Raw genomic sequence first — 72,089 nt, forward strand, 5'->3', positions numbered from 1 at the left:
GTAGAAAAAAATTCTAAGTAAAATGTTTTATCCGGGACTTCTATATGACTTGTAGACATTGCAGAATGTGAAAACATGGGACATGAAGGAAGAAATATTATAGAATACATTTTATATATCTTTTATGTAGATTAATATGGTCTTAATATTTTTTCTTTTTTTATTTGTTCATACAATTAAGTGGAAAGTAAATATTATAATAAATATATAATAAATATTAAAATAAATATAATTTCTCAAGTAGAAATGGCTGAGCTCCTATATGCAAAATAACAAGTGTAAGTTTTGAATTACAGAACACCAATATAGAATTTAGGATCCTAAATATTCCAAAAAAATCATTAAAGTCAGGTCACATTTTGAAAATCAAAATAGCGTCAATTTCTCAAGAACAACACAGCAAATTTGAAAATAATAAACTTTTATCTCAAAATTCTAAAATACTTTCTAATCTTTAATTCTATACCCAGTTATAACTTGAACTAACTGTTAGGATAGAAGAAAAGTGTGTCTCAACATTCAGTCTCTCAAGAATGTTATGTGGGAGCAGGGCAGTAGCTCAGTGGGTTAAGTACACATATGGAAGTGCAAGGAATGGCCTAAGGATCCTGGTTCTAGCCCCTTACCCCCCTCCTGCAGGGAGGTTGCCTCACAAGTGGTGAAGCAGGTCTGCAGGTGTCTCTCCCCCCCATCTTCCTCTCCTTTATTGATTTCTCTCTATACTATGCAATAACAACAACAACAATGATGATAATGATAACAACAATGGCAAAAAAATTGAAAAAATGGCCCCCAGGAGCAGTGGATTCATAGTGTAGGCACCAAGTTCCAACAATAACTCTAGAAGTTAAAAAAAAAAAGGTTATGTAGATTTTCCTTATTAATGTTTTAAATGTTAAAAATTTAACCTAGTGAATAGAGAGTAAGCCAAATGGGGCCAGGTGGTAGCACACGGGGTTAAGTGCTTATAGTACAAAGTATAAGGACCAGTGCAAGGATCCTGGTTCTAGCTCTTGGCTCCCCACCTGCAGGCAAAAAATAATAACCCAAAGAAAAAGAAAGATTTTTCTGTTTAAGAAATAGTCACCTCACACTTTCAGAAGAACAAAGAAAATTCATAGGAAAATGTGGGACTATGTGAAAGCTTGATAGAGCTTAGGGAAAACTCCCCCCATCCTTGGATGGAGGTCTGGAAAAGACACCCCCTTGTCAGCCTCTCTCATAGAGATGACCCAAGGGGAAAGTCTCCCAGATTCAGTTTCCCCTTGTAAGACTCTCAAGCAGACAGAAATCTCACAGTTTCTCCCTGCTAGCTTTAAGATTCATTCAAAGTTCACATAGTCACCTGGAGTTCACACATTTACCTCACTTTTGATCATAAAGGAGAACACCTCAACACCAGACAGTGAAGCCTCAAAACACTATTTCCTTATGTGTTTTGATATCTATGATTTACATCAATCTCTGTTTATCTTCTCTCCATCTCACCTCACCCTACTGGTTTAACCCCTATGCTTCTCTCAAATGCCTTTAGATAATTAACCTGTTTGTATCATGGAGAATAACTGTCTTGACCTTTATATATCTGCATCAATTTTTGTCATACCAGCCCCCTACCATAGGGGCAAGCTGACCTTTAAGAAACCTATATTTTTCTGATGTATTTGAAAATGTTCTTTGTTTAAATCTCTATATATACCCAAGCACACCCTGAATAAATTGAAAGTGTTCATATCAGAATCCTCCCCAAGTCTCTTTCTATATCATGTAGTCTCTTGAGCTAGTGATGGAGCCTCGGTAAGCCTACCTTCCCGGCTAGAGTCACCCAACGTGAGCCCCAGAAGGAAAATGAGAAACATAGGTCCCAGAAAGAGGATCAGCTGACTTCCAGACCTTGTGTACCATGAGGACAGATGAGAGTTGAGAGGCAGTGGAGGAAGGGAAAGCATTATTATGTGGCAATGACAATTATAATGAATCAAATTAAAAGAAAACAGACTCACTGGTGATTTGAATATCTTGAAAGAAAATGTAGATTACTATAAATCTTTTTTATGTGGCTTCACCACAATATAGAAAAATAAGCAAAGGAAAAAAATGTAAATTTCATTAATTCAAACAAGGAACTGTAATAATATTATTATATATAATTCAATTTTATTTTTAATATATATGAAGTATTAATCAAGTGTAAGTCATAAATGTAAACTCTCACAATTCAAACAAAGCAAGAATATAGGTCTGCAAGTGTCTTATCTTTCTCTACCCTTGTCTGTCTTCCCCTCCTCTCTCCATTTCTCTCTGTCCTATCCAACAACAACGACATCAATAAAACAGCAAGGGCAAATAAAGGGAAAAAATAAATATTTAAAAAGGTGTAATAGTAAAAAACAGCTGAGAGTTAAAAGTGACTCCATGTGGAGAGTAGGAATTAGGCAATAAATTGGAACTGACCTTTTGTTAGGAGTCTTTTAGCACTCCCTGAGTTGTTAAACTGTTTATGAAAATGCTTTGATAAAAAGTTAAATTTAATTACCACTAGGTGAAATTATGGTATTATTGGTAAAGAGTCACAGCTATAATCCCAAAAGAACTATCCCAAATGGTTCCAACAGTTAGAATGAAAGAAATAAAAGAAGATTAACAGTGAAGTCATGTGTGATGTATTCTGGAATAGTGATGAACTTTAAAAAAAAAACAAACAGTGAGGCAATGCTGCAGTGATTCACACCCACACATGGCACTAACAAGTCATTATGTATGTCTTATTTTTCAATAAAATATTGGTAACAGACACAGTAATCTATCACTGTTTTTTATAAAGAGATAAACTGGCAAAGAATATGAACTAACAAGTACATAGGATGTAGGTATTAAATCTAGAAAATTTCCACTGGGATTTGAAGAGAATTGTAGCTTCATAGGATAGTTCTTTATTCAATAAAGACATACTGAATATCTAAGTATATAAAACATTGTGCTAGACTTTGGATGAGGAAATGCTCATAAAGATGAATAGCTTGCAGACTCAAGAAACTTACCAATCTCCTGGGGAAAATATGAGCACATAGAAATTATGTAAAAAAAATGACAGGCAGTATATCAGAACATTTACACAGAACTTCATGCACAGTTTGACTGGATACTATCATTTGCTTATATTCATTTTTAGATTCCTAATTGTTTAAGTCTCATGGGAAAATGATTGGGAAAGGACAAAGATACACATTGTGAAATTTTACTGAGGTTTTTCAGTATGTTGTTTGCATACACAGAAGAAAAAAGAAGGTCAACATCTTTAAAATGGAAGTGGAAAAGTCACTGAGAGAGAAAATTAAAGGTAAGAATAAGAACAGTGGGACTTAAGATTGTTAGATCAAAGTAATAACCCACAGAACCTATTCTAGAAAACAGGTGGATAGAGAAGCTTAATCCTCATACAATGGTACGTTGACATTTATTCACACAAATTAGTGTTTGGCATTTTGTTAGAGTAGACACTTTTATTTGATTTCAATACATTTTATTATTATTATTAAATTTGGAAATAAAAATATTTTCATTATTCTGCTTAAGTAATGATACTAACTTAACTGTTACTTTCAGAAAGAAGAAAAAAAACCTTAAAATGCTAAGGTATGGTGGCAAAACATTAATGACCGGTAAGTCAGGAAGACAAGAGTTTTTTTTTTTTTTAAAGGAAGTAAATATAACCATGTAAGGAAGAAGTAATTTCGGAAAACCCGTAGAACTTGGTGAACCATTTGCTTGCCCAAGAAGTACTCCATTTTGTGAGAGAAATAGATGCCTTAAAGATGGGCAAACAAATGTGACCACTGGAATATAGTATTTGCTAAAAATATTGGGACATTTGAAATATAGATAGCTAATTAGAAAAAGGAATCTGATAATTTCTTAATTAAAGACCATGTTATATTTTCTTCTTTTTTTTTATTGACTGTAGAGTTATTGCTGGGGCTCAGTGCTCCTGAAGGCTTTTTTTTCCCCCATTTTATTGGCTAGGACAGAGAGACATTGAAAGAGGAAGGGGGAATAGGGAGAGAGAGAGAGAGAAAGACACCTGCAGATCTGCTTCATGGCTTGTGAAGTGGCCCCCCTACAAGTGAGGAACTGGAGGCAAAGCTTTACAAGTGGTGAAGCAGGGCTATTGGTGTCTCTAGCCCTTTCTTCTGCTCCCTCCCCTCTTAATTTCTGACTGTATCTATCCAATAAATAAATGAAGATAATAAAAATATATATTAAAAATATAAATAAAGGGGGCGGGGCCAGGTGGTGGAACACCTTATTAAACACATACATTACAATGCCCGAAGATATCCTCATTTGAAGAAAGGGAGGGTTAATCAGGTCTGCAGGTGCTTGTCTGTCTCTCTCCCACTCTCTCTTCCCCTTCTCAATTTCTCTTTGTCCTATCAAATTAAAAAAAAAAAAAAAGAGGGGGAAGGGAAAAAAATGGCCACCTAGAGCAGTGGCTTTGTCATGCAGGCACCAAGCCCCAGTGATAACCCTGACAACAATAAAAAATAATTAAAATAATTTGAAAGACCTTATTAAAAAACAATGATGAAAACAAGGTATATGGAAGCTTAAAAGAACTTTAAAAAATAACTTAAAAAAAACAACTTAAAAAAATAACTTAAGGGGAGTCGGGCTGTAGTGCAGCAGGTTAAGCGCAGGTGGCGCAAAGCACAAGGACCCACATAAGGATCCTGGTTCGAACCCCGCCTCCCCACCTGCAGGGGAGTCGCTTCAGAGGCGGTGAAGCAGGTCTGCAGGTGTCTATCTTTTTCTCCTCCTCTCTGTCTTCCCCTCCTCTCTCCATTTCTCTCTGTCCTATCCAACAACAACAACAACAATAACAACTATAACAATAAAACAACAAGGGCAACGAAAGGGAATAAATAAATAAAATAAAATATTAAAAAATAATAATAATAATAACTTTAAAAAAACTTAATGTCATTGAATCTACATCTCTCAAGGATAACTAAGTTAACAAAATTATTAAAAGATGTTAGCACAATGGCCATTAATCCAGAGGGGGAAATTCAGTAATGAAAACAATGTGCTTTTCAGTAAGGATAAATAAATCTGCAATAGTTTTGAGTAAGAAAAGCCATATTGAGGAAGTTTTGCTTTGCATGTATTGTTTTTGCTATAGTGCACTGGTTTTTCTCTGTTGTGTATAGAATTTAGGAATAATATATGATTGTTCAATATATGGTCATTCATTTGAGTCAATAAAAATTTTTTATTGTACTAGTTAGGACTAAGTCCATATTAAGAATTATCTAGGGCTATTAATCTAAACTGAATAAACACTATTACTGTACAAATACAAAAATTGGTGGTCCAGGAATTTGGACTCTCAAGCATAAAGTTCAATCCTGAGTTTGATACCTAGCAGCACGTGCCAGAGTTGTGTCTAGTTCTTTCTCCTCCTATCTTTCTCAGAAATAAATAAAATCTTTAAAAATATACAAAAATTGTTTTGAGTTAACAAGTATCTGTCCAGTTCTTTGAGTTCTCCTGAAGCAACTGAGTGAGTACAGAATGTGATATTAAACCAGGCCAGGAAATTTCCTTGTAGTCTGACAATCCCAGAAACAGACACACACTTAGACTGAGGGATCAGGAAGCTCCCTGAATAGACTGAAGAAATCATCTATAAGGACAGAGACATAGTTCACTTGGATAGTGTGATTACCTTGTGCAGGACCCAGGTTCAAGCCCAGCCCACTGCATTGAAGAAAGCTTTAGTGCTGTGGGTATTTCCCCCTTTATTTAATAATCAATTCATTAATATTATCTGTGGTTGGTTTTCACATCTGGGTTACTATAAATAATGATACCATAAATATAAGTGGTCTCTTTAGACAGGTGTTTTTGTTTCTCTAGATAATCCCTCTTATTAAGAGAGGAATTGCCAGGTCATAAGATAGTTCTAATATTCTTAGGAATCTCTAGATTGTTTTTCCACAGGGATTGAACCAATGTGCATGCACATTAGCAGTATAGAAGGGTTCGTTTGTTGTTTCTGTTCTTTTTAATGTGTGGCCTTCTTCACAGAAATGAAGTGAATAAACTGGTATCTCATTGTTGTCTTTATTTGCAGTTTTCTGATAATCAGTGACTGAGCATTTTTCTTTTTTTTAATTTTTATTTATTTATTTTTTTATCTCTAGACTTATTGCTAGGGTTCAGTGCCTGCACTACAAATCCACCGCTCCTGGAGGTTATTTTTGTTGTCTTGTTGTTTATCATTGTTGTTATTGTTGTTGTTGTTGAATAGGACAGAGAGAAATCGAGAGAGAAGGGGAGAGAATACAGACACCTATAAACCTGCTTCACCGCTTGTGAAGCAAACCCCCTGCAGGTGGGGAGCGGGGGCTAGAACCTGGATCAATATGCAGGTCCTTATGCTTTGCACCATGTGCATTTAACCCGCTGTGCTACCCCCCCACCTCTGAACATTTTTTAAAAGATGATTAGTTCAGAAATTTGTGATACAGTATTGGCGGTATAATGGTGAGCATAGCTGCCTTGCAAGAAATTTGTGAGATATATATGGATAGTTGTAAGAAATAATTTGCAGGGGCTAGACAGGCAGCACAGCATGTTAAGTGCACCTGCTGCACAGTGCAAGGACCCATGTAAGGACAAGGACCAGTGTTAGGATCCTAGTTGCAACCCCCTGCTCCCCACCTGGAGGAGGGTTGTTTCGCAGGTGGTGAAGCAGGTCTGCAGGTGTCTGTCTCTCTCTTCCTTTCTCTACCTCCACCTCCTCCCTGCCCTATCCAACAACAACACCACCAATGACAACAATAACCACAACAAGGGCACCAAGGGCAACAAAAACAGGGAAAAAATGCCCCCTAGGAGCAGTGGGTTCATAGTGTACGTACCCAGCCCCAGCAAATAAACCTGGAGGCAAAAAAGAAAAAAAGGAAAAGAAAGAAAGAAAAGAAAGAAAGAAAGAAAGAAAGAAAGAAAGAAAGAAAGAAAGAAAGAAAGAAAGAATTTGCCACATATTGGATGGAACTTAGAAATCATATTGAGATAAGTCAGAAGGATGAATGCTAAATGATCTCACTTATAGTTGGAACTTAATGTACAAGAAAGGAAAAACAAAACACAAGGTGAAGTTTGAACTAGGAATGGTCTGTTGCTGCAAGGCCAAGGACTGAGGTGGAGGCAATAAAAAGATATTTAGAGAGCATCAGGGACTCTGTGAATGGGAGAGGAAGATTTAAATTGATGGTGAGAATGGTGTGCAGATGCCTGTCACCTAAAGTTGTGACAGCTGTATTATTATTTCTCTAATAAAACAGTAAAGAAGAAAGAAATTATCCATGATGAAAATCACTTGTCAGGTTTCCCAGTATCTTTGTTTTAGGATAATGTCCTTGTTCTGCTTCTAGGTAGGATACTGACTCCCTCCACTCCACCCCAACCTGTTGATTATTCCCATTCCTGTCTGTCTAGGAGATCCCACCCCGTCTGGAACAGTGTTGTACTAACAGAGGGTGTAACTGTTCCACTTGCATCACCATTGCCAAGGGATGCATCTGGTCAGAGTTACTAGACAGTTTTCCTGGAAGAGGATCCTGATGTTGCTTCCACTTCCTCAACTGTGAATTTGACCAGGAAGTAGGGAAATGCCCTGTGGAACATTTAACTGAACAACCAAACTAAAGCAGATCACAGAGGTCAAGTGATGACTCAGAGTTTGGAGATCATTTCATTCCATTGGGACAACACTCTTTTTTTGAATCTTCTAAAACAAATTGCAAAGCTTTAGAACATCTAAAAATAAATACTTCCGCAGTTCAGAATTGTTTCTGGGAGTGAATTCCCACATTGGTTTTAGTCTTCTATATTGTAATTTTTTCTAAGTTTATGCTGCCCTCTGCCATCACTTTGTAAGCTATTAACTTTGGTTTGTGTTTAATAAAGAAATAGAGTTATGAATGGCAGAGCAATGCATCCAAGTGTCACACAATCAGTATGGAAAGAAGCTTAAATTTAGGGGACTTATCCACCTATACCCTTCAAATAACCTTTCTGACTTTCATTACTTTATCCTTTGTTCACTGTATTACTAGAACATTTAAATCTCATTCCACCCAACTCAGCTTTCAACACTTTTTGGTATGTTTTTCCTTCTTGTTTTGCGCCAGTGTCTGTATTTTGGAAGGTGTCCATGTTGATGAAGGGCAATCATAGGAGATTATTTCCTTTCTACCAGGCTTGTTGTTCCCCCCACAAACACACACACATACACTTTACTTTGCAGTAAAGATATCATATCCCTTACTTTGTCCTTCCAGCAGGCTTACTATAATAAAAATTAAGTTGATGCACTTCCTAACACTCTTAAATATGAAGGTGACACTTTGAAACCTGAAAATAGGAAGACAAAGGAAAGAATAAGAGGAAGGAAAGAAGGAAGGAAAGAAGAAAGGAAGGTAGGAAGGAAGGAAGGAAGGAAGGAAGGAAAGAAGGAAGGAAGGCTGGGTGGTGGCACACCTGGTTGAGCGCACATCTTACAATGCTAAAAGACATAGATTCAAGCCTCTGGCCCCCACCTATAGGAGGAAAGCTTTGCAAGAGGTGCTGCAAGTATCCCTCTGTCTCTCTCCCTTTCTACCTCCTTTTCACCTTCTATTTCTGGCTATCTGTTTCCAATATATAAAGATAATTTAAAGAAAAAGAAGGAAGGAAAGAAGGAAGGAAGGAAAGAGAGAGAATATGGGACTGAGTGTTGGTGCACTTGGTTGAATGCACACATTAACATGTGTATGGGTTCAAGTTCAAACCCCAGGTCCCCACTTGCAGGGGGCAAGTTTTCATGAGCTGTGCTGCATGTTTCTCACCTCTCTCTTTCTCCTTCTCTCCCTCTCTCCTTCCCTCCATTTCAATTTCTCTTCTGTCCCACCAAATAAAAAATGAAGAAAAACATGACTCTGGGAATAGTGGATTTATAATACAGTGACTGAGCCTCAGTGATAACCCTGGTGGCAATAAAAATAATTAAAAAGCTGAAACTAGGAAAAGTCAACCTGTAAATGAGACCAGAGAACTCTAGATGACCTATTCTTGGTCTGCTTGTTGGTAGGAAAGAAGATAGGGATGCAAGTAGAAGGAAGGAACAGGTCGCTATGCTAGTTCTTTTTTTTTTTTTTAATTTTTTATTTAAGAAAGGATTAATGAACAAAAACATAAGGTAGGAGGGGTACAACTCCACACAGTTCCCACCACCCAATCTCCATAACCCACCCCCTCCCATGATAGCTTTCCCATTCTCTAGCCCTCTGGGAGCATGGACCCAGGGTCGTTGAGGGTTGCAGAAGGTAGAAGGTCTGGCTTCTGTAATTGCTTCCCCGCTGAACATGGGCGTTGACTGGTCAGTCCATACTCCCAGTCTGCCTCTCTCTTTCCCTAGTAAGGTGTGTCTCTGGGGAAGCTGAGCTCCAGGACACATTGGTGGGGTCTTCAATCCAGGGAAGCCTGGCCAGCATCCTGGTGGCATCTGGAACCTGGTTATTGAAAAGAGAGTTAACATACGAAGCCAGACAAATTGTTGAGCAATCATGGATCCCAAGCTTGGAATAGTGGAGAGGAAGTGTTAGAGAGGTACTCACTGCAAACTCTAGTGTACTTCTGCTTTCAGGTATATATTTTGCAGTAGTTTATGGATACGTGTGCACATAAGCTCTCTCTCACAGAAACTGGTGTATATCTAGGTTATGGGACTTTGTTAGAAAGTGAACTACCTGAGATGAAATTAGAGTGTACTATAAAAGGAAAGGTCTCACCCGAGTAATGAAGCTGAAGGGTTGTCATTCCACACGTGAAATCTCTGGACACAGTCTGAGGTGAAGCATGTCCAGAGACTTCAGGAGTGGAATGACAACCCTTCAGCTTCATCACTCGGTGAGACCTTTCCTTTCATAGTATTCTCTAATTCCATTCCACTCCCCAGTGAAGTCCCCAAACCTAGATATAGACCAGGTCCCCTGAGATAGAGCATATGCTCACACGTGTCCATAAACCAGGGAAAAATATATACCTGAAAGCAGAAGTACACAAGTGTCTGCAGAGAGTACTCCCCAACACTTCATCTGCACTATTCTAGCCTTTAAGTCCATGATTATTCAACAATTTCTTTGGCTTTGTATGTTAACTCTCTTTTCAGCCACCAGGTTCCAGATGCCAGCATGATGCTGACCAGACTTCCCTGGACTGAAGACCACACCAATGTCCTAGAGATCTGCTTCCCTAGAGACCCACCCTATTATGGAAAGATAGAGGCAGGCTGGGAGTATGGATCAGCCAGTCAAAGCCCATGTTCAGTGGGGAAGCAATTACAGAAGCCAGACCTTCCACCTTCTGCAACCCACAATGACCCTGGGTCCATACTCCCAGAGGGATAGAGAATGGGAAAGCTATCAGGGGAGGGGATGGGATATGGAGATAGGGTGGTGGCAATTGTGTGGAGTTGTACCCCTCCTGTCCTACGGTTTTGTTATTGTCTCCTTTCTTAAATAAATTTAAAAAATGTTCTAAGGAAAAAAAAAAAGGGTCATGGACCCCTTGGAATATACCTAAAATAGACCTACTAGCTTATTCCAAAATGGAGATCCCAAATCTCATCTTTTATAATCTTGCCTTTAGTTTCCAGATTATTTAACAACTTGTTCTTCTTTATATCTTAATGCTTTTTCAGTCAACAAGTTGCAGATGTTACCATGATACCAGCAGACCTTCCCTGGGCAGATGACCTCACCAATGTGTCCTGGAGCCCAGCCTTTCCAGAGCCCTGAACCACTAGGGAAAGATAGAGACAGACTGGGAATATGGATCAATTTGCCAATGCCTATGTTCAGTGGGGAAGCAATTACAGAATCCAGACCTTCCACCTTCTGCTCTCCATAATGATACTGGGTCCAGGATCCCAGAGGGATAAAAAACAGGAAAGCTTTCAAGGGAGGGAATGGGATACAGAACTCTGGTGGTGGTGGGAATTATTTGGAATTGTGCCTCTTTTATCCTTTGTTCTTGTCAATATTTCCATTTTATAAAAAATTTAAAAACAAGCAATTAAAGCAGTAAAATAAAAAAGAATGTTAGTCTTGCCTGGTACAAAGAAGAAACAGAGAACAACTAATGTTCTTTGGCACAAATGGGAAAATGTTGTGTATGTTCTTGCTAATTCTTACTCTTTTATCTTTTGGTTTCTATTTGTCAATAAATCATTTATTATAATTAAAGAGAAAAAAACACAAAAGTGGTGGATTCTTCCTGAAGGTTCTGATCTCAGAAATAACTCTAGTGGCAATAAAAAATCCCACCAATCTCCTATATCTACTGGTAACTCACTCCCTTAATATCTTACTTTTCTGTCTGGTATGAAGACTTAGCTTAAATTGCAGCAGTCTGGACACTTGTATAACCTCATGTTCTTAATGATATATTCATCTTACCTATTCTTTCTAGATGAAGCTATTCTGCCTGGCACTATGACTTCCCAGTACATGTCTTTCCCTGAACTCCAACTCCCTCTGTCAGTTATTGGTTGCATGTCTATGCTCTTGATAACTTGCTATGAATGCAACACAATTCTGTACACCAGAGATACAGTGGTAATGTATAAAGTATATAACTGTGGTTCATAATTGCATGGAAATTAATTTAAGTAGTATATAGGTTGGATAGAGATATAAGAGACAGAATATAAGAAAGCAAATATACTTACATGGTAATTACAAATAGTAATTACCAAAATTAAGTAATTGCTCAAAATTAAGAAACAAAGAGTGGATAATGGAATTCAATGAGAGAACATAACTGGGATGAGGGGATGTGATTTCATTAGGAAATGGGACAGTCAGGAAGGTCCCACTTTGGAGGTAGCATTTGCAGTGAAATAACATGGGAAGGAAGACAGCTCTGTGAATTCCTAGAGGCAGAATGAAGAAGTCAGAGTCTTTATGGAGAACTGAACTTGAATAATTCTAGGAAACCATGGAGTGTAGGCAGCAGGAGGGTATGTGATGAAACAGTGTGCTAAGAGGAGGTTAGGAGCAAGCCCTCCAGTGTGGAATTTTAGGATTCAAAAAAAGGAGTCTGAAATTTGGCCTCCATGCTGTGGTAGACTGAGACATGGGAAGAATTCTCTGTATCAACTATGTGATGTCATTTTTTATATTTTTTTCATAAAGGGTGCAGCAGTTTACATTCTTACCAGCTGTGTACCATAGCTCCTTTCTCTCTACATCCTTGCCTATTTTGTTGATGTAGGTCACTCTCACAGGCATGAGGTAGAATCTCAGTGTGTTTCCAATTTGCATTTTTCTGATGATAAATGACATGGAACATTTCTCATCTGTCTGTGGGTCACATCAGATTCCTTCTTTAGAAAACTGTGTATGCAAAGTTTGCTCACATATTTTCTATTTTGTTACTGTTGAGCTATATGATTTATTTATATATGTTTTAGATCAATTTTTGTCAGAAGTGTGATATGTCAACATATTCTTCTAATCATCAGGTTGTCATTTTATCTTTGTAAAAATTCTTTTCATTGTGAAAGCTCTTCTTCATTCTATGTAATTCCATTTATTTTTCCATATAGTAGCTTTCTTTGTCAATGGGATTGAATCTCCAAGTATATCTTGGATATTAAGACTCTGAAGTATTTCAGAAGTATTTTCTTCTATGTATTTTAGTGTTCTAGATCGAATATCCATGTCTCTAATCCATCTTGTGTTAGCCTTGGTGTATGATAATGTTAAATAATAGTCTTGTTCATATCTCTACATGTGGTAGTCCAGTTTTCCCATTGATCTGCATTTTAAAGAGATCATTCTGTCTTTTTTAGAGTATATGTATTATAGGAGGGCATTAGTGCAGAAAGAATAATTAGGAAATTATATAATATAGATAAGAATCCTCATAACTTGCTTTGGAACTTACTTAAACACAAAGATAGAGATTAACATAGTATTAATTAATCCTGGAGATAGTGCTATGAAATTGTGCCAACTGAAAGATATGATGGGGGAGGGAAAAGAAAGATTTACCTAGATTTTTGGTTAAACATCTCCTATGTTTTCCCTTTTACCACCACTATTTGCCTAGGGTTAAAAGTCTAGATGGATGACAGGGACTTTAGCTGAGTTATAGAAATATGAGTCAAGACTATGGGGAGAGAAAGCCTGGTTGGAAATAGAATTTGGCCATTCTTATATAGCCAAATGAGTAATTTGGCAGCCACATCTATTCATAGTTTAGTTGAAAAATCAGAAATGGAAATATAAAAGACTATATATATACTAGTGACTTATATTATATATATTATATTATATTATATTATATTATATTATATTATATTATATTATATTATATTATATTATATTATATTATGCTTGGATAGCCTGAGGGTGCTTCTTCCTGAGCAAGTGCTCTCTGAGTTGGAGAGAACTCAACTGGAGCCAACCTAGGCTGTTGCGTGGGAGAGGGATCAGGAACTCGTGCCAAGCTAGCGTCACAGGATATAGACTCTGGAACTCTCAGAGCCAGAAGGCAATCCCAAGTATGTTCAAACAAAAGAACAGCTGTATATATACTCGCCAAGTAGGGTGGAAACAGGATGTGACAAAGAGAGGGTGGAGTGAAAAGAGACTGGTGGAAATCAAGGTGACTACCAGAGGGGGCGGAGCAAAAAGACAATGTGAACCAGTGGGGATTAAACCAATGCTCTGCAGGCAGGGTGGTTCCTAGGTAACTGGTTATGTAAATAGACCGCAGGGATAAGCAGGGGAAAGCTGGCGTACTGCCCAACAATATTATGTTATATACATATATATTAATGAGACTTGTTCTAGACACTGAAGGATGATTATGAAAGGTGAAGACAGTGTCTGTCTGTATAGAGAGAATGGAGAGAAAGTCCAAAGAAGGACATATATTCATCTGTGATATTAACCTGCCAGTCTGACTGACTCTGATTTCTAGACCCAGTGATGAGGTGAGATTGGCTTCTATCAAAAAGCCAAGCAATAAGAGCTGATGAGGCTGTGGAGAAAAATGGAACCTTTGTACACTGTTGATGGGACTATAAATTAATGCATCCATTTTGGAAAATATCATAGATGTTCCTAAAAAATTAAAAATAGAAATACCTTATGACTCAGCAATCCCACTGTTAGGTATCTTTCCAGAGAACATAAAACACTATTTGTACCTTACATTAATTGCAACACTATTTAATATGGTCAATACATGAAAGCAATGTAACTGTATATTGAGGAAAAATTAAGAGGCAGCACTCAATGGAATACTACTCAGCTATTTTTTAAAAATCCTAAATATTATCATTTGTATTTAAGTGAATACAACATGAGGGGCTTATTCTAGGTGAAATTGGTCAGAAGGAAAATAACAAATACATGATTTCACTTATATATAAAATATATTTTAAAAGTAAGTAAAACATAGTGGTAGTTACCACAAGAGGTGAAGTGGAATTGGAGAAACAGTTCAATTGGATGATAATAAAAGACTGCTAAAACTTTGTTGTTGGGGGAGTTGGTGGTAGCACAGCAGGTTAAGCACAGGTGGCACAAAACGCAAGGACTGGTGTAAGGATCCCTGTTTGAGCCCCCAGCCCCCTGCCTGCAGGAAAGTTGCTTCACAAGTCATGAAGCAGGTCTGCAGTTGTCTTTCTCTCCCCCTGTCTGTCTTCCCCTTCTTTCTCCATTTTTCTCTGTCCAACAGCAATGGCATCAAGGGCAACAAATGGAAATAAACAAGTATTTTTTTTAAAGAGCTTTGTTTGCAGGCATACTATGGTAAACATGTATTTGAAGAGTGGGAAACTCCTTCTAAGACTTACAGTGCTGTAAATCAGTGTTACATCAAAGGGGGGGGGGAGAGAAAGAGGAGAAAGATTGATTTGGTGAGTGTGGGTGGCTGTGAGGAAGTAGGAGGCATGGGAGTTCAGGTTGATGTGAGTTCTCTTGGACTCTATCTTTCCATTACTGGGACCTAAGCTATCAATACTTTCCTTTATATCGCCACCATTAGCCAAGAGCCATGGTATAACCTGTGAAGCATCATCAAAATGGTCAGTCCAATAGCCCTTGTGCAGTGAATAGCCTCACTCCTGAGGATGGGCTGCATTGCCTGTGACCCTTATCCCTTGCACACTGCTTCCTTACTCTCCCTTCAGGTGCAAAGAGGAAAGTCCACAGTCCCATAAGTGGGAACATCAGAAATTCAAGTGAAAGAACTTTGGACATACTCACTGATAATTCAACAGTGAGGGAATACATTTCTTCCAGTAGAGAACTGAATAAAGAGTCCATAAATCTTTGACTTGAACGTATAAATATACTGCTCTTTATCAGATGTCCATACTGTCCATTTCTGAGAACATGACTGGAATGCCTAGCCTGGTAACTAAGTCATGCAGGTCTTAACATGTTTTGGTTTGACACTTGCCTGATTGATTCTGCCCACTGTGTAAACCCTGGCCTATTCCATAGATTTATAACTACTGTTTTCTTCTTTCTTGCACAACCTTGACACAACCATTTAGAAATGAGCTGCAACAAAGGGATTTGAAGTCAATCTGCTGGACTTTGATCCTGATGCTCCCTGTACCATAGGCTCTGTCTCTTATTGTACATGGGAACTTGCATAAAATTCTGTATCTTCATCTGCAAAATGAAAAGAAAAATAAAACCATCAGAGTTTCTGTAAAGTAACAACTTTGTATCCTGTAATTGTTAGACATGTATTTGTCATGCATTAATTCTTAAACTGTGTTAAAATTATTAGCCAGTTATCATCTGCTTTTTATAGTGCAGTCTGTAACTACAACTCTTTCAGCTGGGTTTAATCAATTTTCTGATTTTAATACTAATAATACATTTTATTTAACTCAATATATCTAAACTAGTAACAGCTCAACATGATATTTTTATTGTACTACAAATATACAAAACATAAGTGTAGCATTTTAACTATTAATTCACTGGCATCAAGCCCATTCACATAGCTGTATAATCATTACCACTACCCATTCCCAGAACGTTTTGCCTCTTCCTAGTTTACATGTTATGCAGGATTCTTACTAGTTTTCCCTGCATCATTTTTAGTTACCGCCTGCTGCCCAATATTACACAGCATCAGGATTACTAAAGTGATGAAAGTGGCCAGCATATGTTAAAGTATAAGAGTATTGAGAAACTATATTCTAAAATTAACACAATTCTTTCACAACAAAAATTTTCTTCAGAAACTTAGCATCATAAATTTTGTGGGCATTTCACTGACACAATGATATCTTAAATATTTTAGTTTTCACTTGGCCATTTATCATGAACTGCCATCAATATGTTTTCTCTCACAGAATATTCTCCCCCCCTTTTTTTCTTTTTTCTCTTTTTTATATTACAAAATTACATGTTGATGGGGGTTTTAATCCACACCATTCCCACCACCAGAGTTCTGAATCTTCACTGTCCCCACTGAAATCCACCACTGTTCCCCTAAAGTTTTAGACTTTGGCCAACCACCTTCTCTACAACTATTCGTTCACATTTATACATAGTTGCCCTTTTTTTCTGATTCACTCCTCTCTTTCCCTCTAAGCCACTCATGACATCAAAACTACCTTCATATGTCCCTATCCTTTTCCTTTTCTCTCTCTGGGTGCTGATGGATCTAGAGTGCAGAGTCCTCAAATCTTCATACTATCACTTCTCCCCCACTGGGAGTATGGATAAAGGTTGTTCACGGGGAGCAGAAGCTAGGAGTTCTGGCTTCTGTAGCTGCTTCTCTGCTGAGCATGGGTGTTGACAGGTCAATCCATACTCTCAGGCTCTCAGAGTATATTCTTCAGTGAATCCAAGAACTGTGTTAAATTCTTCCTAAGCAAATTCCTTATACAAATTTTAGACCTGGGTTGCTTATAGAATCAATTCCAGATCAGATAAAATCCAATTCTATAGACAAGGTACATAATAATTTGCTTTTATTCTTTCTACTCCACACAAGTATTCTTAACATCTTATTTTATTGATTACACATGAGAGAGGGTCACATGAGACATAGAATACGGAGAAGACTTCCATCTGGCACATACGGCATCTCAAATGCATCAAGAACTTCAGGCATGGAAGTCTCTTGCTCTTCTAGGTGAACCAACTGCCCATCATCACACAAATTTACTAAACTTAGTTCAGATGAGAAAAGGATGTCTTAGACAGGATTTGGGAATTAAGTATCACCCAGTGCTTACTTATGATTATACATTCCTGTTTTCCCAAATTGAAAAGAGCTATTTGGGGAGTCGGGCGGTGGCGCAGTGGGTTAAGCGCACGTGGCGCAAAGGCAGGGACCCGCGTAAGGATCCCAGTTCGAGCACCCGGCTCCCCACCTGCAGGGGAGTCGCTTCACAGGCGGTGAAGCAGGTCTGCAGGTGTCTATCTTTCTCTCCCCTTCTCTGTCTTCCCCTCCTCTCTCCATTTCTCTCTGTCCTCTTCAACAACAAAGCAACGTCAACAATGGCAATAATAACCGCAATGATGCTGCAACAACTAGGGCAACAAAAAGGGGGAAAAATGACCTCCAGGAGCGGTGGATTCATGGTGCAGGCACCGAGCCCAGCAATAACCCTGGAGGAAAAAAAAAAAGAAAAGAAAAGAGCTATTTGTCACTTAAAGAAATAGCAGCAGTAATGATCTTGCCCCAGTCAACTCTGAAACTAAGTAAAGCTGATGGTGTCATAAAATGATGGTGTCCAGTCAGCCTATTCTATTAATTGCTACTCCCACAGGCAATTTTAAAAAATATTTGAAGATAATTATGGAATTACTAGTTCTTTTGTTTCCCAGCTCAGATTTGGAGATATAATGAACTTGTACTTATTTTTATTTATCTCTTTCATCATCACAATTGTACTTCACTATTCAGAGCCCACTTTTATATATAGAAAGAAACAGGGAAAGAGGAAAATATACTATAGCGCCAATATTTTTCCCAGTGTGGTAGGAGGTAGGTTCAAACCTGGAGTATGTGCATGATAAAGCCGGCTCTTCATGTTGACTCTTCTGAAGTTTTGATTCTCCAAGATAATTTTGTTACTAGAAAGTATTAATTTCTAGAAGCATATGTCTCCATCATTTTTATGATATGCTCATGTCATTCTTATTAGACAGTGAAATATGAGAACTATCATGGTTGAAAAGTGATTTACTTAAGTGTGTGTGTGTGTGTGTGTGTGTGTGTGTGTGTGTGTGTGTGCCTCCTGCGTTATAGCTGAGGCTTGGTGTCTGCACTAGAGCTCCAGGAGATGACTCCTGGAGGTCATTTTTTACACCATTGTTGTGATTGTTGTTGCTTTTATTGTTGTTGTTGCTGTTGCTATTATTGGATAGAACAGAGAGAAATTGAGAGAGGAGGGGAAGACAGTGGGAGAGAGAAAAATAGACACCTGCAGACCTGCTTCACCACTTGTGAAGCAACCCCCCTGCAGGTGGGGAGCTGATGGCTTGAATCAGGATCAAGGATTCCAGTACTTGCACTTACCTATGTGAGCTTAACCCAGTGTGCTACCACCCAGCCCCCTTAATTTTCTTAAGTTAGAGGAAATGCATTCCTATATGAGTAAGTTTTATTTTTAATTTAGAAGTGTTATATATCTTCCAGAGGGAAACAAGAGAACACAGGATAATCATGTGATTTCATTAGTTTCAAGAAGACAGAAGGAGAACTTGTTAAAAACCAGGGAGCATCTAGAAAACACACATATGTGTATACACACATCACATTAAATTTCAAGACATTCACAACAAAGTGAGTCCCTGGTGGCAAATTTCTTCCTGTTGTAGTAAATAATTTAAAGGTTAATTTAAAGGAAACAACACAGAACTGAACACCTGATCCCAAGACTCCTACCTTGAGTCTGGCTTGTGTCCCCAGTGCGTTAGCGTGGAGAAGAAACAATGGTAGAGCATGTAAACTTACATAGTCTTTGAAAGTTCACAGGTTGGTAATGGAGTTGAGAAGATGTACAAATACATAGGTGGGGGGGAAATCCATTCCATCTTTGCTATGCAAATCTTAGAGAATTGGCTTTTAGGATATGGACTGAGCCCCATTTGCCACATTTTAAAAGGTTCCACTTAGGTGTTTCTTCTGATTCTTCTGCTTCTGGTGTTCTAGTTCAGGATACACCCTCTCTGTTATCTATGCACACTCTGCACAGCTGTGCTCTGCCTTCTTGTCTGCCTTATTAAGAGAACAACGGAGCCTCCCCAACTGGAATGGAACCTCTTAATCTTTTTTTTTTTTCTTTCACGAATCAATGAGCTTTCACCTTTAGCTCAACACTGCAGTTATGCTGGTGGAACATCCAATGAGCTTATTCCTGTACACTCAGCTTGGTGCTGCCATCTGAAATTAGTCCTTCCCAAAATAAAGCGACTTTTTATTCTCTTGTTTATTATCCTTTATCTGAGATCCCTCAGAAAACCATCCAGGAACATGTGTGCTTGGAGAATAAGATGTTTAGGTATTTCTGAGTCCTCTAGACAAATACAGTGCTCAGATCCTACAAGAGTGTTTGAAGAAAAGTGACCAACATAGCTCTGTGCTGCCTCCTTTTCTGACACATACTATGATCCAAGGAATCTGTTCTTCAGTCCAGAGGAAATGAAATCTGCCTTCAGCATGCTTTCTTGAGCATACTGCTATTGACTGACTTCTTTGTTTTTTTACCGGGGCTTTCACTTGGATCCTGAGTATGCATGAATCCATGCATGGAGAGGGAGAGATGGAGGAGATGCTACTGCACTGCTACTGCTTTTGAAGTTCCCCCTACCCCTTCCCTGGTGTTCCCATGTGGTGCCCTAGGGCTCAAATTCAGGTCTTCATCCTTTGTAAAGGATGCTTTACTACCCCCTCCCCTGTCTTTCTTTTCTTTGAGGAAATGAGATTTTGAATAAGAAAGTCTTCTAGCACCAAAGCAAAGTACTCTGGCTGGCTTTTGGGTCCTGGTGCAAGATGGTGGGGGAGGACCTAGTTTGGGGGGGGTGTTAGAATGTCTTGCAGAAAACTGAGAAATTTTACACATGCACCAACAAGAATTTACAGTTTACTGTAAACCACTAACACCTCCCCCTAAAAAAAATTTAAGTTTTCTAAGTTTAAAGAACTTATTTGAAGAACATCTTGCTCTGTAAGGCAAAAAAGCAAACCAACCTAATGACTCAGTAGTGCTGAGTCATGTTTGTAAACTTCCCAGGAGAAGTGGGCTAGAAAGAAAGGTCTGACTTAACTGGAAGTAAGTTTTGCTCAAATGAGATATGCAGTCTTTTGGGGGGGATCAATACTTGATCTCTAAAGACCAAAAGATGTGCAGTCCCCTTCTCTCTCATCTTTATCTTTGGAATCACCCTTTTGGAAGCCCTAGCCTCTAATTTCCCAGATCCAGGGGCCTGACATTTACATACTTGGCTTTCTACTCTCTCAGTTGTCCTTGTTCCATAAGGAACAGGAGCCCTGTTTGTTCCTATGACAGTTTACAGAGCCAGGAGTAAACTACAGATAATTTAACACATGTGCAAGGATTTCTCAGAAGTCTTTTCATAAGCCTTGAATCTATTCAATTGCATTTCCTATGAAGATTGTAGCTTTTCTTACTCTTGCTCTCAGCAGGGAACTAGCTGGACTCTGCCCAGTGGTGCTGACACAGGGCAGAGGGGAAACAGCCCAATCTTTTAGCTCATTCTACAAACCAGAGCTAAAACTATCCCATCTTTTTTTAAAAAGTTAAGTCCAGCATTTAGATCAATTTAAAAGTTAATTTGCTCATAATAGAATAAGAAATTTAGCATTTCAACATAGTAAGCATTTCCTAGTAGTAAAAAATGGCGACTAATCCCTAGCACTGCAAAAATGGTATCATCTGTTTTCCATCTACACCATGCCTCGGCCTCGCGTGAGCTTAATGTGCAGCTTGGCGATACGAGAATCCGGCGTGAAACCCAGCCAGTCTATCTTGGTGTTACTCTCGATCGCACTCTGTCATTTCATGAACATCTCATAAAAACTGCAGCAAAGGTGGGCGCAAGGAATAACATCATTGCAAGACTGGCCAGCTCCTCATGGGGCGCGAGCGCTTCCACACTACGATCATCATCTCTGGCATTATGCTATTCCACTGCAGAATACTGTGCCCCAGTATGGTTCCATAGCCCCCATGTCCACTTGGTCGATTCCAAATTATATTCCTCCATGAGGATAATTTTTGGAACCATCCATTCCACCCCGGTTCCATGGCTGCCAGTTCTTAGCAACATCGCCCCGCCAGATATTCGTCTGGATGTGGCATCATCTAAGTTCATTTCCCACATCTACGCTCGACCGGACCTGCCAATATACACGGATATCTTTGCCCACCCTGTCCAACGCTTGATGTCTCGTCACCCAATCTGGTCCCCTACGCCTACACTGAACTTCTCTGTTCCAGACTCTTGGCAACAGAGTTGGCAGTCAGCTGAGGTAAAGAACAAACACCTCATCACAGACCCCTGCAAGCGTCAACCCGGCTTTGACCTAGCACGTTATGATTGGGCCCTCCTCAATCGCTATCGAACAGGCCATGGCCGGTGCACCACTATGTTCCATCGCTGGGGAGCCAGAGACGACCCGAACTGCCCCTGCGGCTACAGACAGACTATGACCCACATAGTCAATGACTGCCACCTCTCCAGATTCAAAGGAGTTCTCGAAACTTTACATCAGGCTCAACCTGACACTGTTGACTGGCTATGGAAGAAGGGCAAACACTAGAAGAAGAAGTAGTAAGAACAGTAATCAAGTGGTTATGAGCACAGTTATTTAAGAGGGTAAAAAAAAAACACCTCATTTAAGAAAATATTGGAATCAATGTTGGTGAGAAAAATAACTCATTTGAATAGTATGTGAATAGTGTGTCTACTTTGCTGTGTACACAACTCAGATTTGAACCCACAACCTTGAAAGATACTCCTGTTCTATAATGCCTCTTTCTTTCATTCCCTCTCCCTTACCACCCCCTCTATCTGAAAAAAAAAAATTAGCCCAGCTTGGTGAAATCCTAGTGACAACAACAAAAAGTTAGAAGCAAAATAAATCTTGGGTTAGCAGATAACCTGATTGCAAAACCCTGCTTCTATTATATTCAACATGGTGTCTATTTATTCATTCATTCATTCAAACAAAACATTGACACTTGTAAATATTGGCAAATTAGGAACAGGATACAGAATAAGAGATATCTGATTTCAAAAAAATTGGTGTTGTGGAAGAAATATAACAAATGAGTATAAAATTAGAACATAGTGAGGTCAAAAAAAAGACAGGCAAAAGAACAAAAGACAACTTTGAAATTTTTTTCTTTTTTTTTTATTTGTAAAATAGAAAGTATCAACAAAACCATAGAATAAGAGGGCTGATATTCCACACATTTCCCACCACCAGAGTTCCATATCCCACTCCCTCCATCAGAGTTCCATATAACACTCCCTCCATTGGAAGCTATCCTATTCTTTATCTCTCTGAGAGCATGGACCCAGGGTCATTATGGGATGCAGAAGTTAGAAGGTCTGGTTTCTGTAATTGCTTCTCCAATGGACATGGGCATTGACAGGTTGATCCATACTTCCAGCCTATCTCTCTCTTTCCCTACAGGGGCAGGGCTCTGGAGAGGTGGGTTTCCAGGGTACATTGGTGAAGTTATTTGTCCAGGTAATTAAGATTAACACTGTGGTAGCATCTGCAACTTGGTGTTTGGAAAATGTATTCGTTTGCTTCCTCCTTTCTGGTGGGACTCAGTTCAGTAGTTCTTGTAAGGTGGGGTTGATTGTGACAAATTCCTTTAGTTCTTGAATATTTGATAAAATGTTTATTTCTCCCTCGTATTTGAAGGATAATTTCGCAGGATACAATATTCGTGGCTGGAATTCCCTCTCCTTTAGCTCTTTGAATATGTCATTTCACTCTCTCCTTTCCTCTAGAGTTTGTAAAGAGAAATCTGTTGTAAGTCTTATAGCTCTGCTTTTGTATGTAACTTCTTTCCTTTCCCTAGCAGCCAGACAATTTTTTCCCTTGTCGTTGACTTTTGAAAGTTTTACAATAATGTGCCTTGGCATTTGTCTTTTTGTATTCATAAATCTGGGTGATCATTCTGCCTCTTGGATGAGAATGTTCTGATGGTTTCCTTAGTAAGGGAACTTTTCAGCTAAAATTGTTCTGAAAATTAACTCTGGGCCTTTGACCTTGTCCTCCTATTCAGATATACCCATCCTCCTTATATTCAATCTTTTGATGGAGTCTGCAATTTCACAGAGAGTTACTTCAGTCTTTCTAAACCATTCCTCTCCCTCATTTTTGAACTGAAAGAGTGGCCTGACTGTATCTTCTGGACTGGAGATTATTTCTTCTAAATGTGTGGATCTATTTGCTAAGCCTTCTACCTGGGCATGGGTTGCAATTAGGATGTCTTTTACTCCCTGAAGGTCTGAATGAAGTTCTTCTTTCATGAACTTAGTGATGTCTGTTATAAGTTAATCTCTCACACGCTTTAATTCCATAGTAACATGCTCTTTTAATTCTTGCTTAAATTCTTGGAGAGCTCTGTGTAGTTTGTCTCTGAGAGTCTCTCTAAATCTTTAATTCCTTGGATTTCCTCTGTTTCATTTCCGTCTGGCTGATATGGCATAGTTGGCTGTTTAGTTCTGTTTCCCTACTTGCGCATTTTTTGGTGCTGGCTATTGATGGCCAGCAGGTGGTGCTATTGTGATCTCTAGGTTTTTCTTGCTTGTATGATCTGCAGCCTGTGGGACAAATAGGGGGGTGGTTGTTTTGGCTGTCTTGTGGTCACAAATGCCCTATTTTATGTTGTGTCCTTGCCTTGAATTCATAAGGCTAAAACCCCCATGAGTCAAAGACTGAGAGGTTTTAAGCCCCTCATTTCTTATGGCACTAGGAACAATGTTACTTGATTGCTGCACTTACAGTGAAATTGCCAAAATGGCATGGCTCAGCACCCATGCCGCCCAAAGCTCTGATTTGAGTTTGATGTTCTCCAACCTGTGCCCTCACCCCTTTCCACTCCAACCACATGTGAGCACCCACCTGAAGCTGCAGAACTTTCATCTGTAGATAATGACTTCAGTTTGATCACTTGTATTTATTTGTTGTTTTGACAATTTTGAAATTGTCACCAGCACATATGCTATAATAGTTTTTATTCCTATTTTTTTTTATCTTGCTGGAAAAAGCCAGCTTAAACTATTTTGAATTAGACAAAACTAACAAACCTACCAGAGTAGAGCAAACACCACTATCCAGGTTCACTGTAATAAATCTCTCACCCATCACAGTTCTAACAGTTCTGACCAGGAAAAAAGACAGAAAGTGAAAGGGGGCCTGTCTCCTCACTCCATACCATAATATCTGTGCATGTCACCTTGTGTAACATTTCAAAATTAATGTAGTGCTAGATGTCCTTTTGTTCTTCAAAGAAGATGACTTTCTAGAGAATAAAGCTCTTTTTTCCATCCCTTCACCAATGAATAAAATTCCCTTCACTGTTCTGGTATTGTGTCCAATTTTTAGCAAGATTATTTTATTCTCATGAGAGAAAAGGACTCCATGGACCATAATAAAATATTGATTTTTACATAATGCAAAGACTCCATAAACTGTAAAATTTATGTAGAGTTAAGTGTATATCATTTTTACAAATGAAATTTTCAGTTATATATTTTATTAATAGTTATGCATTTATTACTGTTTATGAAGGCAAACCACATTAAAAATATTCCAGAACAAGTTTTTGAAGTTCATTTTCATATTAATGACATCACTCCCCTTTTATCCGTCATTATCAACAACTGCATCCAAAGCAAGGCATCTTTAACTAAAGTTCTGAAAAAGCATGCTGTAGGCATGGGTGAATATTAGCAGAAGTAGAGTGGAACCTTAATTTGGGGAAGGTTACTATCAGGTGAAATTTGTCATATAACCCAAACCAATTTTAATTATCTTATTTTTGAACCCATGTTTTCTTTGGAAAACCAGGTAATTGCTTATCATTAAAGTGATTTCTTCTCCACTTAATAGTGCCATAAGCGAAGCCATGTCCAGTCTTTATTATTATGTCCCCAGGATGCTTGCACTGAGAATCAAAGCCTCATCATTCTTCTCTAGCTGCGGGAAGGTTCTGCAGACCTCATGCCCCCAGGGAATATCCGAACTCCCTGGTCACTGAAGCAGTCAGTGTCTCAGGATAGATTTTCATTATTTTCTCAGACCAAAGGAGGGTAGTGTGAACTGAAAACTGTTCCAGTAGCTGTCAAACTGTGGTGCATGGGTGTGCATGGGCGGAGCTTCAGGGACTGGGTGGTGGTAGAAGGAATCTCTCAATCCTGTGGATTTTCTTAGGCCAGATAGTTAATCAAAACAGGACCAGACAGGCTAATAAAGGAAAGTCGATTTAATAATATGCACGTAAATTCTACAATTGATTGGTCAGATTATCTTTCAGAAAAGTAAAGAAAATATCTAAATCTCTGCTTGAAGATCTGAGGTGCCAAGGAGAAAGAAAGAGATTTCATATAAAAAGGATCACCGATCTTTGCTCTGAGAGTAAATATTCTCAGATAAAGAGAACATGTTTGTAAACTTTTACTCATACCCCTCTCCCCCAGGTTATATTTTTCTATGTTAAGTGCAAGGGATGAGAGAATTATATCTCTTCCTGGGTTAGGAGAAGGGCAAAGAACTAAAATGAGGACAAGGGCTTCTCCTCAGTCTTCAGGGTCTCAATTGCTCTTAGCTAGAGTCAATCTACATAATAAAACTTGAAGCCCTGAGAAAACTTATTCTGAGAAACTTGGAGTTATCTGGTTTGAGCATCTTCAAAGCCTCGTCCTTCCTCTCTTACGTTTTTTCCCCTTCCTCCCCTTTCCATTAAGTTGAGGTAAAAATGTTTCTGCAGCTCTCAAACTTTACACTGATCAAACAAGCTGACCTCATTTCTATTAGCTTGTCCTTATAGCACCTCTAGAAGGCAACTCAATATTGTTCCTTATGCAACACAGACATAGCTGCCTTACAAATTAATGTGTATCTGTTGGGAAATGACTCCACTAAATGCAAACACTGGGCATGAGAGGACAAAAGGGCCTCAAATATAGTTAGAGAAACCAAACATTTACAATATTTTAAAGACAGAAAATAAAACAAATTTAACTCATAAATGGAAGACTAATCTACTCAACTGCCACTGCTCTTATTACAGCCATCAACCATGATTTTAGCACACAGGAACATTTTGCTCCTCTGTTTTCTTATACAGTCTGAGACGTTAGGGTTCCTGTCTTTTTGAATTTACACCCCATGGCCATCACAGCATTACTTCCTAGGTATCCTAGAAATATCTACTGAATATCAAATTTATTGAGTAAGTTTTGTTGACTAAACCAATTCTTTCACATTGACTGCAGTGGGTTAAGAATAGTGTTCACACAGCTACTTAACTATTCAGAAGTCTATTACACATTAAAGCAGAATAATACGAGCATTATAATATTAATTTTAGCTATCATTCTTTAATCTCCAGAAAGCATCATTTCAAGATAATAGAATAGAAATTCATCAACATTTAGGTGATAAATAATTTGTAGATAGATAGATAGATACAAATGTACATAAAATTATAATATTATTTGAGTAAATATTGAGATAAACTCCAATACTTTTTTTTCTGTGGATAGAAAGGTTGCTTGGTGATAGAGCTCAAGACTTGAATACATAAAGATTGCATGTTTGACTCCCAGTATTGCATATGCAAAAGTGATGCCCTAACCCTAAATCCCTTCCCCTTATCTCTCCCACGACCCAACAAGTAGATAAAAACACCTTTAGAATTATTTTTCCCTCAGAGGATAATCTGACTGAGTTTGGAGTATGGCACCAAAGTAAAAATCTCTGGGGGGGATGGGGAGGGTAGATGTTAAGCTTCACTCGGGGGAGGGGAGGGAGGAGGGGCACAGACCTTTGGTGGTGAGAATGGTGTTAATATACACTCCTATTAATTTATAGTCTCACAAATTACTATTTAATTAATATGAGAGATGTAAAATGGAGCAAATGTCTCAAACTTTTTGATGCTTAGAACATAGTTCTGAGTGTATGTTCATTCAGTCTAAGCACTTAAAACTTAAAATTGGTAATCAGATTGAATTTTAATAGTGGGCTCAAATTGGTAATACATTCCTAATAAAGACTTATTCTTTGAAATATTAAATCTCCTAAAACTTTAGGCCAGGTAAAACAGAAACAACTGGTGGTGTTACTTTATAAGATATAGTTATATGTAAATAGCATAAGAGGACATAAATTATAGTGAGGTCTTATATGATACAGCAAATCCTAAAAATGGGATTTTCAAAGTTAACCCAATAGTCATATAATTTGGCTACAGCTATAACTATCTGTTGCCTTCTTAAACTCTAAGACAACAGAAACCTTTCCCATTCTCTATATATCCCATATTTCTCCCAGTCATAGACCTCTAGTGTGGGGCTCTCTTTCCTGAATGCTTCTCTCAATTCATACCAATTGATACTGTGTCTGCTAATCCCAAAATAATCAGTGCAACAAGTACCACTTTGGCATGTTTCACTTCGGACTGTTTCCAGAGACGTCAGGAATGGAATGTCAACCCTCCAGCTTCATTACTCTGGTGAGAACTTTCATAGATCATAGGACACCTTAATTCCATTTTGGGTGGTGCACTTCCTAACAAAACCTAGATATAGACCAGGGCCCATGAGATAGGGGATATGTACACATGTATCCATAAGTTAGGGGAAAATATATACCTTAAAGCAAAAGTGCACATTAGATTGCTGTGAGTCAATAAATGCAGCAAGCAAGTAGAAAGACATAAACAAGAAACCATAAAGTACCTAATCAAATAGTTTCTACTTAGACCTAGACACCCTCCTCACAGACTACCTATTTTACTTCCCTCAATAATTCCAAGGCTAAACTTGTCAGACAAAGTAAAGACTACAAAAGCTGGATAAGGGCAAGAAACTGGCATACAGTAATGACAGCTCTTTGGTCATTTCCAGTCCATCCCATCACCTAGGGCCCTAGTCAGGGAGTCTGTGATTCCCACACAGACATGATGGGCCTAGACCTCTAACAGATCCCTCTCTCCACTCTCACTGGTCACCTGCATCAGGAACAACATAATGTACACCTTTGTGGACCCCTATAGGACCTCGCTCTCAATGTGGATCAACAATAGTAGGGAATGTTCCATTCTCCAAAGGGAGGTTGGGCAACATACTATACCACCCAAGGAAGATGGGTCCTGAAATTAGTGCAGCCTGGAATGTTTCTAGCCATGACCACAGAATTCAAGCTCAGACCTACAGGAATGCAGACCACTTGGAATATACCTAAAATAGACCTACTAGCTTTTTCCAAGATGGAGACCCCAAATCTTATCTGCTATAATCTTGCCTTTAGTATTCAGATTATTTAACAACTTGTTCTTCTTTATATCTTAATGCTTTTTCAGTCAACAAGTTGCAGATGTTACCATGATACCAACTGGTATCATCCTTGGGCAGAACTGCAGCCCATCCTGGCCCCCGCCCTGGGGCACCTTGGCCGGTGCCTTCTGCACAGCCTGCCCTCCTGCCCTCCTGCTGTGGTGTCTAGACAGATCCCAGACCACCCGGAGACCACGGGCTCTCTGCCGGGACTGGGCCCCCTGGCTTAGATCCCCAGCTCGGCTCTGACGGTAGAGGAGCTAGAATATGTAGACATCCATGCAGTGATCTCACCCTGCAATTCCTGGAGGTGAATCTGGGCAAGAGGCCACTGCTGGAAAATGCACCCCCTGAACAATTAAGACAGTACAGATCTAAATTCGTGTTTAAAATGACATGTTATCATTGTTATCATTGTTACTGATGCAGTTGTTGTTAGATAGGACAGAGAGAAATGGAGAGAGGAGGGGAAGATAAAGAGGGGGAGAGAACGACAGACACATGTAGACCTGCTTCACCGCCTGAAGTGCAGGTGGGGAACTGGGGGCTCAAACCGGAATCCTTCTGCTGTTCTTTGCCCTCTGTGCCATGTGTACTCAACCCACTGTGCTACCACCTGAACCCCGAACCTTTATGTTTTTGATGTTGTCTAGACTAGAGAAGTTACTGCTATTATGTCCTAAGGAATGCTTTATTCCCCTCCCTCTCTTTCTTCCTCTGATAAGCCAATAATGTGTGTATTATTTCTTTTGAAGTCATCCCATATGTCTCTGTTGTTGTTTTCAGTATCTCTTAATCCCTTTTTGAGTTGTCTCTAATTTGTTCTTGATCTTGCTAATTCTGTCTTCAGCCTCATTTACTCTCTTCTCTCTCCCCTCTGCTGTTTTCTGCATTTCATCTATTTTGTTACCTTGTTCTGATACTATTTTAGCTTGTTTAGCTAGTTGTGTTCTTAGTTCAGCTATTTCAGCTTTCTAATAACATTGAGATAATTACTGTTTTCTTCCAGGGTCTCATTTGCTTTTTGTGCATTTCTGATGACAATTCTTTCAAACTCTTTTCTCACTCCTGTGATTATCTCCTTAACTCCTTAGTGTTTGGATGTTGACCTCATTATTTTGTGCTTCAACCTTTGGGGGGATTTTCGTTGGACTCTTGTCCTGGTTCATTTCTCCAATATTTATTCTTGTTGGTTTAACCATTTTATATGGTATGTTATGGGGTCCCTCTCTCAGTACTTTTCAAATTCCTGATCTCTCTTGCCTGGATTGACTTGTGTCTAAGTAAGGTAATTAAGGGATTCATAGTTGTGGAAATTGACAGTTGTTTCAATATTATTTTAATCCCTGAGTTGGAGCTCAGTGGCTTAACAGCATCTTTTGTTCTTTTCCTTCCCTATAGGCTATGGGATCCTGAGGGCTTTTAAACTGTAAGTAGGCTTCTTAGATTAATCACTGACTCCTGACCAAGAGATAAAGCAGCATGGGGTAGAGATAATCCAGTGGTTATGTAAAGAGACTCTCACAGCCCCACTGCTAGGCCACTGAAGTGTAGATCTTCTCCTGAGTTTCCTGGTTAGGTCTCTGTCCCCTCCTGTCAGCACAGGGCCTCCCTCCCAACCCCGCTGCTCCAGATTCTAATGGCAATAGCAATGGAGACTCAAAGTTGCATTTGGTGAGTCTTAGGGGAGTCCTCTCCCCCTTTATCCATCTTTTTGATTGTGAAACAGACTGGAAGTGGTATTTCAACTGTTAAACTGCTGTACTGTTACCAGCTACTTAATCTCTCCCTAGGCTTCTCTCTGTCCATGAGCCATACATGTTTGCAGTCATTGGTGATTTGGTAGGTTCCTGAAGTCGTTCTAGTCCTTTCTTGTTGTGGTCTAAGGTGGTCTCTTGAAAGAATTTTTGTTTTTTCTGAAAGCTGGTTTTGACTAAGAAAGGGGTTGGAAAACAGAGGATACAAACAACTGAATGAGGGTGATGATATAGAAGAAATTGAACAAAATGTAAATGTATGGTAGAAAAAAAGTATGAAACAAATAAACTCCTCCTCCTTCACCATTCTGTACTAGAGAAGGGAATGCCCTGTGCCATTCCTCAGTTGTGCCCAATTCTGTCTGACCTGAGCAGGCTTGATCAAAATGTACCAGTCATTATTTCAAGGTATGCTAGATAAATTATTTGCAAAATTAAATTTTTATTGCTTCTTTTTTCTTCTACACTGATGTTATTTGGAATATTTCATTTCTCCCTAATTTTTTCCCCTTTTTGTAATTAGTAGTGAATAGGTAGAATTACCCCTCTCTATCACCCCCTTCCCTCTCAATTTCTGACTGTCTCTATCAAATAAATAAAGATTTAAAAAGAAAATTTTAAAAGACAGAATTATATGAGGAAAAATGTCATCTCTTTACCTGAAAGCCATATTGTGTTTATAATGTGCAAACTGGAAGCAGATTGACTAAGTGCTGCTGCATATGACTTGAGCTTTTTGAAGATACATAAAAATCCAAATATGAGATAACTGATTTGGCTGTTTTTAGGAAGTTTATTTTTCATGAGATATTATATTATACTATAGCAGTAAATGATCCTTCCCTACCAAAAGAAAGATGTGGAGTTATGTAAATTACCAAGAAGATAGTCATGAAGACAATATTACCCAACATTTGTACTAACTGAACTATTAAGATAAACATTATGTTAACTGAATATTGGAAAAGAACATATTCAAGAGAATAAATTGTTTTTTCTCATAAAATATTTCAATGTTTTATATATTTAATATCCCTTCACTATGCTTTTTTTCCCCAAGGGTAAACATCAGTATTTAGCATTTTCCAAATATATCTAAATATAGTCAGTTTCTCTGAAGCTAATTCTTATAAAAGACATGTTGGAAATGCTACATAAATGTTAATTGTCTACTGATTAAATTAAGTGGTACAGTCAGTGTGTTTTAAAATAATAATTAACTTAATGAAGTCATGAGCCCCTTAAAATATACCTGAAATAAACATCCTGGCTTATTCCAGAATGAAAACCCAAATCTCATATGCTATATTCTTACCTTTAGGTTCCTAATTATTAAGCAATTTGTTCTGATTTTTATCTTTTCTTTCTTATTAAAGTGCTATTTGTTTATAAGATTGTGTGTGTTTTAGGGACAAAATATCATACATCTTCAAAATACATGTTCCCCTACCATGCCCACCAACAAAATGTTAAAAATTATTTTTTCCATTTTTTAAATTATTGTTCTTGTCTTCTTTTCTTTTTTTAATGATTTAATAATGATTGAAAAGATTGCATGATAAAAGGGGTACAATTTCATACAATTTCCACCACCAAAATTACATATCCCCTCAGTTGGAAGCCTCCTTATTCTTTTCCCCTCTGCAAGTATGTACCCAGGATCACTATGGAGTGAAGAAGGTGGGATGTTTGTCTGGCTTCTGTAATTGCTTCTCTGCTGGACATGGGAGTAAGGTCAATCCTTAATCCCAACCTGTTTCTATATTTCTCTATTGGAGTAAGGGGAGATAGGGTTTCAGGACAAACTGGTGAGATTGCCTGCCTAGGAATGTCAAGTTGGCATCATGGTAGCAACTGCAACTTGGTGGCTGAAAATCATTAAGAAGTAAGAATATAGCAGATAATATTTGGTATCTTCATTTCAGAAAAAGCTAGGAAGTCTTTTAGGTATATTCCAGGAGGCTCATGCCACTAATTTTTGTCTGAAACTGACAGCTAATATGCAGATAAGCTAGATACTGTCTGGGGAGATAGTGTCAGAGTTGGGAATAGGACTAAAAAACTGGATCTGGGCGGAAAGCAGCTCCCAAATATGATAAAATTATATAAATATCATTAACTATATATCCCTTAAATCTGGGCCCATGTCTATTCATAGTCAGTGTAGGAGCCTATGCAACCTTTGCATCCCTGTAGGTCTGACCTCACAATCCATGATAAAGGCTAGGAACATTCTAGGCTGCACTCATTTCAGGATGCATCTTCTTCGAGTGGTAGAGTATGTTGACTCAACCTCTTTTCAGAGAGTGGGCAATCCCTATCATTGTTTTTCTACATTGAGGTTAAGGTCCTGTAGAGGCCCATAAGAGTGTTTATGATGTTGTTCCTGATGGACAAGTGTGGAGAGGATGCAAACAGAATATTCACTGCAGAAGAGACACAAAAGGCCAACAGACATATGAAAAAATGTTCCAAGTCACTGGTTGTCAGAGGAATTCAAATAAAGACAGCAATGAGCTACCACCTCAATCCTGTGAGAATGTCATACATCAGAAATTACAGCAATCACAAATGCTGGAGAGGTTGTGGGGATAAAGAAACCCTCCATTGCTTGTGGGAATATAAGCTGGTCTAACGCCTGTGGAGAGCAATCTGGAGAACTCTCACAAGGATTGAAATAGACCTTCCTTATGACCCAATAATTCCTTTCCTAGGGATATATCCTTAGGAGTAAAGCACACCCAGCCAAAATGCTATACCTCTTTTCATAGCAGCACAATTTGTAATAGACAAGGTCTGAAACAACCCAGGTGTCCAACAATAGATGAGTGGATGAGAAAGTTATGGCATACATACACAATGGAATACTAATCAGTCATTAAGAATGATGAATCTACCTTCTTCAGCCCACCTTAAATGGAGATAGAAGGAATTGTGTTAAGTGAGATAAGCAAGAAAGAGAAAGAGTAATGTGGGATGATCCCAGTCATAAACAGAACTTGAGAAAGAACAGAGTGGGAAAAACAAAGCAGAATTTGACTGAGTTTGGAGTATTGCACCAAAATAAAACACTCTGGAGGGAGTGAGAGGGTTGACTTTCAGCAAGAATAATTTTATAAAGAAAAGATTATATACAATAGAATAAGTCAGAAAAAAGTTTATGGGACAACCTCAAAAGAAATAACATATGCATTATTGGCCTACCTGAAGAAGAAAGAGAGGATTGTGAAGAAAGCAACCTAGAGGAAGTAATAGAAGAAAATTTCCCCACCCTAAATGACGTAAAGGACATTAAGATTCAAGAAACCCAGGAGTCAGACAGTAGCACAGTGGGTTAAGCACACATGGCACAAAGCACAAGGACTGGCATCAGGATCCCCGGCTCCCCATCTGCAGGGTAGTTGCTTCACAGTTGGTGATGCAATTCTACAAGTGTCTATTTTTCTCTCACCCCTCTGTCTTCCCCTCCTCTCTACATTTCTCTTTGTCCTATCTAAAAATGATGATATAAATAACAAGAACAATAGTAACTACAATAACAATAAAAAACCACAAGGGCAACAAAAGGGAAAAAAAAAGACTCAAGAATCCCAGAGAGTTCCAGACAGAATCAGCCCAGACCTGAAGACACCAAGACACATCATAGTTACTATGAAGGATAAAGAAAGGATACTGAAGGCTACAAGAGAAAAGCAAAGTCACATACAGAGGAAAACACATAAGATTATCCAAAGATTTCTCTATACAAACTCTAAAAGTCAGAAGAGAATAACAAGATATCTATAAAGCACTCAGTGAAGATGGGTTTCAGCCAGGAATCCTGCTAGACTATCATTAAGACTAGATGGAGGGATAAAAACTATCTCAGACAAGCAACAGTTAAAGGAGGCAACTATCACCAAGCCTGTCCTGAAAGAGATTCTGAAAGCTTTCATCTAAACAGTAACATCACCAAAAAATAAAATAAAATAAACTTGCCATGTATCAGAACACACAGAAAAGTATTGAAAAATTTCATTGAAATACTTTAAATCCCACAGCCAAAGAAACTATCATACAAACAAAGAGACCCCTCACAGGATTAGAGAAGATCTTCACATGCCATACATTGTTATTAGTCTCAGACAGGAGACTGTCGGGTTATGTCATGGGGGAGAGAGAAGAGACCAGGAACTCGTGGTGGAGTGGGAACGCAAATCTTTATTCACACAGACAACCCAGAGGTGGGTGTGAGCACAGCAGTATAGGCCACGTAAAGCTAGTAAAGAACTATAGAAATGATCCCTGAAAGTATAGTCTTGTAGAGCTAGTAAAATGGCCACCTCCCACTATGCCCACCAGCCCTTCCCCAGGTCTTCTCCGGGTCAGGATGCGGAAGACAAAACGGGCAAAATTGGAAGAGCAGCACGATTTATAGCATAAAAACCAGAAGTGGCAAATTGGAAATGGAAATGGCTAGGAAATGCTGGGAAGGTGAAAGCTACCTTAGCAACTATTGCGATGGCTTTAACTGAATTAGCAATACCCTGAGGGGATAACGTGGTGGGGATCTTTCAGGCAAAACAATGATTATGTAAGCAGAGCAGGGGTCTGGCTTTAAGGCTCAACAAGAGACTAATAACCAAAATATACAAAGAGCTCATCAAACTGAGCACCAAAAAAGCAAATGACCCCATTCAAAAGTGGGCAGAGGATATGAACAATGCATTCACTTCAGAGGAGATCCTAAAGGCTAGCAAACATATGAAAAATTGCTCTAGGTCACTGATTGTCAGAGAAATGCAAATAAAGACAACATTAAGATACCACCTCACTCCTGTGAGAATGGCTTACATCAAAAAGAACAGCAGCAACAAATGCTGGAGAGGCTGTGGGGACAGAGGAACCCTTTTGCACTACTGGTGGGAATGTAAATTGGTCCAGCCTCTGTGGAGAGCAGTCTGGAGAACTATCACAAGGCTAGACATAGACCGTCCATATGACCCAGTAATTCCTCTCCTTGGGATATACCAAAGGATTCCATAATGCCCAACCACAAAGATATGTGCACACCTATGCTCATAGCAGCACACCTCATAATAGCTAAAGCCTGGAAGCAACCCAGGTACACAACAACAGATGAATGCCTGAGAAAGCTGTGGTATATATACACAATGGGATACTACACAACTATTAAGAACAATGAACCCACCTTCTCTGACCATTTTGGATGGAGCTAGAAGAAATTATGTTAAGTGAGCTAAGTCAGAAAGACAAAGATGAGTATGGGATGATCCCACTCATCAACAGAAGTTGAGAAAGAAGAACAGAAAGGGAAACTAAAAGCAGAATTTGACTAAATCTAGTCTAGGGCACCAAAGTAAAAACCCTGTGGTGAGGGGGAGGGGGTGACATTTGGCTTCCTGGGGTGGCAGTGGAGCAGGGGTGGGTTGGTGGGATGGGACACAGTCTTTTGGTAGTTGAAATGGTGTTTATGTACACTCCTATTAATTTGTAGTCATATAAATCACTAATTAATATGAGAGGGCAAAAATTGATTGTATGTCTCAAACTTTTTAAAACACAGACTGAGTCTTTTTAATACATAGGCTGAGTCTTTGATATGTTGACTCTCTCAAAAGCCGAGACCAGGGAGAACAGAAGCAACTTGTGGCACAGCTATATACAAAATGTTGGGTAATATACAGCAAACCCTAACAAAGGGATTTTTCAAAGTTAACCCAATTACCAAATAATGTGATGATAACAATAACTATCCATTGTCTTCTTGAACCCGAAGACAGCAGGAACCTCACATTTCCACTATAGAACCTCTATTTCCCCCAGTCCTGGAACCTTAAGGTGGGGCACACTTTCCTTCATGCTTCTCTCAATTCATATGAAATAATATTGCTTTTTCTGGTCCTAGCCTAATCAATGCAGTGAGTACCACCTCAGCATGCTTCACTTCAGACTGTGTCCGTAGACTTCAGGTGTGGAATGACAACCCTTCAGCTTCATCACTCGGATGAGACCTTTCCTTTCATAGTATTCTCTAATTCCATTCCAGGTGCTTCACTTCCCAACAAAGTCCCAAAACCTAGATATAGATCAAGTGCCTTGAGATAGAGCATATATGTTCAAACGTATCCAGAAACTAGGGCAAAATATATACCTGAAAGCAAAAGTACACAATAGTCTGCAGTGAGTACCTCCCAACACTTCATCTGCACTATTCCAGCCTTTAGGTCCATAATTGTTGAACAATTTGTTTGGCTTTGTATGTTAACTCTCTTTTCAGCCACCAGATTTCAGATGCCAGCAGGATGCTGACCAGACTTCCCTGGACAGACGACCTCACCAATGTGTCCTGGAGCTCCGCTTCCCCAGAGCCCCACCATGCTAGGGAAAGAGAGAGGCAGACTGAGAGTATGGATTGACCAGTCAAAACCCATGTTCATTGGGGAAGCATTACAGAAGTGAAACCTTCCACCTTCTGTAATCCACAATGACCTTGGGTCCATACTCCCAGAGGGATAAAGAATGGGAAAGCTATCAGAGGAGGGGTTGTGATATAGAGATCTGGTGGTTGGAATTGTGCAGAGTTGTACCCTTTCTATCCTGTGGTTTTGTTAATGTCTTCATTTTTAAATAAATAAATAAATAAAATAAAAAAAGAAATATTTTTAAATCCATAATATCAACAAATGTCAATGGCTAAAATTCACCTAAAAAGCACAGAGTAGGAAAATAGATTAAAAAACACAACCCAACCATATGTTGTCTGCAAAATTCCCATCTAACTCAACAAGACAAACACAGACTCAAAGTGAAAGGATGGAAAACTATCTGCTTTATATCTTATTGCTTTTCAGCTACCAAGTTGCAGGTGCTACCATAATGCCAACCTGACTTACCTAGGCAAACGACTTCACCAATGTGTCCTGGAACCCCACCTCTCCAGAGACTTATCCAAACGAAGGAAAAGAGAGAAACAGGCTGGGGTATGGATTGACCTATCAAATTCCATGTCTAATGGAGAAGCAGTTACAGAAGTCAGACCTCCCACCTTCTGCACCCCATAGTGATCTCTGGTTTATACTCCCAGAGCTAAAGAATAGGGAGAGGATACGATATAGTACTCTGGTTGTGGGAATTATATGAATTATACCCCTTTTATACCACAATCTTGTCAATCATTATTGAATTACTAAGAATAGGTTTTTTTAAAAAGAAGTTGAAAAATAAGAAAACACAAAGCAGAACTTGAACTGGTTTGGGTATATTGCACCAAAGTAATCTTTTACTCTGGGGTTGGGGTGGGGGTGGAGTTCAGGTCCTAAAACATGATGGCAGAGAAGAACCTAGAGGGTGGTTGAACTGTTATGTGGAAAACTGACAAATGTTACACAGGAACAAAGTACTGTATTTTATTATTGACTGTAAACCATTAACCCCCCAATAAAAAATAAATACATTTTTAAAATTAAGAAAAATAAATAAAATACAAATGTAAATTTTTATGTTGATTGTAATTCATCTTTATCTAAATGAAGTGTATAAAATATGTCCAATCAAAGAGAAGAGTGTAGAATTCTGTAATCCTCCAAGATGATATTCAGTGAGCTACTACCCCAGCATGTAAACACTCTCAAACTTCTGTAGTACAGCGGCAAGCACACACACACACACACACACACACACACACACACACACACACACACACACTTCAAATTACATCAAAGATGAGAAATGTGAAACCTAATACACTTTGCATTCAAGTAGCAAGACGTACGAATTCAAGCTCAGTACTTCTAATTCTCTTTCCACTGAAAGGAGAGTTTCAACAGTTATAATACATAGAAATTTGTTTAAAATGACATGATATATGAGAGGTCATAATAAATGTTCAGCTTCATTGGGGGCAGGAGGATTAGGACACAGTTCTTTGGTGGTGGGAAGAGTGTTGATGTACACTTGTATTGACTTATAGTCTCATAAATCACTATTTAATTAATATAAAGAGGGAAAAACTGATTGAATGCCTCAAACTTTTTAACACACAGACCATAGGCTGAGTATATGTGCCTTCAATTTAAGCACTTAATATTTCAAAAGTGTAACCAGACTGAATTTTAACAGTGGTCTCAAATTGTTAGTACATTCCTAATAATGACTTGTTCTTTGAAATAAATGCTAATTTTTCTATGACAATTGCACTCAACAACCTCAGGAATTACAATAGCAACTGAAGCAAGTATTGAAGCAGTTTAATCACTACCAGTTAGCCAAACAATGTCTCCAGTCCGTGACCAAAAATAGGAACCAAAAATAGTAACCAAATCCCAGTGAAGAAGAAAGAGAAAAGAAAGAAGGGATAGCAAGAATAGACAGTTATGCAAATCTACTATCCACTGTATATTCTAGGGGTAACAAGAGGGGAAAGGGAAGTAGAGCAGAGATACACACATAGAGAGTCCACTCTGAGTCAGAGTTCTTCCCCAAAATAATTCACAAATTCAGAAAGGCAAAGAAGAAGGAAGAAGTGTATGACAAGATAAAAACAAACAAAAAAAAAAGAAATGAGAGAGAAAAGAGAAAAGATAAGAAAAAGAGCTGTAATTAAAGAGCAGTGAAAGTTTTTTTTAATTACTTTATTTTTAATTTTATTTTTTTAATTAGCTATGAGGAGGAGGAAGGAGAGAGTCTGTAGAGGAGGTAGGAGTAACAAGACAAGTTCCTCCCCCAATAGATAAGATGCCCACTACCCTAGCAATGAAAGATACCCTAAGAGTTCATTCTGATCAACCTAAAGGGGGGGAAGATATATGCCTTTATATAATATTAATAATAAAATAGAGCAGGGTAAAAAAAAAAAAAAAAACCCTGTCCCAGATGACCTCAAACTTCGGGATCAGAGGCAGCGGATTGTTAAGAAAGAAAAAAAATTTTCTTTAATTAAAAAAAAAACAACCTCAGGACTAGACAAGGATAGCTGAAATAGACAGTTATGCAAATCTACTATCCACTGTATATTCTAGAGGTAGCTAAAGGAGGAAGGGAAGTTGAGCAGAGATACTCGCAGTGAGAGTCCACTCTGAGTCAGAATTCTTCCCCAAAATAATTCCCAAACGTGTATCAGTGATTCAGTGAAAGCACACTGTTTGATGGTGTGGGGGATGGGGCCTGTGGCTTTGGAAGCTGTAGATTAAGGAAGAAAGGATGAGAAGAATGAGAAAAAGAAAAAGAAAAAAGAAAAAGAGAGAAAAAAGAAAAAGATAAGAAAAAGAACAGTAATAAAAGAGCGGTGAAAGGAAATATTTATTTATTTATTTATTTTAAATTATTTAATTAGCTATGTGGGGTGGGGTGGGGGGGTTGGCTACTTAGAAAGAAAAAAGGCCAGAGGTTCCAGAAGAGAATAGACTTAGAATGAATGATACTCCCTGGTGGGACAGGAATCTTGGTAAAGAAAGAAGCTCAGCAGGGGAGCCTGCTAGGAGCTGGTCCCCAGGGACTGGTTATGGGGGGGGGGGAGAAGGAGGTGCTTTTTGGATTAATAATTTAAAAGAAAAAATTTTTTTCCCTTTTTTTCCACTCTACTTTTTAACCCAAATTAAGTTATAGTCACCTCCTTGGTGTTACCGCTAGGACCCCTTATTGACTGGCCTACTAAAGGCAGAAAATCCTACCATTTCCAGAAGATGTGGTCAGAGCTCAAGCCACTAGCAGCTTCTCAGTCCACCATCTTCCAGGAACCCTCCTGTTCTCTGCTAATTTTTCTAAAAGCTTAGACCAGGAAGAAAAGAAGAAACTTACTTTATAAGACAGAGCTATATATAAATAATGTCACAGGACATAAATTATGGTGATGTCGTGTGTGATACACAAATCCTAAAATGGAATTTTCAAAGTTAACCCATTTGCCAAATAACTTGATTACAGCAATAACTATCTATTGCCTTCTTAAACCCTAAGACAATAGGAACCTCCTGCTTCCTCTGTAAAGCCCATGTTCCCCCCAGTCCTGGAACCTATATGGTGGGGCTCATTTTCCTCCATATTTCTCTCAATTTATACCAAATGATATTGCATCTTCTGATCCCAGCCTAATCATTGCAACATGTATCACCTTGGCATGTTTAACTTCAGACTGTGTCCAGAGATGTCAGGTGTGGAATGTCAATCCTTCAGCCTCATTAAAAACAATGAAATGATAATCAGTGTGTTACTCAATTTCCTACTCTATGGGTTACTCTGTTTCAACTCAAGCTTTATTTCATTAGGCAATATCTAGAATCCATGCATAGCACAGGTTTCTAGAGAAGAAAGAAAATAAATGAAATTTGGCCCTGAAAGTAACCCAAATCTAGAGATAAATTATATGGAACCACTTATACTACTTAGATCGGAATAAAGTGTGTAACTAAAGCATAAGCACACTAGTGGCATGGTGAAAATAGAGATTAATTCACACATAAAATTTGACCTTGTTTTTGAATGCTATACAGAATTTTAAGATTCGAAAGAAGAGGACATTGGTTTACTAAGTGCCCTCAAAGGTCAAATTATGTCAAGTATTAAGTCAAAAAATCAAATGATCCTTGGATTTAGTAATGGAAACACTAATGACTGACAAAATAGGCCTGAGGATAGGGGTCTCTAGTGCTGATTCGCAGGCATTTAAAGGAAGTGTAAGATATGAGAGAAATAACAACATTGAAGAAACTGAATCCTGAATTACAAATGATTCAAGACCAAAGGGAAATAGTAGACAGACATTTAAGGCTAAAGTTGAATAGACAGTGAGGAGAAATGACATCTTGGCATCATTTGGATGGATAATTTTGGGCTCCTGACTTGGTCTTGACTTTAAGGAACTGGCTATATCCCCACTGTCCCTCCCTAAGACACCCTAAAAGCATCAGTGACAGGAGAAAGGCATAATGTGGAAAAGTACAGAGATTAGAAAATGCCAAGGGGCTAGAAACCTCTCATGTATTCAGATATTAGTAATGCTGGTCTATATTTCTCTACTCCAGAAAAAAAATGAAAAGCACAGTTAAATTATACCCTGGAACTCATCTGTGATGAACAACATTCTCAGAGGTCAGAGACAATGTATAAAAAAATACCAAATACATTTTTCAAATGAATTTTCATCAAAAAAATTTGTCAGCATTATGTTGTGTATGGATTTTTAGGTATTGATTCACTCTAGAAATGTGAAGGCCATTCTTATGGGTAAGGAACATATATCCTGGGGTAAATTATTAAGTCCCAGTTGTCTATCATAGGTCCAAAGTATCACCCATATATCCCTGAATATTTTCTGTCCAACCAGAATGAATGTCAACAACATATTTAGCCTGAAATATTAATTCGTTCACAGGATAACTTCTTGTTAGCATCTATCTATAAATATAACAGGGATGAGTCAAAGTATGAGTTATAATAAAGGAAATCTAGGCATATGACTTCTAAGTAGGCTATATCTGAGAAATAATAGATTTTCTTACTGTCCCTCAAAATAATTACCTACCCTGTCCATTTCAGCCAGGTGTTCTTCTTCTTCCACACTTAGGGTTTTGGTATTATGTACTGAGGACTCTGGACATGAATTTAGAGACACAAGAAGGTGGTAATGATCAGAGTTAGCTAATGTTACCTTTGAGCCTTTGTTGCTGTTGTGGATCTGAGTCACAGTGCTGAAAGGAGTATTGGGTGAGGACAGTCATCAGAATAGAGCTGGCTGCCAGCATTGCAATCTCAGTGAGCACTGACTCAGAGGTAGGTGACCCCCCCCCCAGGGAAATCTAGAACATCAGGACCACAAGTTTCTTCTTTGTTGTTAGTTAGTAAAAATTAATTTGACTGAGTGTATGTTTCAGGGATAATGGGATATAATTACTGAGTCCAGGCTTTGATAGTGTGCATCAGAAAATGTTGTCAAATGTCTAAAATAGGTTTCCTAAGGAAGGAAATTAGAGTCAGAGAAGAACCTGGACCCCTAGAGTCAGTACTCAGCTTGCCAATCTAGAAAAAAAAATTCTGTATTTCTGGGGTTAGCTTTTCCTGAGGTTTTGTGCCCTATCTAAAAACATGTTTCAGTTCTGTCCTAACATTATCATCAAAAACTCTTACATCAATCTTTTACTAAATGAAGACTAGAAAAATAAGCATATGGCTATGGCATCTGGTTGCCACTATGGAGTCTTGAAACTGACGGCCCGTGGTGACAATGGAGCCTTGAAACAGGTCATCCTAAAATTAGTTCTGTTTCTGCCAAGAGACAATTTTCCCTTATTGGATGTCATATGTCAGAAGTCAGATAAATCAGCCAAGCCAAGTATATTGATTTTGACTTATGAATGTCAGTTATTCATCAGAGTAATATCCACTATAGGGAACTAGTGCCCTACTATTTCCACTGCAATGTTTCACTGGTTCTCTGAAGCCATTGTAGGAAGGTCAGATGAAAAGCAATTATACTCTCATCTACCTACTAGTTCAAGTTCATGGAAGGGATGGAGTCCTTCCAAACCCTTGTTTATTAGAACTGAGAATCTGTCAGAAAAGATTCTGGAAATCCTATGGAGGGTCTAGTCCAATGAATGGATGTGTTCAATTCCTTCATTCATTTACTAAACACAAATTTAGCAAATGGCTATTATGTGCTCAGCACTATTCTAGATGGTAGAAATGCAAAGCTCTTACTTTTGTATACTTTGGGAATGGAATAAACTCTTCATAACTAGAAAAAAATTAGTGATACATATCAGAACTAGGTTTGAAATACAGGAAGTAGGGAGCTTATTCACTTTGTGACAAAGATACACTAGATATTTTAGATTTGTTTTTTTCTTTTTTAACAATTAGATAACTGGACTAGCTGATTTATTTTAGGCCTTCCAGTTTTTACCTGTGCTTCTTGGAGAAGAAGTGGCCATGTCAGGGTATTGTCACACTCTTAGGAGGAAATTCCAATTCCTTTGTGCAAAGGATTGCACCTTCATGTCATTTCAGTTCTTTAGACATAATCCCATCCTCTCCTTCTGTGAAGAACTGAGAATTGAGACACAAAAAGGGCAAGGTGATTAGGAAATTAAATGGTATTTATTAAGTCCTCTGTGTATGCCAGAGTACTTCTGTTTATTTCTTCAGTCTAACGCTCTCCCAACTGAGCCATTTCAGCACACCTGTTTATTTATTAGCATCAAAATACTTTCAAGCTTGATTTCTTCTCCTCCTCTTTGTCTTCCTCCACCTCCTCCTCCCCCTTCTCCTCTTCTTCCTTCTAAGAAAATTAATATAAGTGTATTTTAATAAAACAAATGACTTTGATCTAGAGGGAAATGGGAGAGGGTACAGAGTGCACTGAGGACACAGTGCATGGTGGTTAAGAGGGAATTGGTGGTGGAGTGGTATGCAAACACCTATCAACTATCCTAGCCTCCCTTCAGAGAGCAGGTCAGTTTCTATTATTGCTGTTCTACTTGAATACAAGGTCATGTAGAGGGCTTATGATAATGTTCCTGATGGAAGTGATCAGTGATGGTGGAGAGAGGGATCCATTAGAGTTCTAGGCCCAACATGTTAATGTGAGAATTCAAGGGTTCCCTGACTAGATGATGGGGTGGTCTGGTAGTGATTTAGAAAGCCGTCTCTTGCTTTTATCTGGCTTCTATAGTGTTTACTTTATCTGATGAGATTAGACTTAAGGTGGTTGAGTTAAGTGAGGTAGTGGGTAGAAGAAGAGGGTATCTAGGCTAAAATAGAAAATATTTGATTAAGTACTTTATGTTGTCTCCTTCAAGTCTTTCTACTTACCTGATGCACTCATTTAGTCTAAGTCTACTCACTGCTGGCTATTGTGCACTTTTACTTTAAGGTACACAATTCCCCTAATTTATGAATACCCATAGACATGTACCCTATTTCTTGGGCCCTGGTCTATATCTATGTTCTAGAACTTTGTTATGAACTGCACCACCTAAAATGGAACTGGAGGGCCCCATGAGCTAGGAAAGTTCTCATCAGATTGTTGGAGCTAAAGGGTTGTCATCTCAGGCCGGGCCTCTCTGTACATAGTCTTAAGTGAAACAGGATGAGGTAGAACTGGTGGCACTGATTTGGTTGAGATCATAGAAAATGCAGTATCAAATAGTATGGATCAAGAGAAGCATGAAGAAAAAACAAGCAAAGCCCCAGAGGTCCCAGGACTGAGAGAAATATGGATTTTAAAGAGAATGATAATAGTTCCTTGCTATCTTAGACAGTCATGATGCAGGTGTCTCTCTGTCTCTCTCCCTCTCTATCAACTCATTCCCTCTCAATTTCTGATTGTGTCTATCTAATAAGTAATAAAGTAAATAAGTAAATAAATATACTATAATTTTTTAAAAAAACTATTTACAAATAGCTATATTTTAGATACTGACAAGATCAGTTGCTCCAGTTTTCCTGGTCTATTATTAGTTATTTAATACTTCAAAATAGTTATTATTAGAAATGCATTAACAATTTAAGCTTTGTGTTAGAATTCAATTTACAAACTTGAAACACTGAGTGCTTAGATTGAAAAAATATATACTCAGAAATGAAATCTATATATTTGAAGAGCTCAAGACATTCAATATATTATTCCCTGTCATATTGAATAAAAAGTGATTTATACTACTCTACGGTAATAGGATTATATATTAACATCATTCCTGACACCAAAGGTCTGTGTCCCTATCACCACACCCACAGTGGAGCAGAAAATCTGCCCTTTCACCCCCCACCCCCCAGTTTTGACTTTGGTGCAATACTCCAAACTCAATCAAATTCTACTTTGAATTTCCCTTTCTGTTCTTCTTTTGCAACTTCTGTTTATGAATAGGATAATCCCATACTCATCTTTGTCTTTCTGACTTTCTTTACTTCGCATAATTCCTTCTAGCTCCATCCAAGATGTCTCATGAGAAGGTGGGTTCATTATTCTTAATAACTGAGTAGTATTCCATTATGTATATATACCACAACTTTCTCAGCCATTCATCTGTTTGGGGGCACCTGGGTTGTTTCCAGGTTTTGGCTATTATGATTCATACTGTTATGAACATAGATGTTCACATGTCTTTTTGGATGGGTGTGTTTGACACCCTAGGAGAGGAATTCCTGGGTTATAGTGAAAGTCCATTTCTAACCTTATGAGGGTTTTCCAGACTGCTCTCCATAGGGGTTGGACCAATTTACATTCCCACCACTGTTAGGAAGTACGCCAGCTCCCCCCTGCTCCATTGCTTAACGCTGTGGTCTATTTACATAATCACCATTTTACCTGAAACCTGCTCTGTCAGCAAGGCACTGGTTTAATCCCACTGGTTCACACTCTCTTTGCTCCGCCCCCTCTCCTAGTCATACCCTACCACTTCCTACTTGGGCTGTATAAAAGAATCTTCTTTTCTGATTAAACACACATGGAATTGCCTTTCAGCTCCATGAGTCCCAGAGTCTCTCTCCTGCTACGCTATCCCAACACGAGTTCCTGATCCCTCTCCCACGCAGCAGCCTAGGTCAGCTCTAGTCTAGTTCTCTCCAACCCAGAGAGCATGTGCTCGAGTAGAAGCACCCTCAGGCTATACCGGCATACCAGCAATGTCATAAAGTACTTAATCAAATATTTTCTACTTGGACCTAGATACCATCCTCACCTACTTCCTATTTCACTTCCCTCAATCATTCTAAGTCTAACCCTGTCAGATAAAGTAAGAACTACAAAACCTGGGTAAAGACAAGAGACTGGCATACTTTAATAATGGCCCTTTTGGTCCCTAACAGGCCACTCCATCATCTGGAGCCCTAGTTAGGGGATACTAGTATTCACACATAGATATGATGGGCCTAGACCTCTAACAAACCCCTATACACCATCAATAATAATCTCCATCAGGAAAAACATCATAAATCCTCTGGTTGGCCTCTATAAGACCTTGCCTTCAATGTAAAATAACAAATGGTAGAAATGGCTCCACTCTCTGAAGGGAGGTTGGGTCAACATACTCTGCTACTCAAGGAAGACAGGTCCTGCAATGAGTGCAGCCTAGAATGTTCCTAGCTATCACCATGGAATATGAACTCAGATCTACAAGTATGCAGAGGTTGCACAGGCTCCTCTGCTAAATATGAATAGACATGAGTCCTAGGTAAGATTGATTGGTTTACAGTTAATGATATTCACATAATTTCCCCATATTTGAGAGTTACACTCTACCAGATCCAGCTTTCTAGTCCTATTCCCAACTCTGATGCCATCTTCTCAGACAATACCGTTAGCCTGTCTGCATGTTAGCTGTTGGGCTCAGGCAAAAATTAGTAGTTCTGGGCCATTTGTAATATACCTTAAATAGACTTCCTAGCTTCTTCCAAAATGAAAACCCCAAATCTCATCTGTTACATTCTTATCTTTAGGTTCCTGATTATTAAACATTTTTTTCCTGCTTTATATCTTAAAAATTTTCAACCACCAAGTTGTAAATGCTACCATGATGCTAATCTGGCTTCCCTGGGCAGACAAACTCACCAATGAGTCCTGGAACCTCTCCTCCCCAAAGTCTTACCCCATTAGGGAAATATAGAAACAGGCTGGGAGTATGGATTGACCTGTCAACACCCATGTTCAGCAGAGAAGCAATTACAGAAGCCAGATCTTCCAACTTCTGCACCCTATAAAGATCTTTGGTCCATAGTCCCAAAGGGATAAAAAATAAGGAAAAAAAAGATGACTTTTTTAAAAAAGATGACTTTTAAAAAATATCATTCTTTGTTCTTTGCAAAGGTTTCACCCATAAATTGGGATTTCCCACCTTGGACACCTTCTAGGTAGCCCACAAGTACTAAACCATTGATCTCTGTTTGGGCAGTGATGGACTAGCCAAAAGCAACTTGTGACTTTGCTACAGTGGGAGAAAGAACAGCTTCTACATTCAGTTTAACCACAAATATCTGAGATTATAACACAGATAAGTTTTAAAAGGTGAGAGCTAGGCAATAGGGTTGACTCAGAAGGACAGAAAGCTCCAAAGAGGGGGTCTGGGCTCTATGCAATTGCCACCTCTATTAAGAACTAGTTTCCACTGTGAAAGCAGCCCTCTGACCACATGGAAGCTCAATGTTCCAGATGTCTTTGGCAGAGATACCAGTCCAATCCCTAAAGGGAAAGTCACCTGCTGTTCTTTGGAAAGTTTATTTCCATCATTAAAAGAAAGCAGGGCATTTTTTGTTTTCTTTTTTGCTTCCATTATCTATACTACAAATATGAGTAAAACTATCAGGTATTTACCTCACTTCACATAGCATAATTACCTAAAGCAAAGGAACTCAGGGGTAAAAAGTATAATCAGCCTTGTCCTATAAAAAATGTGGAAACTAAGATGTTTGGGGCTGGTGATGGAAGATGGAGGGAACAGAACTTTGGTGGGGGGGAGTGGCAAATGCATGTACCATGTGTGAGTATGAAAACATTTCTGAAATCTGATAATTCTATAAAACACTGTTGAATCATTCATTTAATAAAAAATTAAGGGAGCTTCAGAACACCTGATAGAGCACACACATGCCAGTACACAAGGACCCAGGTTCAAAGTCCATTGTCCTCATCTGCAGAGAAGACTTGTGAGTGGTGAAGCAGTGCTGCAAGTCTCCCTCTCTCTCTCTCTCTCTCTCTCCCTCTCTCTCTCTTACTTTCTCTTTTCCTTACTCCTCAATTTATCTTTGCCTCTATCCAAAAATAAATATATAAATAAATAATATATTAAAAAATTGAAAAGGGGAGATACTTTCACCTTCCTTGATTTTCTCTACAACTAGCTTCTTGCCATTACAATCTACCTCAAGATTTGATTTATGCTTTGTGAAAAAAAAATTTCCTCAAAATGGAAAGTAATAAATTATTTAACATTCAAAGCAGTTTTTTTAAATTTCTTTATTGAGTAATTAATGGTTTGCAGTTGACAGTAAAATATAATAGTTTGCACATCCATAACATTTCCCGATTTTTCATAATACAATACAACCCCCACTAAGTCCTCTGCCATCATGTTACAGGACCCAAACCCTCTCCTCAACATACCTCACCCTAGTCTTATTTTGGTGCAATACACCAACTCTAGTCCAAGTTCTACTTAGAGTTTTCCATTCTGATCTTGTTTCTCAACATCTGTCTATGAGTGAGATCAGCTTATATTCATCTTTCTGTTTCTGACTTATCTCAATTAACATGGTTCTTTCAAGCTCCATCCAAGATGGGGTGAAAAAAAGGTGAAATCATTTTTAGTAGCTGAGTAGTATTCCATTTTGTATATACACCAAAACTTACTCAGCCACAAGTGAGTTGCTTCCAGGTTCGGCTATTGGAAATTGTGCTGCTATGAACATAGATATACACAAATCTTTTTGGATGGGTATGTTTGGTTCTTCAGGATGTATCCCCAGGAGAAGAATTGCAGGGTCATAGGGTAGGTCCACTTCTAATCTTCTGAGAGTTCTCCAGACTGCTCTCCACAGGGGTTGGACCAACTTACATTCCCACCAGCAGCGCAAGAGGGTTCCTTTGTCACCACAACCTCTCTAGCATTTGTTGTCAAAGCACTTTTTCAAAGAGAAACTCTTTCATAAAATTCTCTGATGAGTCTAGCTAACATTAATTACCAATTTTCTGCTATGTTATCTTGGTTCCCCCTCCCCCCAATGACAGTATGTTCTAGTGCTTACTGCAAGGTAGCTCTTATTCCTATAATTTCAGTGTTTCAGGTCAGGTAAAGCACCAGGGCCTGTAGTTACAACTTAGATTATTTTACAATTCATTGAATTAGCACCAGAGTCATAATTCACTACGAATAACTAAAAAGAGGTGACATACATTTTTATGTCACTTCTACATAGTTTCAAATTATGCTATGAAAAAGGTTAGTGTTTTTCTTAATTTATTTTTGCCAGAGTACTATACTAATAAACTCTGGTTTATACTATTGCTGGGGACTGAACTTGGGACTTTTTGATACTGAAGCATGAAATTCCTTCTGCTTAACCACTACGTTATCTCCCCAGCCCGAAGGTTAGCATTTTGAGATTATCGAGAACCCTTTGAGGTGACTCTCTAGAGAGTCACAATGTTAATATGCAAAAATAATTTGTGCCTGTCTTTGCCTGGAAACAAAGACATCTTCACACTTCAGTTATTTATTTATTTTCTTTGGATTCCATTCAACTGAAAGACTGAGAGAGATGAAAACTCTGGTTTTCTTGCTCTAGACTGTGCAGTGTGATCTTCCCTCCTTAACCTTCCTGTTTCTTCCATACTCCCTGAAGGACCCCAGAGTGCTGAGGTTTTCTCCAACTTTCCCTGTCAAATCCACTTTAAAGGGGGGAGTGGCAGGGGATGGGAACTGAGCATCTCTGTTTCTGTTTTCTACAGAAACAGGGAATTAGGGGTCCGGGCAATGGTGCACCTGGTTAAGCTCACATATTACCGTGCCCAACCTCCTGGCTTCAAGCCCCAAGTCCTCACCAGCAGGGCAATCACTTCACAAGCTGTGACTCAGGTCAGCAAATGTCTTTCTTTCACTCCCTGTATTTATCCCTTCCCCCTCAATTTCTCTCTTTCCTGGCTAATAAAAATTAGGTAAATTTTTTTTTAAGGGAAGAAATGGCTTCCAGGAGCTGTGGATTCCTAGTACTGGCCTGACCCCCAGTGATAACCCTAGTGGCATTTTTTTTTAATTTTAAAAATAGGAATTATTTTTATCACTTTATTTAGGGTGATTTATGCTAATGGTTTGCAATAAAATTGTCTCACCTTACCATGACAGATATATGTAAAACACTTTCACCCCGTAATAATCATGTTAAGTGAGATAAGCAAAAAAGAAAAGGATGAGTGCTAGATGATCTCACTCACAGGTGGAACTTCAGCAACAAGAACAGAACACAAAGTAAATTTTGGATGGGGTTTGGGGTATTGCACCAAAGCAAAGGACTGTGGAACAGCTGGGAAAGGGTAAGGAAGGGGGTTGGAGGTCCTGGTTCATGATAGAGGGACTATCTTAACAAGGCCAGAGCAAAGGATATGTCATTTAAATGCATAACATTTCCCAATTTTCCACATAACAATACAACCCCCATTAAGTCCTTTGCCATTATGTTCCAGGACCCGAGCCCTTCTCCCATCCCTGCCTCCACCCCAGAATCTTTTCCTTTGGTGTAATACACCAACTCCAGTCCAAGTTCTGCTTAGAGTTTTCCCTTTGATTTTGTTTTTTAGCTTGTGACTATGAGTGAGATCATCCCATATTCATCCTTCTGTTTCTGACTTATCTCACTTAACATGATTCTTTCAAGCTCCATCCAAGATAGGCTGAAAAGGGTGAAATTACCATTTTAATAGCTGAGTAGTGTTCCATTGTGTATATATACTGCAACTTGCTTAGTCACTCATCTGTTGTTGGACACCTGGGTTGCTTCCAGGTTTTGACTATTACAAATTGCCTTGCACACTTAATGTGAGTGCTTAACCAAGTGTACCACCACCTGTCCCCTACTTAGAAAATTTTACTTATTAAAATGAGCTTCTTCCTGTTTCTCACTAATGAATGTTGAATATGGATTTTAATATCAGGATATAAAGCTGACTGTCCTGATTAGAGTTTCATTACATTTTCATCCCCCAGGTGTGGGCCAGAACAAGCTGGAAATACCATCTCTGACAGGGATGTAGACCTCAGCTCTGCTCCAGAACACTACAACTGTCATCCACTGAAAGACTAAGGACCTGCCTGTTTAATATCCATAATTCTCTCACCTCCCACTAGTGTCTCCCTGCTGTGACTTAGTCATTCTTTTCTCATAACACCTCCAGTCAATATTGTGACACATTTGCCTGTGTGACTGTCTGCTTCTACCTATTTGCAAACTCCTTGAGGACAAGAACTATTTAATATTTTCCTCTGTACTCCCAAAGACTTAATGTGGTGCCAAAAAATATAGTAGACACAAAATATATTTCTATTGAGTGAAAAAAATTAAGTGCATGAATTAGTAATTCAGACATGACCTTTTACCTGCCTATACTTGCAATTTCTGCCAAATCCACCCACATATTAACATTTCCAGTTCTGTCTTTAACAGCCTGATTTGCCTTGCTTTATTGCTGTCTCCACCTTGGGTAAACACACCATCATTCAGTAAAAGGAAGTTGTGTGACTTCAGTCATTACTGCAAAGGTGGGGATAATTTAAATGAGAAGGACTGAAGAAAGAAAAAGTACAGGGCATCTTCCAGGATGTCTGATGGGCCTTCCTGCTATAAACTATCTAGTCTTCTCTGGAACACCATCCCATTACCTCTCTGCCATTACCCTCAAATAAAATGATGGCATCTTTGCTAGCTTTTATAAGATAAATCGTTCATAAAACCTTCTATTCAAACTTATTATCTCCTTCCTAGGCAATATCAGTATTTTTCTTACATCTTTGATTCTTGAACTTCTAGCACTATCCCAGGAGCCTTAGTTGTTTGTGTTCATGTCTCACTTCCACAGTTAGATTGCAGCTTCCCTGCAAATGAGTTTTGTTTTTCATCTTTTAATCCCATAAGTACCTAGCACAGTTGGTATTTGATAAATATTTATTACATTGAATTGAATAACTATAAAGGATTCCAGAGTGACTACTTTAAAGTACAATCCTCAACTGAATGCTAATTTATGTGATGTTTGTTTAAAACTGTCCTCATCTATGTACCAGGAATGCTGTTACCCCTTTGCTGACATAGTAATGCACTTCTGGCTTGGTTATTCCAAGTTTATTTCAAAGAATCTTAAGCATTTTAATAATTGTGAATGCTGAATTTAATTTACAAATGGCATTACTTCCCTTTAAACATCAAAATGAGGAGCCCTGAAGATAGCTCACCTGGTAGGGCGTGTGTTTGTTCATGTGCCTGACCTGGATTGGAACTCTGACACCACAAAGGACACTGGCAAAAGATCAAGTGCTATGGTATCTCTCCTCTCTCTGTCTCTCTCTCCATATATACATATATATATTTTTTTTTTTAAAGAAAAACAGAAATAGAGAAAGGAGAGAATGGAAAAGTCAGTCCCTCAATGGTAAAGTCAAGCATGCATAAACTGAAACACTAAAAGAAGTGGATGGCAAAACCAGAAGCCCAGAACCAGAACCCCAGGCTGTGCTTCCTGTACCTCCCTGCCTAATCTCCTCTTAATAACAAAAACCATCACACAGACAATAGTAATCTCCACTTAGATTACACCTTCCCAATAGGTCTTTCATGAAATTCTACAAACAATAATTAATGCAGTCTAGATGTTAGATTTAGACTGAACTGTTTACCCTGGCTCACAATTAATTAGTTAATTACCAAGCTAGGAAAGCACAGTTTGCATATAATTTTATCAGTGCACTCACAGGGGTGACTCAGATTTGCAGATGTGTTCTTTAGTTAAGCCTGAAATACACACACACTGTGGTAACAGAAACAGTGTAATTGTCAACAGAGCCTTGCTTCCGCCTCTGGAGACAAGCACTGTTTATTATAACCTCCCCCTTCATAGTGGGCAGAATGAACCACCCAAAGGCCATACAGCTTTTCCAAGGTGTGAGGAGACCTCTCTCTAACTTTGTTTGAAGACTGTCCTGTTTGTTCAAATGTGTTTGACAGTGTCCCGAGGAAAGGGCTTGTCCTCTAAAAACAACCAGTGTTGACAGAAAACAAAACCATCCTGTCTCCCTGGGTCCTGACTGTGCTCATGGAGCACTGATAAAGGAGGCTGAGGGGCAGGGGGCTTCCAGGCTTACTCCTTGTCACTGGAGCTCCATGGAGAATGTAGGTTTCAGGAGAGCTAGGGCATGACTCAGTATTCTTAGCATGTCTTGTCAGGGTGGGAAGCAGAGGAGCTTTGGTGATGGTTGCTCTCTGCCCTGGCCTGGATAGATGGCTGGTGGGCTCTGATATAAAATAATAAGAGTAGGAGGCAAATCTCTGCCAGTTGGAGTCTTTAATTTAAATTTGATGTAATTTTCCCCTAAGGGATTCTATCATTTTTCTCCAGATAAAGAGCAAATATAGAGAGAGGCAAAGGAGATATCAAAGCACCATTTCACTGTTGTGAAGCTTCCCCTTGATATGGTGCTCCCATTTGGTGACTGGAAACTCAAATGATAAATTATGTGCTCTACTAAGTGAGCTATTTCTCAAGATTCTTGAGTATATATATATAAATTGAAAAGGGGATGGAAAGAGACAACGACAACACTACTTTACAGCTCATGAAGCTTCTACAGGTGGGGACTAGGGGTTTAAACCCAGGATCTTGCACATGGCAATGCATGCACTTAGCTGGGTGGCCCACCACTCCATCCACACAACGCCTAAACAAACACACCAGATTCTTCACTCTCTATTCCTTTGTCATCAGACTTTCCAAGAAAATAAAATTTAAGGTGCTTTTACTTTTTCTTGAGGTGTAATAGAGGTCAGGGTCTATGGAAAGAAAGGAAGATGATGACAGCAACAAAAAGGCAAGACTTGAAGTAGGAATGTGTTACACTATCTAGAAACATACGCACAATCTTGAAGAAGAGCTGTCTAAAAAAGAGCTTTCTTTGATGTTTTCATACTTTCAAGTAACTTATAATAGAACAGAGAGGGAGTTTGGGATAAGGACATAGAGGTTCATTTCTAGGCTAACATATTAGAAATTAAGGGAGAAGAGTTACTGGCATAATTAAAGCAAGATTCTTTCAAGAAAAATTATCCATATCTTTCCTACCATTTTTTCAAACTATTATGCTAATAGTTCTAATAACCTTAAACCGTTCTCATATGAATTAATCACCCACCGTGTGTCATAGAAAATGAAAGTAATATCCTCCTACATGCTCAGGGTAACTAAGAGAAATCCCAAAATACATTTGATTCTGGTAACTAATGCCATAAAAATTACTTGGAAATTTTTACATTTTCTTATTTATTTTGGACAGAGATAGATAGAAATTGAAAATGAAGGGGGAAGAAAGGAGGGGGGGAGAATCCTGTAGCACTGCTTCATAACTTGTGAAACTTCCCCTTGCATGTGGGGGCAGGGGCTTGAACCTGGGTCCTTCAGTTCAGTAACATGTATGTTCAGCTAGGCATGATGCCACTCAGCCCTAAATTACCATTTTTCAGAAAGATCATTATTCCAGAAACATTTGGTGGATTCTTTGAGTTTTGATGAAATAGCTTACTGCAGTTGTAACCTGTTCTGTCACCTGGTGGCATATCTTACAGTTACTCATGTTTATGGATTCACAAGGAAGCTACATTTCTCAACAGACATTTCACAGAAATTTTTTTTTTAATTTTTTATTTAAGAAAGGATTAGTGGACAAAAACATAGGGTAGGAGGGGTACAACTCCACACAATTCCCACCACCCAATCCCCATAACCCACCCCCTCCCATGGTAGCTTTCCCATTCTCTAGCCCTCTGGGAGCATGGACCCAGGGTCATTGAGGGTTGCAGAAGGTAGAAGGTCTGGCTTCTGTAATTGCTTCCCCGCTGAACATGGGCGTTGACTGGTCAGTCCATACTCCCAGTCTGCCTCTCTTTCCCTAGTAAGGTGTGTCTCTGGGGAAGCTGAGCTCCAGGACACATTGGTGAGGTCTTCGATACAGGGAAGCCTAGCCAGCATCCTGGTGGCATCTGGAACCTGGTGATTGAAAAGAGAGTTAACATATGAAGCCAAACAATTTGTTGAGCAATCATGGATCCCAAGCTTGGAACAGTGGAGAGGAAGTGTTAGGGAGGTACTCACTGCAAACTCTAGTGTACTTCTGCTTTCAGGTATATATTTTGCAGTAGTTTATGGATACGTGTGCACATAAGCTCTCTCTCACAGAAACTGGTGTATATCTAGGTTATGGGACTTCGTTAGAAAGTGAACTACCTGAGATGAAATTAGAGTGTACTATAAAAGGAAGGGTCTCACCCGAGTAATGAAGCTGAAGGGTTGTCATTCCACACGTGAAGTCTCTGGATACGGTCTGAGGTGAAGCATGTTGAGGTGGCAATTGTTGCTTTGGTTAGGTTGTGATCGGCGGATGCAATATTATTTGCTTTGGATTGGGAGATGCATACGGGAAAGTGGGCCTTATCCAAGGGTGCCAGGACTGGGGGAAGTAAGGGCTCTATAGTGAAGATGTGAGGTTCCTGCTGTCTTAGGGTTCAAAAAGACAATCAATAGTTAATATTATTATCACATTATTTGTTAATTGGGTTAACTTTGAAAAGTCCCTTTGTTATGGTTTGCTGTACAGTACCCAGTATCTTGTATATAGCTGTGCTATTGGATGCTTCTAATCTACTTGGTCTAGGCTTTTGAGAGAGTCCGCATATCAAATACACAGCCTATATATTAAAAAGATTCAGTTTGTCTTTTGAGAAACTTTGAGACATACAATTGATTTCCCCCTCTCATATTAATTAACTACTGATTTATATGTCTACATTTTGCTAGGAGTGTACATAAACACCATTCCCACCACCAAAGGACTGTGACCCATCCCTCCCGCCCACTCCCACCCCCCACTGTCCCAGGAAGCTACATGTCTACCCCTCACCACTGGGTTTTTACTTTGGTGCCCTACTTACAATTTGGTCAGGTCCTGCTTTTAGTTTCCCTTTCAGATCTTCTAAGCTTCTGTTGATGAGTGGGATCATCCCATACTCATCTTTATCTTTCTGACTTAGTTCACTTAACATAATTCCTTCTAGCTCTGTCCAAGATGGGTCAGAGAAGGTGGGTTCATTGTTCTTGATAGCTGCATAGTATTCCATTGTGTATATATACCACAGCTTTCTCAGCCACTCATCTGTTTTTGGGCACCTGGGTTGCTTCCAGCTTTTAGCTATTAGGAATTGTGCTGGTATGAACATAGGAGTACACACCTCTTTTTTGGTTGGGTGTTATGGAGTCCTTGGGGTATAGCCCCAAGAGAGGAATTACTGGGTCATATGGAAGGTCCATGTCTAGCCTTCTGAGAGTTTTCCAGACTGCTCTCCACAGAGGCGGTACCAATTTACATTCCCACCAGCAATGTAAAAGGGTTCCTCTGTCCCCACATCTGCTCCAGCATTTGTTGCTGCTGTCCTTTTTGATGTATGCCATTCTTACAGGAGTGAGGTGGTATCTTAGTATTGTCTTAATTTGCATTTCTCTGATAATCAGTGACCTAGAGCAGTTTTTCATATGTTTGTTAGCCTTTTGGATCTCCTCTGTGGTGAATGTTTTGTTCATTTCCTCTGCCCATTTTTGGATGGGGTCATTTGCTTTTTTGCAGCTAAGTTTGCTGAGCTCTTTATATATTTTGGTGATTAGTTTCTTGTCTGATGTCTGGCATGTGAAGATCTCCCATTCTGTGAGGGGTCTCTCTGTTTGTTTAATACTTTCTTTGGATGTGCAGAAGCTTTTCAATTTGATGTAGTCCCATTGGTTTGTTTCTGCTTTAGTCTTCCTTGCAATTGGGTTTGATTCATCAAAGATGTCCTTGAGGTGTAGGTGGGAAAGTGTTTTACCAATGTTTTCCTCTAAGTATTTGATTGTTTCTGGTCTGACATCTAGGTCTTTGATCCATTTGGAGTTGATTTTTGTTTCTGGCAAGATAAAGTGGTTCAATTTCATTCTTCTGCATGTTTCAACCCAGTTTTCCCAGCACCATTTATTGAAGAGAGCCTCCTTTTTCCATTTAATCCTTTGGGCCCCCTTATCAAAGATTAGATGCCCATAGGTGTTGGGATTTACTTCTGGGCTTTCAATTCTGTTCCACTGGTCTGTGTGCCTATTTTTGTTCCAGTACCATGCTGTTTTGATGATGATGGCTTTATAATATAGTTTAAGGTCTAGGAGTGTGATGCCTCCATTTCTGTTTCTTTTCCTTAAGATGGTTTTGGCAATTCTAGGTGTTTTCAGGTTCCAGATAAATGACTGTAGTGTTTGTTCTATTCTCTTAAAGAAGCTTGGTGGAACTTTGATGGGTATTGCATTAAATTTGTATATGGCTCTGGGGAGAATATTCATTTTGATGATATTTATTCTTCCAATCCGTGAGCATGGGATATCTTTCCATTTCTTGGTATAAGTTTCTATCTCCTTGAGTAGCGACTCATAGTTTTCAGTATACAAGTCTTTCACTTCTTTGGTCAACTTTATTCCTAGGTATTTGATTGATTTTGCTGAAACAGTGAATGGGAGTGATTTCTGGATGTCTTCTTCTTCAGATTTAGTGTTTGCATAAAGAAATGCCACTGATTTTTGTACATTGATTTTGTAGCCTGATACCTTGCTATATTGCCTAATAAGTTCCATAATTTTCTACTGGATTCTTTAGGTCTTTCTATGTATACTATCATATCATCTGCAAATAGTGAGAGCATGACTTCTTCTCTTCCAATCTGTATCCCTTTGATTTCTTTCTCTTGCCTGATTGCTATGACAAGAACTTCCAATACTATGTTGAAGAGTAACGGTGACAGTGGAGAGCCCTGTCTAGTCCCCGATCTGAGGGGGAATGCTTTCAGCTTCTGTCCATTGAGTATGATGTTGGCTGTAGGTTTGCTATATATAGACTCCACTATCTTGAGGAATTTCCCATCTATTCCCATTTTTTGTAGAGTTTTGAGCATGAATGGGTGTTGGATTTTGTCAAAGGCTTTCTCTGCATTTATCGAGATAATCATGTGGTTTTTGGCTTTGCTTTTATTGACATGGTGAATGACATTGATTGACTTACGGATGTTGAACCAGCCTTGCATTCCTGGGATGAATCCCACTTGGTCATGATGAACAATCTTTTTGATGTATTGCTGTATCCGGTTGGCCAAGATCTTGTTTAATATTTTGGCATCTATGTTCATCAGAGATATTGGTCTGTATTTTTCCTTTTTTGTTCTGTCCCTATCAGCTTTTGGTATCAGGGTGATGTTGGCTTCATAAAAGGTGGAAGGGAGTATTCCTGTTTCTTCAATCTTTTGGAATAGCTTAAGAAGTATGGGTATTAACTGTTTCCTGAAGGTTTTGTAGAATTCGTTTGTGAAGCCATCTGGTCCAGGACTTTTGTTGTTGGGGAGATTCTTAATAACGGTTTCAATTTCTTTGTCTGTGATTGGTGCATTTAGATTTTGTGGTTCTTCTTGGTTCAGTTTTGGAAGTGCATAGGTTTCTAGGAATTGTTCCATTTCTTCCAGATTCTCTAGCTTGGTGGCATATAGTTCTTTATAGAAGTTTCGCAGGATTCTCTGGATTTCTGTGGTGTCAGTTGTGATATCTCCTGCATCGTTTACAATTCTATTAATTTGAGTCTTCTCTCTTTTTTGTTTGTTGAGTCTGGCTAGGGGTTTGTCAATTTTGTTTAATCTTTCCAAGAACCAACATTTGGCTTCATTGATCTTTTGTATGGTTCTTTTATTTTCGATGTTGTTTATTTCTGCTCGAACTTTAGTGATTTCTGTCCTTCTGGTTGCTTTAGGGTTCCTTTGTTCCTCTTCCTCTAAGTCTTTGAGGTGTGTAGTAAGGCCGTTCATTTGGGCTTATTCTTGGTGTTTAATATGTGATTGTATGGCTATAAGTTTCCCTCTCAGTACTGCTTTAGCTGTATCCCAAATATTTTGATAGGTTGTGTCTTCATTTTCATTTGTTTCCAGGAACGTTTGAATTTCCTGTTTGAGTGAGTCTCTGACCCAGTGGTTCTTAAGGAGCATGTTGTTTAGTTTCCAAATTCTATGTCTTTTAATAATTTTCTGTTTGTTGTTAAATGTTAGTTTTACTCCACTGTGGTCTGAGAAGATACTTGGGATGATTTCAATGCTCTTGAATTTATTGATGCTGTCTTTGTGGCCTAACATGTGGTCTATCCTTGAATATGTGTTATGTGGATTTGAAAAGAAGGTGTATTCCAGTTTTTTGGGGTGAAGGAATCTGAAAATGTCCAAGAGGTCTAGTCTGTCAATCTCTTCATTCAATTCTCTTGTATCTTTATTGGTTCTCTGCTTTGTTGATCTGTCTAAGTGTGAGAGTGGGGTATTGAAGTTTTCCACTATTATTGTATTACTATTGATGTATTTTTGAAATTCTTTCAGTAGATGCTTAATGTATTTAGATGGTCCCTCGTTGGTTGCATAAATGTTAATAATTGTTAAGTCTTCTTGGCTGATTGATCCTCTAATCATTATGTAATGTCCTTGCCTATCTTTTATTACTTTATTCAATTTAAAATCTATCGTGTCTGAGATGAGAATGGCTGTTCCTGCCCTTTTTTGTGGACCGTTAGCCTGTATGATAGTTTTCCATCCTTTCACTTTAAGTCTGTGTTTATCTTGTTGTGACAGATGGGATTCTTGCAAGCAGCATATGGTTGGGTTATGTTTTCTGATCCATTCCCCCACCCTGTGCCTTTTGATGGGTGAGTTTAAGCCATTGACATTTATTGATATTATGGATTTAATGTATTGTAGTGCCATTGTTCTAAAAAACAATTTGTTTACTCTGATATATTGCAAGTATTATAGTGATGTTCTTGTTTATAAGAGGTCTTTTAGTACCTCTTTCAGGGCCGGCTTGGTGATGGTTGCCTCCTTTAACTGTTGTTTGTCTAAGAAGGTTTTGATCCCTCCATCTAGCTTGAATGAAAGTCTAGCAGGATATATTATCCTTGGTTGAAACCCTTTTTCATTCAGGGCTCGATAGATATCTTGCCACTCCCTTCTGGCTTTTAGAGTTTGAGTGGAGAAATCTGCAGATAATATTATGGGTTTTCCCCTGTATGTGACTTTTTGTTTCTCTCTTGCAGCCTTTAGGATCCTTTCTTTATCCTTACTTCTTCTCATTGTGACTATGATGTGTCTTGGTGTCTTCAGGTCTGGGTTGATTCTGTTTGGTACTCTCTGGGCCTCTTGAACTTTGATATCCTTTCTGTTATTCAGGTCTGGGAAGTTTTCTTGTATTATTTCCTCTAGAATGTTTGCTTCCCCTTCCTCTCTTTCTTCCTCTGGCAGGCCAATTATACAAATGTTACTTCTTTTGATATCATCCCATATGTCTCTGTTGTTGTTTTCAGTGTCTCTCAATCTCTTTTTAAGCTCTTTCACCTCTTTCTTAGTTTTCTCTAACTCATCCTCTGTCTGACTAATTCTGTTTTCTGCTTCTGTTAGTCTGCTTTCCCTTGCCTCAGCTTCTTTCTTCATTACAGCTATTTCAGCTTTCAGTTCTCTAATTGCCTCAAGATAATCAGTATTTTCCTTGGGGGTCTCAACTGTTGTTTCCCTAATACTGCCATTCCTTTCCTCCAATGTTGTTTTCATTTCTGTGATTAATAAGTTTATTATTGCTTGCATACTTTTATTATCTATGGTTACTTCTGGCTGATTTGTAGTTTCTTCTGGGCTCTTGTCTTCATTCATTGGGGTAGCAGTTTTATTTGTTTTTAATCTACCCATTTTTTTTAATTATGTGTTTCTCTCTTTTTTTTATGCTCTGTTGTTCCTCAGTTGTTGTGTCTTGAGTACAAGTAACACTGTACTAAATACCTTTATGACAATTGCACTCACCAACCTCTGGAATTACAGTAGCAACTGAAGTAAGTATTGAAGTAGTTTAATCGTTACCAGTTAGCCAAACAATTTCTCCAGTCCGTGAAAAAATAGTAACCAAATCCCAGTGAAGAAAGAGAAAAGAAAGAGAGGATAGCAAGAATAGACAGTTATGCAAATCTACTATCCAGTGTATATTCTAGGGGTAACAAGAGGGGAAAGGGAACTAGAGCAGAAATACACACATAGAGAGTCCACTCTGAGTCATATTTCTTCCCCAAAGTAATTCACAAATTCAGAAAGGCAAAGAAGAAAGAAGTGTATGACAAGATTAAAAAAAAGAGAGAGAGAGATAAGAGAGAGAAAAGGGAGAAGATAAGAAGAAGAGTTGTAATTAAAGAGCAGTGCAAGGAACTTCCCAAATGTGTATCAGTGAATTCAAAAAAAAAAAAAAAAACACCCTGTTTGGTGGTATGGGGTATCCTGCTAGGAGCTGGTCCCAGGGACTGCTTATGGGGGGAGCGGGGGGGCGGGAAGGATGTATGCTTGAAAATTAAAAGGAAGAAAAAAGAATTTTTTTCCCCTACTCTAATTCTTAACCCAAATTAAGTTATAGTCACCTCCTTGGTGTCACCGCTATGGCCCCTTATTGGCTGGCCTGCTAAAGGCAGCTAATCCTAATTGTTTACACGAGATGTGTCCGGAGCTCAACGGCTAGCCGCTTCTCAGTCCGCCATCTTCCGGGAAACCCCCCCCGAGACTTTTTTAAAGGATTTCTCGAAAATGAAAACTAGCTCCAAGTCCTTTGATCCAATGAGAGCTATACTCAAGAAGTCTTTGGATCCACCCTCAGGGTCACGGTGGACCCTGGAGACTCCCAAGAGAAAGCCCCCAAGCTAAAGTGCTCTCTCTGGGTCCTCTGCCCGCCGCACTCTGCAACCGGCGGAGGAGCCGCCTTCCCGGGCGGAGGACAATGCCCGGCGCACTCGCCTTGCCCGGCACACTCGCCTTGCCCGGCGCCACCTGGGAAGTCTGGAGCCCTGCTAGTCCGTGTCACCTTTACTCTAATTCTTAACCCAAATTAAATTATAATCACCTCTTTGGTGTCACCCCTTATTGACTGGCCTGCTAAAGGCAGAAAATCCTACCGTTGCTGACGATGCGATCAGAGCACTCACTGTTAGCAGCTTCTCAGTCCGCCATCTTCCATCATCCCCAGGCCTTCCTCTCACAGAAATATTTTAAAGATTTTCCTGGGGCCAGGTGGTGGTGCACCTGGTTGAGGGCACATGCTATAGTACACAAGGACCTACACAGGTGGGGCTGACGTTCCAGCCGTCAGCCCCACCTGCAGGGAGAAAGCTTTGTGAGTGGTGAAGTGGGTCTGTAGATGTCTCTCTGCCTCTTTCCTTCTCTAGCTTCTCCTCCTCTCAATTTCTGGCTGTCTCTATCCAATAAATATATAAAGATAATAAAAATTTTTTTTACAGATTTTCCTTAGCTCTTGTGGGGACAGATTAATAAAACCTACCTTAAATGTCAATGTCATCTAGGTCTTGCATTATATACTGTCTTTAGGTATACAACCAAGTTCTTGTTCATTTACTGAAAAATCTTTGCCAAAAAGAACAAAAAAGAACGTTTAAAGGGATATCAAAGATTAATCCATGAATGAATTTCTTCTGGCCACCATCCTTTATTTTATTTTTTTAATTTTATTATTGTTTTACAAAATCATAAGATAACAGGGGTACAATTCCACACAATTCCCACCACCAGAGTTCTGAATCCCCAAACCCTCCATTGTAAGCTACAGCAGTTCTCCTAAGGTTGCAGATATGGGTTAACTATTATTTCTATAGTTGTCTATATTTGCCCATTATTTTTTTCCCTTTATGTTCCTATCTTTTTTTCCTTTCAAAGTCACACATACTATTACTGCATCCAAATATTCCTTTCTTTTTCCTCTTCTCTCTCTGGGCCCTGATGGAGTTGGAGTTCAAAGCCCTCTGGTCATCTTTCTCCTATCATTTCTCCCCTGCTGGGAGAATGAACCAAAATTCTTCTAGAGGTACCGAAGGCAGGAGTTCCTTACTATTGCTAGTTTATAGTAAGGGTAAGGTCTTGGGGAGGTGCACAAAAGGGCTTTTGATGACATTCAAGATAGAAATGACTAGTGATAGTAAAGAGATGATACAAGGATTTGATATAAAATAGCAGCTAAAGGATTGATCAAAGAATGAATGTTAAGTATGCAGACAACTTGCACTTAAATACAGATGTTACATCAACCAGATGTAACCAGATAATAGAATAAGAATAGTGCAGACTCAGTGCAAAATCCTTACAGGGGATATACCTCCTAGCATGGGTTTTTCACTTAGTTGTTGTGAATATTAAAGTATGATGGATGAGCTGTCATTTGGACTTAAATGTAATTTTTCTGCATAAAAGAAAATAGAACAGGGAGTCAGGAGGTAGCACAGAGGGTTAAGTGCATGTGGTGCGAAGTGCAAGGACCGGTGTAAGGATCCTGGTTCAAGCCCAGGCTCCCCACCTGCAGAAGAGTCGCTTCACAGGCTGTGAAGCAGATTTGCAGGTGTCTATCTTTCTCTCCCCTTCTCTGTCTCCCCTCCTCTCTTGATTTCTCTCTGTCGTGTCCAACAACAGCAACAACAACGACTATACTAATAACCACAACAATGATAAAACAACAAGGGCAACAAAAGGGGAAAAAATGGTCTCCAGAAGCAGTGGATTTGTGGTGCAGGCACCGAGCCCTGGCAATAACCCTGGAGGCAACAATAACAACAAAAAAGACAATAGAACAACTGTAATATGGGACCAAAATGACCAGAATAATCACTATGTGGAGCTATCTTTCAGGCAGAATATTCTTTCCTAGAGAAACTTGCATTAAAATAAGCTTGCGCCAATAGTCTATTTTCAGACATCATGTTCTGATTCTGAGTTCTATGTATTCTAAAATGATTGTCCTATAAAATCCTATAGTAAGAGAATCAGTGATTAAGTCTTTGCAAAAGGATTTCAAGTTTTCAAGTTTTTCTTTGATATAAATACATAATTATTTGGAAAAGAAATAATACTGCAATGAAAAGGTCTATCAAAATACCGAAATAGGTTATTTCAGGGTAACAGTTATAAAGTACTTTGAAGTTTCTGGAGTAAAGGAACTATATAAATCAAAGTAATTTTTTTTCCTTTTTATTACTAAACAAGAATTTTGGTATCTATCCTCAGAAAATGACCTCAACCCCTACTTAATACAGAAGGAAAATTAAGGACAATAGCATTAAATAGTTCAACCCCATTTGTCTTTGCCCTACCCCCAAAATAAGCCTATTCCTAAAAATTGTATCTAGGCTGCCATTAACTCTCATTTTGACTCAATTATACCAAAACTAATATTTCCCCTTTTATCCACAAATATCATCCCCAAAGCTCCAGGTCCTATACTTTTCAAACTCTCAAGAATTTTATGCTCCAATCTTTTATCTTTTGCTTTGCTTCTTTTCTTCTTATTGACCTTCTCTATCCCCAACACTTTATTAGTGACTCCTTCCAGTCACTCTCACCTTAAAATTATTATTATTTTTTTTTACCAGAGCACTGCTCAGCTCTGGTTTATGGTGGTGCAGGGGATTGAGCCTGGGACTTTGGAGCCTCAGGCATGAGAATCTCTTTACATAACCATTATGCTATCTACCCCTGCCCTTTAAAATTAAACAAATTACCAACACCAAAACCACTTACTTCACTGCTCAGCATCTCACTCCAGGTCCTTTCTCTTTTCAGCTCTTTTTCCTCAAGCTTTTTGATCTTTGGAAAATTCTTTGTTTCTATCGCTCTCTCTCAAATATAATGAAATATAGTGAAATGCAGGATCCTTCTATTTGTATTCCTATGGGATGTACTCCTCCTCCTCCTCCTCCTCCTCCTCCTCCTCCTCCTCCTCCTCCTCCTCCTCCTCCTCCTCCTCCTCCTCCTCCTCTTCTTCTTCTTCTTCTTCTTCTTCTTCTTCTTCTTCTTCTTCTTCTTCTTCTTCTTCTTCTTCTTCTCCTTCTTTTTTACTTTATAGAGTGTCATGGTAGCAACAACAAACAAATGCTGGAGAGGTTATGGGGACAAAAGAACCCTCCTGCACTGTTGGTGGGAATGTCAATTGGTCCAACCCCTGAGAATAACAGTCTGGAGAACTCTCAGAAGGCTATCAGTGGACCTGCCCTATGGTCCTGCAATTCTTCTCCTGAGGATATAGCCTAAGGAACCAAACATACCCATCTAAAAGATTTGTGTATACCTATGTTCATAGCAGCACAATTTGTAATAGCCAAAACCTGGAAGCAACTCAGGTATCCAACAACAGATGAGTGGCTGAGCAATTCAAATGGTAAGCTATTAAAAATGGTGATTTCACCTTTTCACCCCATCTTAGATGGAGCTTGAAAGAATCATGTTAAGTGAGATAAGTCAGAAACAGAAGGATGAATATGAGATGATTTCACTCATAGGCAGAAGTTGGAAAACAAGATCAGAAGGGAAAACACTATGTAGAACTTGGACTGAAGTTGGTATATTGCACCAAAGTAAAAGATTCTGGGGTGGGTGGGGGAAAGGGTTCAAGTCCTGGAACATAACTGCAGAGGAGGACCTAGTGGAGGTCCTATTGTTATGTGAAATCCATAACCTATTGTTATGTGAAAATGTTATACATATACAAACTATTGTATTTTACTGTCGACTCTAAACCATTAAACCCCCAATAAAGATTTTTTTAAAAAAAAAAGTTTATTTGGATTTTGTGTAAAAGTGTGTCTCCCCTTGGCTTCTGAGATCTTTTTCCTCTGTGACACTGCTGAGGGGAAAGATGAAGAGGTTCTTCATGGTTTCTGATTTGTCATACTAAATTTGACAAAGAGTTGGGGAGAAATGCATGATTTCATGAATTTTCAAACTGTTTTTCGGGAAAAGTGAAAGCAAGTACACAGAAAATTATAGGCAAGAAAAGGCAATATGGCGGTGAAGCTATACTCTTTTATGCACCTTTAAGGCACCACCTTAACTTCCTTTCTAAACCACACCTACAGCTAATTACAAATTCTAGGTATTCTTTGTTTTTCCTCTTCCCTCCCAAGTGAGGGGAATAGTCCGACTTCCTCAGGTATTCTCTATTCTCTAAATTCTCTTTTCTCTCAGTAACAGGGACAAAAAGAAAGCTTCCTAGTCATAAAAGTTCTGGATCTCAGTGAAACTGGAGTCCAGGGCCTTATGGTCATCTTTCCCTAATAACAGCACATAGGAGTGCTATGGCATCAGAGGAAACTATTGTTTTGTGCTCTCTCTTTCTAACCCTGTATCTCAATCTAAATGAGAAAGCAGCCCAGAGCAGTGAAATAATACATGCATCAGATGCTGTTTCCACAAGAAGAAAGAATGAGAAGAGGAAAGAAAGAAAGGAAGGAAGAAAAAGAAAGGAGGAAGGGGAAGGGAGGGAAGCAGACAGAGAAAGAGGGAGAGGGAGAGGGAAGGGAGAGAGAGAGAGAGAGAGAGAGAGAGACAGAGAGAGAGAGAGAAAGAGATATTATACCCAAAGTTATAAAACCAAAAAAGCAAAAAGTCTGAATTAAGACACAAGCATATCAGAACAAGAACTGTTCCCCAAATTGTAAGAATTATTCAACACATATTGTACTATATTAAGGAAGAAGTAAATAGTACAAAAGAAGATTTAAGATATATTTTACTTTAAAAAGAAGAAATTGGGGGATTCAGGTGGTAGCACAGCAGATTAAGCGCAGGTGGCACAAAATGCAAGGACCTGCATAAGGATCCCGGTTCAAGCCCCCGGCTCCCTGCCTGCAGGGGATTTGCATCACAGGTGGTGAAGAAGGTCTGCAGGTGTCTGTCTTTCTCTTCACCTCTGTCTCCCCCTCCTCTCTCCATTTCTCTCTGTCCTATCTAACAATGATGACAATAATAACTACAACAATAAAAAAACCCAAAAGCAACAAAAGAGAATAAATAAATAAATAAATAAATATTAAAAAAAAAAAGAAATTGGGCATGGGGTAAGAGGGCTCCTGCCTGCAGCTTTCACCAGTAATTTCAGCGTGGAAAACAAATCTGTTTCCAATTTGGCAAAGCACATAGCTCTCTTAGAGAATTCATATCTTGGCTTTAATCTGAGTAACATATAAATATAATTTAAAAATTATGAACAATTGAGAAATAATTTCTAGATAGAAAAATGTCTGGGGCAACCTTCAATTTCTTCTCACTGCAATGAAGGTCACTCTTCTTTATTCAGGGCTTAATTCCACATTTAATATCCCTTTCACTCCACCTTTCCAATAATGATTCACAGGTTTCTTCTCCCACAGACTCTGAGGAGGTGGAGGATGTGAGTAAACAGATCCATTTTAAGTCCCTACCCTCTTTCTTCATCTCTTTTTTGTTGATTTTTTCTTTTATTTATAAACCACCAACACATCTGGCTAATTTACTTAATATCCAGATGTTTTGTTCTAATTTACATTTCTAATTTTAAAAGATGAAGAATATTGGCTTCACGGGTAAATATAGTCTAAGTGAAAGTGAGTGAAGGTTGTCAGCTGAAGGAAAATGGAACTAACTGGTAATCAACAATCAACATCTGCTCCTCATTTTCTCTATTGCTTCCTGGCTCAATCAAAAATAATATAACTAATCTTTGAAGAAATGACTAGAGAAGTAAAAAGTCATTTAACAATCCTTACCTTATCAGCACCACAAGAAGTTAGACATGACTAGAGTCAAAGCAGTATTCACAATGGTAATGTCTGGCTTACATATTGCACCATGAGGGTTAAATAAGGATAATAATACTGATATTAAATCCTCAATATCATTTGTCATATAATTCCATTATTCCTATCTCCTTCCCAACTTATCAAGCCATGTTCATAGTAAGCTTCATTAATTAGCTTGATACAGGGAGTCCAGCGGTAGTGCAGCCAGTTGGGCTCACGTGGCACAAAGCACAAGGACCTGTTAGGATTGGTTCGGGCCCTCGGCTCACCACCTGCAGGGGAGTCACATCACAGGCAGTGAAGCAGGTCTGCAGGTGTCTCTCTGTCTCTCTTCCTCTCTATCTCCCCCTTCTCTCTCAATTTCTCTCTGTCTCTACCCAATAAACAAATAATAAAAAATTACCTTGGTGCATTGGCATTTAGGTGAGCCAACAAAAATTGTTACTCACTTTTCTTGGATTGTGAATAGAAGCACCAATACAGATTTCAGGGGCCATCTTATAATGAAAGGTTAGGCCTATATTCCATGTTGACATCAGTCTTTTAACAAATAACCTGTTTCCAATATAGAGCTCAGACAACATAGTGCCAGACTGGTAGCAGAGAGCTAAAAACTAACCATATTTCAAACTCCTTCATAAAACAGATACGAAAAGTAGATTGAAGTGAGATAATTCCTATCAAGTTCAAATTAGTATCAGGTCATAAGTCAAAACTCATTTTTCAAATCCCATAATGGATAACTGGGGAAGTTGTTAAGTGATTAGAATTCATGGTATGCATGAGTGAGATTTCAAGTTGGCTCCTGGTACCACATAGGACTGAGCAGTACTTTGGTCTTTTTCTCCCTCTTATAAAAATCAACTTTTTCTAAAACTGAAGTAGGTCACCAAAGTAAAAACCCTGGGTTGAGGGTGAGGGTGGATATTCAGCTTCCCAGGGTGACTGGGGGTGGGCGTGGAGGTGGGGTGGGTAGGTGGGATGGGACACAGTCTTTTGGTGGTGGGAATGGTGTGTATCTACACTCCTATTAATTTGTCATCATATAAATCACTATTTAATTAATATAACAAGGGAAAATTTGATTGAATATCTTAAACTTTTTAAAGCACAGACTTGAGTCTTTTTAATACATAGGCTGAGTCTTTGATATGTTGACTCTCTCAGAAGCCTAGATCAAGGAGAACAGAAGCACCGGTGGCACAGCTATATACAAATAATGTCAAATGACATAAATTATGGTGATGCTGGGTGTTATACAGCAAATCCTAACAAAGGGATTTTTCAAAGTTAACCCAATTACCAAATAATGTGATGATAACAATAACTATCTATTGTCTTCCTGAACTCTAAGACAGCAGGAACCTCACATTTCTACTATAGAGCCTATATTTCCCCCAGTCCTAGAACCTTAGGGGAGCACTTTCCTGCATGCTTCTCTCAATTCACACCAAATAATATTTCACCCACCAATCCCAATCTAATCAATGCAAGGAGTACCACCTCAGCATGCTTCACTTCAGAATATGTCCAGAGACTTCAAGTGTGGAATGACAACCATTTAGCTTCATTACTCGGGTGAGACCTTACCTTTCATAGTATTCTCTAATTCCATCCCAGGTGGATCACTTTCTAACAAAGTCCCAAAACCTAGATATACACCATTTTCTGTGAGAGAAAGCATATGTTCACAGTATCCATAAACTAGGGCAAAATATATACCTGAAAGCAAAAGTACACAACAGTCTGCAGTGAGTACCACCCAACACTTCATCGGTACTATTCCAGCCTTTAGGCCCATGATTGCTCAACAATTTGTTTGGCTTCGTATGTTAACTCTCTTTTCATCCACCAGGTTCCAGATGCTAATATGATGCTGACCAGACTTCCCTGGGCAGATGACCTCACCAATCCTCATCTTCTTCAGGTGGTACATAGAGTATGTTATACAACCCCCCTTCGGAGGATGGAACATTCTCTACCATTGTTGATCCACATTGAGAACAAGATCCTATGGGGGCCCACAAAAATGTCCATTATGTTGTTCCTGATGGAGATGACCAGTGATAATGGACAGAGGATCAGAAGAAGCATGAAGGAAAATAAGCAAAGCCCCAGAGTTTCCATACAAGACCTTACCATGATTTATGTAATGATATTTACAAATAACTATATCATATATACCAATAAAACCAGTTGCTTCTGGTCTCCCTATTCTAAGATTATAGGTGATTTAATGTATAAAAAAAGTTATTATTACAAATGTATTAACAATTTGAGCCCAGTGTTAAAATTTACTAGTTTGAAACCATAAGTCTTAGATTAATGGAATACATATTCAGAGCTGAATTCTCCACATTAAAAAGTTCATGATATTTAATTTAGTTTTCCTTTCTCATATTAATTAAGTTAATAGGAATGTATATTAACACCATTTACACCACCAGAGGTCTTTGTCCCTACTCCCACCCCCTATAGTGAAGCTAAAAATCTACCCTCCCTCTCCCCCCAGAGGTTGTTACTTTGGTTCAATACTTCAAACTCAGTCAAATTCACCTTTGCATTTCTTTTTCTATTCTTTCTCAACTTTGGTTATCAAGTGGGATTATCCCATACTCATCTTTCTCTTTCTGGCTTATATTGCATAACATAATTCCTTCTAGATCCATCCAAGATGAGTTGGAAAAAGTGAATTCATTATTATTAAAGCTAAGTAGTATTCCATTGTGTATATACTACATCTGTTGTTAGCCACCTGGGTTGTTTCCAGGTTTTGGCTATTATGAATTATGCTTCTATGAACATAAGTGTACACATATCTTTTTGGATGAGTGTGATTGAGTTCTTAGGATATATCTTTAGGAGAGGAATTACTGGGCCATAAGGAAGATCCATTTCTAGCCTTGTTAGAGTTCTCCAGACTGCTCTCCACAGGGGTTGGACCAATATACATTTGCACCAGCAATGCAAGAAGGTTCCTTTGTACCCACAACCACTCAGCATTTGTTGCTGTTCTCGTTTTTGATGTATGACATTCTCACAGAGGTGAGATGTTATCTAGTTTTTATGCATTTCTTGACAATCTATGACCTGGCACAATTTTTCATGTATCTCTTCTATAGTGAATATTCTGTTCATATCCTTTCCCCACTTTTGAACTTGCCATTTGGTTTCATGTTGTTAAGTTCAATGAGCTTTTTATATGTGGGGCAAGCTCTGGAAGGCCTGCCCTGTCCACCCCATGTTCACCACTCTGTTGGCCACCAGAGAGATGTCGTAGAGGAAGAGGAGAACAGGCTATGGTGGGGGTAAGAGTACAGAGTGAGTGACTACTCTGGACACTATGGCAGGGGGTAGTGCGTTTATTGAAGAAAAAGGCAGGGTTTATATGGGGTAAAAGAAGCCAGGTGCTAGGGCAGGGCAAGAAGCCAAATAGGGGCAAACGTTTGACAGCAAGAACCAATCAGATATTTTAGACTATACCTTTCTTCTAACAAGTTGGGCTCTTGACTTCCCTTACCTGGGGCATGGGATTTAAGAATGAGGAAGGGGCTCTTCTGGTTTATCCACATTCCATTGAGCAAATCAAGTTTATCCAGACTGGTTGGAGGGGGAATGGTTGCAGCCTCTGGGTCTAACAAGATGGAGGTCAGGGAGGACTGGGGAGGCTTATAGGTGAACTCCTTCCATCCTCATGAAGAGGTATCCAGGGTTCCAACCAGGCTCATCCCACCATGTCCCCACATTTATATATTTTGGTTATTAGTCTGTGTGTTCCAATGCCAGGCAGTTTTGATTATGATTGCCTTATAATATAGTTTGAAATATGGGCATGTGATGCCTCCATTTCTGTTCCTTTGTCTCTGGATTTTTTTTTGGGGTGGGGGGAGAGTATGGTTCTGGCTCCAGTTAAATGATTGTAATTTTTGTTTATTCTCTTAAAGAAAATTGGTGGTACCTTGATGGGTAACCCATTAATTCTGCATACGGCTCTGGGTAGAATACTCATTTTGTTTATTTTAATTCTTCCAATCCATGATCATGGGATATCTTTTCATTTCTTTGTATAATTTTCTATTTCCTTGAATAGCGACTCATAGTTTTCATTATATAAGTCTTTTACTTTTTTGGTCATGTTTATTACTAGATGTTTGATTGATTTTGCTGCTATAGTGAATGTAAGTGATTTATGAATTTCTTCTGACTTAATGTTTGCATACCAATACCACTGATTTTTGTACATTAGTTTTATAGCCCGACACCAT

General features: G+C 38.8%; 1 pseudogene; it reads right to left on the minus strand.

Moving 5' to 3' along the window:
* Positions 1-34,625: 34,625 nt before the first annotated feature.
* Positions 34,626-34,709, minus strand: LOC132539115 (small nucleolar RNA U3; annotated as a pseudogene).
* Positions 34,710-72,089: the final 37,380 nt, after the last annotated feature.

Source organism: Erinaceus europaeus, chromosome 6 (assembly GCF_950295315.1).
Source record: "Erinaceus europaeus chromosome 6, mEriEur2.1, whole genome shotgun sequence".
In the NCBI taxonomy this organism is placed as follows: domain Eukaryota; kingdom Metazoa; phylum Chordata; class Mammalia; order Eulipotyphla; family Erinaceidae; genus Erinaceus; species Erinaceus europaeus.